General features: G+C 47.7%; 1 long non-coding RNA gene across 1 annotated transcript; it reads left to right on the plus strand.

The window, feature by feature from the left end:
• The first annotated feature begins 30857 nt into the window (after positions 1-30857).
• LOC143793637 (uncharacterized) lies at positions 30858-38872 on the plus strand. The gene is made up of 3 exons (XR_013220166.1): positions 30858-31284; positions 31369-31463; positions 38690-38872. It is a non-coding gene; the product is annotated as an uncharacterized LOC143793637 (long non-coding RNA).
• Positions 38873-52066: the final 13194 nt, after the last annotated feature.

Here is a 52066-nt window from a genome sequence, read left to right on the forward strand (position 1 = left end):
CACATGGCTCTGAGCCACCATTTTGGCTGCTATTACATTTAACACATTGGCCATTAACAAAATGGCGACCATTACATTTACCACATGGCTCTGAGCCACCATTTTGGCTGCTATTACATTTAACACATTGGCCATTAACAAAATGGCGACCATTACATTTACCACATGGCTCTGAGCCACCATTTTGGCTGCTATTACATTTAACACATTGGCCATTAACAAAATGGCCACCATTACATTTACCACATGGCTCTGAGCCACCATTATACGGTGGTGGCCGCTCACAGGATATATTTTTGTAATACACAACTCAAAACTCTATTCTTTCTATTCCTTTTCTCTTCTACCCAATTTCCAATTTTTCCTTTTTTTTTTTTTTTTTTTTTTTTCTTTTTTTTTATACAGACTTTCAGAGACTCTTTCTCCTGCCCTAGCAATAGACAACAATCCATTATCTTCTAGGATACCTTTTCTTTCTTTCTAGACAAGCTTCCAGTCCAGGGGCTGTAATCATCCCCCCTTCTGGCATTCCACACAATTTCCACTAATGTGCATGAGTCTAACTTGCCATCTGAATTTGGCTTAGTGCCCATACGGCAGAACTGCATTAATTTCTCCATCTTTCTATAGATACACAGTATATATATATCTATCTATCAAGATAACAAACACCAAACAAACAATAAGACGGGGGAGATGACTCAAACCTGAGATTCTAAAGGGAACTGAGTCTACAGTACCCAGTTCCTATTGCTTCTTGTCTCGTGGTCCCTGTCTGACTTCCGTGCTCCGTACTTTACAAACCAATTATTCCCTACTTTGTCAAATTGCTCCCTAACTTACCGGTCCCCGTGCAGAGTCAATTACTCGATGTCACGGGGCAAAAAAAAAGAAAAACTATAAATTTAATTGGCCCAAACTGAGCCAATTGCTCCAAGTTTCAATGAGCCGCTACACAATTTATTATGCCCGAACTGAGCCAATTGCTCCAAGATTTACCGGGTCCCCCTAGGCCGAGTCAATTACTCCAGGTCCTAGTCCTCATGTACAGAACTGAAAATCTTATCACAGGCGACAACCGTATACCACAGACAAAAATTATTATTTTTTTTTTCTACACTCGCTTATTCTTTCCTTCTATATAAACAAACCTGTTTTTCCCGTCCTACCACATGCTTTTCTTTCTGTAAACAAACCTGTTTATTCTTTCCTAGTAACCTGCTTTGTTCCAAACACAATGCTTTTCTTTAACTACCAGTACATACCCTGTTTTTCCTGTTTTATCACTTGCCTGTAGCCCTCTGTAAACACTTCTATTTGTCATCTCCCCTCTTCACAACATGTAACAGGCAGTAGGCAACTAAAACATGTGACGGTTCTTGCAATTAAATGACCAGCAGCGGAGATACCCTTTCTGCCGTCTTACAGATACCAAGAAAACCGGACACGGTCAGGCAATCTGCACAGGATACCCCGAAAGACACAGGTAAAGACTACAGATTATAAAAATCAGCAGACTTACCGTGTTCTGTTAAGGAGTTGATCAGTCTCCAGGTTCGGGGTACTCAGTGCATCCAGCCGTTCCACCCGCCGGTTTTACAGGGTTCAGGGCTCTTCCTCTGCTGGCCCCAGGTTGGGCGGCCAAATATTAGGGTTGAACAATTAATATAAATGTTCAATTCTCTAGTTGCCTACTCCTGGCCTAATGGATATTGATCATGTGCACTAAAGAAATACACCAGACACAGTCAGCTGTAACTCTCCTTGATCAATGTATGGCTCAGCTCCAAGAAGGGAAGTTTATTAGTCAAACACAATGTTATATATCTCCTGTAAGGGGGCTCGGTTAGTTCTAAAATGGGAGTGATCAGATGTATTCCATTGGTTAGTGGGTTGGGCATGAGCAAGTCCATGGGCGGATCCATGAGGTCATCAAGGTGGGTTGGTCCGTGAGGTCATCAGAGTGGGCGTCGCTGTGGGTGGATCCATGAGGTCATCAGAGTGGGCGTCATCTTGGATACCAGACCGCATGGTCTGCTGAGACAGGAAATGGCAGCCATCTTCAGTGTCTTCATTGTTCATATACCAGAGCACACGGCTCTGATACAGGAGATGGCAGCCATCTTAAGTGTCTTACTTTGTCTGAGGAAAACTTATGTAAGGTTAAACAATACATGTTATAGGTTGCTTCCCACAATTACCTTATGTGTTGAGGTTAATTAAGTATTTGATCTTATGGCTCTCCTCAACAGAAAGATGAACACAACAGGAGACCTGGATAACGTAGACAGTCACCTAATTATTTAATCAGGAAGAGGAGTGGCAAATTCCTGCGAGATCCAGGCCTTGTTCATTTTCAGGAAAGTAAGCCGGTCAACGTTATCGGAGGATAGTCGCATGCGACGGTCAGTTAGTACACCACCTGCAGCACTAAAGACGCGTTCCGATAATACACTAGCCGCAGGGCAAGCCAGCACCTCCAATGCATACTGGCTTAGCTCTGGCCATGTATCCAGCTTTGAGACCCAAAACTTGAAAGGGGAAGAGCTGTCTGGGAGTACAGCAAGAGGGCAAGACATGTAGTCTGTCACCATCTGACGGAACCGTTGCCTCCTGCTGACTGGAGCCGTCTGTGATGGTGTAGACTTTTGTGGCGGGCACAGAAAACTGTGCCACAGTTGGGCCATACTGGTCTTGCCTTGGGCAGAGGCACTGCTTCTGCTCCCTCTTTGTGCAGAGCCTCCTCCACTGCCTGGACGCACTGAGCTGCTTTGTAATGCACTAGCAGCACTTCTCTCAGTTGGACTGGAGAAGATGATGGAATTCACCAGTGTGTCTTGGTACTCCCGCATTTTTCGCTCCCGGTTCAACGGTGTGATGAGGCTTTCTACGTTGTCCCGGTAGCGAGGATCGAGGAGCGTGAACACCCAATAATCAGGCATGTTGAGAATGTGGGCGATGCGGCGGTCGTTTCTCAGGCACTGCAGCATGTAATCCACCATGTGCTGCAGACTGCCAACTGGCCAAGAAACGCTGTCCCCTGCTGGAGGTGTGATCTCTGCCCGCTCGTCATCACCCCACCCTCGCTGTACACATTGAGTACTGGACAATTGTGAAACTCCCTCCTCTGGACGGATGTCTTCCTCCTCCATTGACTCCTCCTCATCCTCCTCCTCACAAAGTGTCCCCTGCCTACGCGTTTGTGAGGAACCACGTGGCGCTGACTGACCAGAAGATGATGGAAATGGTGAATCCTCATCCTCCACCTCTTCCACAACATCATCCCTTAGCGCTTGCAGTGATTTTTCAAGCAGGCAGATAAGGGGGACAGTCATGCTGACTAGTGCATCATCTGCACTCGCCACCCGCGTGGAATAATCGAAGGGACGCAAAACCTGGCAGACGTCCTTCATAGTGGCCCACTCTGTGGTTGTGAAGTCTGAACGGCGCGGAGTGCGACTTCTTTGCGCCTGATGCAGCTGGTACTCCATGACAGCTTGCTGCTGCTCACACAACCGCTCCAACATATGTAACGTGGAATTCCACCTGGTAGGTAGGTCACATATGATGCGATGTTCCGGCAGGCGGTGTCGGCGCTGCAGAGCCGCAATGCGTGATTTTGCCGTGCTGGAACGCCGCAAGTGAGCACACTCTAGGCGGACCTTGTGCAGCAGTGCATCAAGATCCGGATAGTCCCTCAGAAAACTCTGCACGACCAAATTGAGCACATGTGCCAAACATGGGATGTGAGTGAGGTTGCCGAGGCCCAGAGCTGCCACCAGATTTCGGCCATTATCACACACTACCATGCCTGGCTGGAGATTCGCTGGCACAAACCACACATCGCTCTCCTGCTTGATGGCATTCCAGAGCTCCTGCGCTGTGTGGCTCCGATTCCCCAAAGAAATTAATTTCAAGACGGCCTGTTGACGTTTGGCCACGGCTGTGCTCATGTCAGTCGTAACAGGTAAACGTTCATCACGGGTCCAGGTGGAGGTGGACTGTGACAGCTCCTGCAGCGATGAATCTGAGGAACTGGTGTAAGAGGAGGAGTCAATGCGTACAGAATGGATTCCTGCAATCCTTGGAGTGGGCAGGACACGTCCTGCGCCACTCGCACGATCTGTACCCGGCTCAACAAGATTAACCCAATGGGCAGTGAGGGAAAGGTATCGCCCCTGTCCATGTTGACTGGTCCAAGCATCGGTGGTGAGGTGGACCTTGCTACTGACGGCGTTCAGTAGCGCGTGTTTTATGTGTCCCTCCACATGCTTGTGCAGGGCAGGGACAGCTTGCCTGCTGAAGTAAAAGCGGCTGGGCACATTGTGCTGTGGGACTGCCAATGACATCAAGTCACGGAAGCTGTCGGTCTCCACCAGCCTGAATGACAGCATTTCCAGTGACAGAAGTTTGGCAATGCCTGCAGTCAGAGCCTGTGCTCGTGGGTGGTTTGACGAGAAAGGCCGCCTTTTCTCCCATGCCTGTACTACCGATGGCTGTAGACCAGGCTGGGAGTGTGTGGATGACTGGGAAAGTGGTGCTGCGGGTGGAATTAGACTGGGTCTCTGGACAACAGGGCCAGAGGTTCTTCCACGGCGTTCCTGGGAGGAAGCCGAACCAGCTGCGTGTGAGCTGGAGGAAGAGGCAACACGAGCTGAAGAGGTGGTAGCTGCCGCTGTTGGTTGGCCTAGCTCGTGTTTTTCTAACTCCGCCGCGTGCCTGTTGCGCACATGTTTCCACATGTTGGAGGTATTGAGGTTGCTGACATTTTTCCCTCTTTTCACTTTGTGATGACACACCTTGCATTTGACATAGCAAATGTCATCTGCAACTGTGTCAAAAAAGGGCCAGACACTGCAAGTCTTGGGAGCGCCCTTTTTGGCTTTTGGAAGAGACATGCTCCTAACGGGTGCCAAAGCGGAGGCTGCAGGATCCGCAGTCTTCCCCCTCCCTCTCCCTCTTTGGGCCGTACGGGGAATCTCTTCCTCAGAGCTGCTCCCACCACCTTCCTGTCCCTCACGCCAAGATGGGTCAAGGACCTCATCATCTACACTACCCTCTGCCACCAACTGCTCCTCCTGGGTAGTCTCAGCAGCAGAGCACGCACCAGTAAGTGGCACCTGAGTGTCATCATCAGCGGATGCGGCCTGCGATGTGGTGACCGGAGGCACTGGCCCACCCGCCTCTTCAGAGGAAGAGAGAAAAAGCTGTTGGGCATCACTGCACCCTGCCTCTTCTTCCATTTCTCCAATGCTGCTTGGCTGGCCCCCTGTTTCCAAGCCAAGAGATTCAGAGAACAGAAGTAGAGACGGCTCCTGTCCTGGGCTCTCTGTCTGCCTGGGCAATTTGGCAGGTGGTGAAGAGACAGATGGCTGCTCTCCAGTGCTCTGTGTCTGAGAGGATGTGGCACTAATTGAAGTCGATGCGTTAGCTGCCATCCATCCGACAACGGCTTCAATTTGTTCTTCACGCAGCAGCGGTGTACGGCGCTCTGTGACAAAGCTGCGCATGAAGGACTGTTCCCTGCTGAAAGTGGGTGCTGATGAGTCACCGGTGCCCGCAGCAGGCACAGAATCCCCACGTCCCCTCCCTGCTCCGCGCCCACGCCCACGTGCCTTACTGCCTTCTTCATCTTGCTTGACTGATAAAGATAAGCAGAAAAGTACTAACGGCTTTGTGTGCTTATTCCTGAACAGCTCCTAACAGGTATAAGAAACACTACTTTTCTAAAGTGTGGACTAGACTTTAATATGAGCTAATGTGGCCTACAGAAATGTAAAGTGGTGTCACTGGTGTGTTTGGGGAACTATATTATTTATTTATTTTTTGGGGGGCTGAACTGACAACAGAGAGAGCTGCAGTCACACAGAGACCGTGCAGACAGCCGTAAACGGCGCTGCAAGGCCCAAAAACCCTCCTCTACGTTATCCTATGTAGTGTTTTTCCACAAGTTAGCTGGATACGGGTGGAAAGACACTAATAGGATTTTTTGGAAAAAAAGAGCAGCAGATTACACTACTTGAAAAAAAAAAAAAAAGAACAGTATGAGGCATCGAACCACTCTCCCTGAACTGAATACAACCAGCTATGGATGGCCTATGGCTGCACTCAGACTAGAGAGTGGGCTGCACTCACACACACACACACACACACACACAGACCTTGCAGATCGCTTTAAAAAAAGCGCTACAAGGCAAAAGCAAGGTGATTAGAAGGTGAACACAGCGGTTGCTAAATTAGCCTTTGAAAAGCACAAAGAAGCAAATCGCTATCTCTAAACTGGCCCTCAGTCAGCAAACAGCGTCCTGTCACTAACTGAATTCACAGCAGAGTGAGCGCAAAATGGCGCCAGCGACTTTTAAACTGCATCATGACATCATTTCAGCAGCCAATCACAGCCTTGCCAGTAGTTTCAGGCCCTCCATGCTGAACAGGATGTGCCCACACTTGAAAGCATTCTCATTGGCTGATTTCGTTGAAGTTTCTGCAGTTTGAATCCTGGGAACTTCCGATTCCGGTATCCGATACGCGGCAAGTATCGGATCTCGGCATCGGAATTCCGATACCGCTAAGTATCGGCCGATACCCGATACTTGCGGTATCGGAATGCTCAACACTATCCACCACTGTTGTCTTCCGTGGGCGCTCAGGTCTTTTTGCATTGATGAGTTCACCAGTGCTTTCTTTCTTTCACAGGATGTGCCAAACTGTATATTTTGCCATTCCTAATATTGTAGCAATTTCTCGGATGGGTTTTTTCTGTTTTCGCAGCTTAAGGATGGCTTGTTTCACCTGCATGGAGAGCTCCTTTGACCGCATGTTTACTTCACAGCAAAACCTTCCAAATGCAGCACCACACCTCAAATCAACTCCAGACCTTTTATCTGCTTAATTGAGAATGACATAACGAAGGGATTACCCACACCTGTCCATGAAATAGCCTTGGAGTCAATTGTCCAATTACTTTTGGTCCCTTTAAAAACAGGGTGGCACATGTTAAGGAGCTGAAACTCCTAAACCCTTCATCCAATTTTAATCTGGATACCCTCAAATGAAAGCTGCAAGTCTGAACTTCAACTGCATCTGAATTGTTTTGTTTAAAATTCATTGTGGTAATGTCTATAACCAAAATAAGAAAAATGTTGTCTCTGTCCAAATATATATGGACCTAACTGTACATGGGCTGTGCAATATACTACGTGGCTGTGCAACATACTACGTGGCTGTGCAACATACTACGTGGCTGTGCAACATACTACATGGCTGTGCAATATACTATGTGGGCTGTGCAATATACTACGTGGGCTGTGCAATATACTACGTGGCTGTTCATTATACTACGTGGACTGTGCAATATACTACGTGGGCTGTGCAATATACTACGTGGCTGTGCAACATACTACGTGGCTGTGCAATATATTACGTGGCTGTGCTTTATACTACGTGGGCTGTGTTATATACTTCGTGGCTGTGTTATATACTACGTCGCCGGCCTCGAACAATCAGCGACAGGCGCAGTCCGGCCACAAATTGGCATGGGATTTAAACCATGCTTCGCTAATTGGTCGCGCCCAGCCAGCCGAATCCTGTGTAGTCATTGTATTATTCTAAAATCTTCATAAATAAACTACATACATATTCTAGAATACCCGATGCGTTAGAATCGGGCCACCATCTAGTATTAAATAATTAGTAAATCAGCTAGAATGGAGTTGCTAAAAGGAGGTCCTCAAAAATTCCACTCCAATCTAGACTGCTCAATGGTGAATCAGCTGGAATGGAGTTGCTAAAATGAGGTCCTCATAAAATCCACTACGATCTAATGTTGTAAATTACAAGGACTCTGTTGCTTCGCTCTGTTATGTTTCTCTCTGCGAAGCTCCACTCACTCTTTGAAAAACTCGATTCCAGTCACCTCACCACCAAACTGTCACGACTAGGCTACAGGGAGGTCCTCAAAAAATCAACTCCGATCTAGATGGCTCAATGATGAATCAGCTAGAATGGAGTTGCTAAAATGAGATCCTCAAAAAATCCACTATGATCCAATGTTGTTAATTATGAGGACTCTGTTGCTGCGCTCTGCTATGTTTCTCTCTGCGAAGCTCCACTCACTCTTTGAAAAACTCGATTCCAGTCACCTCAGCACCAAACTGTACAGATTGGAGGCTACAGGGAGATCCTCACAAAATCCACTCCGATCTAGATGGTTCTCTAATGAATCAGCTAGAATGGAGTTGCTAAAATGAGGTCCTCAAAAAATCCACTCCGATCTAGACGGCTCAATGGTGAATCAGCTAGAATGGAGTTGCTAAAATGAGGTCCTCAAAAAATCCACTAGGATCAGAGGCGTAGCTAGGGTTTCAACTTAGGGGGGGCGAAACATCTGAGTGGGCCCCTAACCAGCTAACCCTGATTACAGCTACGGTTGCGCACTTATTGTGAATATAGGGGAACCTCAGAATGTGACACTACTGTTATTGAATATAAATCTATATACAAAAACGAACATTGACTTTACCGCCATATTGGACCATATGCACAATAATAATGTCCCCTAAGTTCCCCCATGTACTGCTCCATTATACACAGTATCGTGAACTTAAAGCTTCCCTATACACAGTCTTAGGCTATGTTCACACTTTGCGGTTTTTGCTGCGGATCCGCAGCAGATTTGACGCTGCGGATCCGCAGCAGTTTCCCATGCAGGGTACAGTACAATGTTACCCTATGGAAAACAAAAATCGCTGTGCCCACATTGCGGAAATTCCCTTAAAAAACCGCGCGGAATTGCTGCGGAAAAAAAGAAGGAGCATGTCACTTCTTTCTGCGGATTCCGCAGCGGTTTTCAACATGCATCAATAGGAAAGTGCTGTTGAAAACCCGCAGAGGAATTCGCAGAAGAAACCGCAGGAAAATCCGCAGTGAAAACCGAAGCGGTTTTGCACTGCGGTCTTTCCAAATCCGCAGCAGAAAAATCTGCAGCTAATTCCGCAAAGTGTGAACAAGCCCTAAGGCTCCCACAGCTCCCCTACACACATTATGATGGTTCTATAACTCCCCTGTACACCGTATGATGTTCCCACTGCTCCCCTATAGACAGTATAATGCTGACAGAACTCCACTATAGAAAGTATAATGCCCCCCAGAGCTCCCCTATATACAGTGTAATGGGCCAACAGCTCCCATATGCACAATATGCCTTCACAGTTCCCTATACACAGTATGATGGGTCCACAGCTCCCTTATACACAGTATGATGGGCCCGCAGCTCCCTTATACACAGTATGATGGGCCCGCAGCTCCCTTATACACAGTATGATGGGCCCGCAGCTCCCGTATACGCAGTATGATGGGCTCACAACTTCCTTATACACAGTATGATGGGCCCGCAGCTCCCTTATATGTACACAGTATGATTGGCCCGCAGCTCCCTTATACACAGTATGATGGGCCCGCAGCTCCCTTATACACAGTATGATGGGTCCACAGCTCCCGTATACACAGTATGATGGGCCCGCAGCTCCCGTATACACAGTATGATGGGCCCGCAGCTCCCGTATACACAGTATGATGGACCCGCAGCTCCCTTATACACAGTATGATGGGCCTGCAGCTCCCTTATACACAGTATGATGGACCCGCAGCTCCCTTATACACAGTATGATGGACCCGCAGCTCCCTTATACACAGTATGATGGGCCCACAGCTCCCTTATACACAGTATGATGGGCCCGCAGCTCCCTTATACACAGTATGATGGGCCCGCAGCTCCCTTATACACAGTATGATGGGCCCGCAGCTCCCGTATACGCAGTATGATGGGCTCACAACTTCCTTATACACAGTATGATGGGCCCGCAGCTCCCTTATATGTACACAGTATGATTGGCCCGCAGCTCCCTTATACACAGTATGATGGGCCCGCAGCTCCCTTATACACAGTATGATGGGCCCGCAGCTTCCTTATACACAGTATAATGGGCCCGCAGCTCCCTTATACACAGAATGATGGGCCCGCAGCTCCCTTATACACAGTATGATGGACCCGCAGCTCCCTTATACACAGTATGATGGACCCGCAGCTCCCTTATACACAGTATGATGGGCCCACAGCTCCCTTATACACAGTATGATGGGCCCGCAGCTCCCTTATACACAGTATGATGGGCCCGCAGCTCCCGTATACACAGTATGATGTGTGCACAGCTCCCTTATACACAGTATGATGGGCCCGCAGCTCCCGTATACACAGTATGATGGGCCCGCAGCTTCCTTATACACAGTATGATGGGCCCGCAGCTCCCTTATACACAGTATGATGGGCCCGCAGCTCCCTTATACACAGTATGATGGGTCTACAGCTCCCGTATACACAGTATGATGGGTCCGCAGCTCCCGTATACACAGTATGATGGGCCCGCAGCTCCCTTATACACAGTATGATGGACCCGCAGCTCCCTTATACACAGTATGATGGACCCGCAGCTCCCTTATACACAGTATGATGGGCCCGCAGCTCCCGTATACACAGTATGATGGGCCCGCAGCTCCCTTATACACAGTATGATGGGCCCGCAGCTCCCGTATACACAGTATGATGGGCCCGCAGCTCCCTTATACACAGTATGATGGGCCCGCAGCTCCCTTATACACAGTATGATGGGCCCGCAGCTCCCTTATACACAGTGTGATGGGCCTGCAATCCCTTATACACAGTGTGATGGGCCTGCAGATCCCTTATACACAGTATGATGGGCCCGCAGCTCCCGTATACACAGTATGATGGGCCCGCAGCTCCCGTATACACAGTATGATGGGCCCGCAGCTCCCTTATACACAGTATGATGGGCCCGCAGCTCCCTTATACACAGTATGATGGGCCCGCAGCTCCCTTATACACAGTGTGATGGGCCTGCAGATCCCTTATACGCAGTATGATGGGCTCACAGCTCCCTTATACACTTATACGCAGTATGATGGGCTCACAGCTCCCTTATACACAGTATGATGGGCCCGCAGCTCCCTTATACACAGTATGATGGGCCCGCAGCTCCCTTATACACAGTATGATGGGTCCACAGCTCCCGTATACACAGTATGATGGGTCCGCAGCTCCCGTATACACAGTATGATGGGCCCGCAGCTCCCTTATACACAGTATGATGGACCCGCAGCTCCCTTATACACAGTATGATGGACCCGCAGCTCCCTTATACACAGTATGATGGGCCCGCAGCTCCCGTATACACAGTATGATGGGCCCGCAGCTCCCTTATACACAGTATGATGGGCCCGCAGCTCCCGTATACACAGTATGATGGGCCCGCAGCTCCCTTATACACAGTATGATGGGCCCGCAGCTCCCTTATACACAGTATGATGGGCCCGCAGCTCCCTTATACACAGTATGATGGGCCCGCAGCTCCCTTATACACAGTATGATGGGCCCACAGCTCCTTTATACACAGTATGATGGACCCGCAGCTCCCTTATACACAGTATGATGGGCCCGCAGCTCCCGTATACACAGTATGATGGGCCCGCAGCTCCCTTATACACAGTATGATGGGCCCGCAGCTCCCGTGTACACAGTATGATGGGCCCGCAGCTCCCTTATATACAGTATGATGGGCTCGCAGCTCCCTTATACACAGTATGATGGGCCCGCAGCTCCCTTATACACAGTATGATTGGCCCACAGCTCCCTTATACACAGTATGATGGGCCCGCAGCTCCCTTATACACAGTATGATGGGCCCACAGCTCCTTTATACATAGTATGATTGGCCCGTAGCTCCCATATACACAGTATTATGTGTGCACAGCTTCCTTATACACAGTATGGTGGACTCACAGCTCCCGTATACACAGTATGATGGGCCCGCAGCTCCCTCATACACAGTATGATGGACTTACAGCTCCCTTATACACAGTATGATGGGCCCGCAGCTCCCTTATACACAGTATGATGGACTCACAGCTCCCTGTCATGATTTGGATGCCCCGGTCATTTACTCATCCTCCGGCGTAATCACTATTTTGTGGCACTGCTGCAGTGCCGCTGCTCAAACTTGTGAGCGCAGCTTCTGACAGGCCAGAAGTTAGAAGCTATGTCACAAGCGCTCAATGTAAGACTATGAGGCTATGTGCACTTGTTGCAGATTCGTGTGCGGATTTACCGCTGATTTCCTGTGTTTTTTGTGCAGATTTCACCTGCGTTTTACCACCTGCGGAATCCTATACAGGAGCAGGTGTAAAACGCTGTGGAATCCGCACAAAGAATTGACATGCTGTGGAAAATACAACGCAGCGTTTCCATGTGGTATTTTCCGCACCATGTGCACTGCGGATTTGGTTTTCCATAGGATTACATGGCACTGTAAACCAGATGGAAAACTGCTGTGAATCCGCAGCGGCCAATCTGCACCGTGTGCACATAGCCTGAGAGTGAGAAAGAGGCCAGAACGAGGCTCCCATAGACTTACATTGATTAGTGACCTCTGCGCTGCTCCATGAAACACTGGAGCAGCGGACAGGTCACAAACTGCAGGAGACGGAGCCGAGCGGAGACTAAAACAGATGAAGACGCCAGAAGGTGAGTATCAGACAGGGGCAGGGGACGGGGATTGTCAGCACCGCTCCAGCAATGAAATAAAAAATAATGCCGGAGTGGTGCTGTAAATGTGATGCAGCTCTTGGTTACTGTATGGAGGCTCCTTATACTAATACTCATAAAAGACCCAGGTGGTACGTATCAATAGCCCCCTACCCCCCCATCTCCAGCCTCCCCAGACAGCAAATATTATGTGTGATGGAGTAGATATAATGTCAGAACAAAACATTATAATATTCAGCCCCCAGTGACCTGTCTCCCCTCCCCCACTTCAGCCCCAGTACCCCCATCATCTCACATCCACCCCTCAGTGCCCTGTCCCACCTCACCCACCTTCTGCCCTCACAACACCCAAATGGTCTCACATTTACCCTCCAGTGCCCTGTCCCCCCTCCCCCACAATACCCCAACGGTCTCACACTGGCATACCTGAATTTCATAAACCTAATAAGTTCCATCCCCAGCAATTACTGATGAAGTTTACACTGCAGGCAGGACCAGGAAGTGTAAGTGAAATGCAAGCTGTGGGCACTAGGACCCAGCGTGCCTGAGCCAATCCCAGCCTGCACAGAGTGAAGAAAACTGCAGCCAGGAAAAGCTTCATGAGCAGGTCAGATGGGCGAAAACATTCACTGCAGGAGGGAGACTGCAGCCGCCACTGTGCTAATAGCCTGCAGAGTCTCAGGCTATGTTCACACGTTCAGGATTTCCATCCTTTTTTTTTCCTGACTGAATCTGCAGGTCTCTGCAGAAAACGCAGGTGCGTTTTTTGGTGCGTTTTTGGTGCGTTTTTGGTGCGTTTTTTTATGCAGTTTTCTCTGCAAATTGTCTGTGTTTGACACAAATAAAGCTTTAACTGCAGTGGGGGAAAAAAAAAAAAGAAATGATGTCATTTCCTTGTCCAACCCTTTTCTTCTTCCATCCTCCATTTTGGGACTAAACACCAAAATGAGTGGACGTGTTTTGAATGACAGCGCTCCGCGTTTTGCGCCGCATGCGTCACTGCAGCGCACGCATCCGGGCGCAGAGGACGCAGCAAGTTGCATTTTTGCTGCGTCCAAAATCAATCCAAAAAAGGACGCATGCGGCGCAAAACGCAGTGTTGTGCATGCGTTTTGCTGCGTTTTACTTTGCGTTGTGTGTTGGGGCGCCGACGCTGCGGCGCACAACGCAAATGTGAACATAGCCTAAGTGCCACGTGCCACGTATTTCAGTGCCACGTGCCACGTATTTAAGTGCCACGTGCCACATATTTCAGTGCCACGTGCCACGTATTTCAGTGCCACGTGCCACGTATTTAAGTGCCACGTGCCACGTATTTAAGTGCCACGTGCCACGTATTTAAGTGCCACGTGCCACGTATCTCAGTGCCACGTGCCACGTATTTAAGTGCCACGTGCCACGTATTTAAGTGCCACGTGCCACATATTTCAGTGCCACGTGCCACGTATTTCAGTGCCACGTGCCACGTATTTCAGTGCCACGTGCCACGTATTTAAGTGCCACGTGCCACGTATCTCAGTGCCACGTGCCACGTATTTAAGTGCCACGTGCCACGTATTTAAGTGCCACGTGCCACCTATTTCAGTGCCACGTGCCACGTATTTCAGTGCCACGTGCCACGTATTTAAGTGCCACGTGCCACGTATTTCAGTGCCACGTGCCACGTATTTAAGTGCCACGTGCCACGTATTTAAGTGCCACGTGCCACGTATCTCAGTGCCACGTGCCACGTATTTAAGTGCCACGTGCCACGTATTTAAGTGCCACGTGCCACATATTTCAGTGCCACGTGCCACGTATTTCAGTGCCACGTGCCACGTATTTAAGTGCCACATGCCACGTATTTAAGTGCCACGTGCCACGTATCTCAGTGCCACGTGCCACGTATTTAAGTGCCACGTGCCACGTATTTAAGTGCCACGTGCCACGTATTTAAGTGCCACGTGCCACGTATTTCAGTGCCACGTGCCACGTATTTAAGTGACACGTATCATGTATTTAAGTGACACGTATCACGTATAAGTGACACGTGTCACGTATTTAAGTGACACGTATCACGTATAAGTGACACGTGTCACGTATTTAAGTGCCACGTATTTAAGTGCCACGTATCCCACGAAGATTTTCCATGGAGAACAGACACATCCAGAGATATGTCTGCTCTCCACGGATGCAGCAACACACTGACAGGAGCCATAGTTCCTGTCGGTGTGTCACTGCGCATGCGCGAGCGAGTTTACCGGCGGTCATTGACCCCGGCACTCTCGCTTAACGGCAGTGCTGCGTGGGAAAGTTCAACGCAGCTGTACTGCTGTTAACCGAGACGCCGGAGTCATTGAGCTCCGGGACAGTACGCGATACACTGCTAGGAGCTTCGCTCCTGGCAGTGTATCGCCGGAGAGCAGGGGATCGGCGTGGGACACTCGTTTTATGGATTCTGCGGACAGGGAGTATGAATTTGCTTTATTATTTTGCGATTTTTTCCTGGAGGATCGAGGGCTTCGCCTACAAGTGTGCTGTTGGTGAGTATACACTCTATGTTATGTGTTGTATGTACTGTACTGTGTGTCATGTATGTGTATTGTGTGTAGGTGTTTGGTGTAACTTTACCATTGTGCTAAGTCGCCGGACACAGGGACAACTCTCCCATCCTAATACCGGATGGGAGTAGTAGTCCATACGGCGACTTAGCACAATGGAGGCACTAGCGTCGCATGGGGACACACACGCACACACACACACACACACACACACACACACACACACACAGACACACACACACAGACACACATACCAAATCAATCAAACGGCCGACACGATCCCCATGCGCCGGTATGCCTCCATGTCTCTCCGCCCACGCACTTCCGACCCCGCACTTCCGCCGGCTTCCCCGCACTTCCGGCTGCAGCGGTTCTGCACAACAAACCGCAGTAAAACCCGCAGATATATTTTTGATCTGCGGGTTTTACTGCGATTTTGACCTCACAATGGAGGTCTATGGGTGCAGAACCGCTGCGGTTCAGGACGAAGAATTGACATGCTCCTTCTTTTTTCCGGGAGCTATTCCGCACGGCTTTTTTTTTTAAATTTCCGGACCATGTGCACAGTGTGTCCTGTTTTCCATAGGGTACAGTGTACTGTACCCTGCATGGAAAACAGCTGCGGAACCGCAGCGGCAAAACCGCCGCGGTTCCGCGGTAAAAAACGCACTGTGTGAACATGGCCTCAGTCAGACAGGAGCTGACATACTGCTCTCCTCCTATGTGGTGTTCTGCCTCCTCACAGAAGCCCTGCCCTGGCTCCCAGTGGGCCCCTTCATGTGACAGGGCCCGGGGCGATGGCCCCCTCTGCCCCCCCAGTAGCTACGCTACTGACTAGGATCCAATGTTATAAATTATGAGGACTCTGTTGCTGCCCTCTGTTATGTTTCTCCCTGTGAAGCTCCGCTCAGTCTTTGAAAAACTCGATTCCAGTCACCTCAGCATCAAACTGTGGAGGCTACAGTGAGTTCCTTAAAAAATCCACTCTGATCTAGACGCTTCATTAATGAATCAGCTAGAATGGAGTTGCTATAGTGAGGTCCTCAAAAAATCCACTCTGATCTAGACGCTTCATTAATGAATCAGCTAGAATGGAGTTGACAAAATGAGGTCCTCAAAAAATCCACTCTGATCTAGACGGCTCAATGGTGAATCAGCTAGAATGGAGTTGCTATAGTGAGGTCCTCAAAAAATCCCCTAGGATCCAATGTTGTAAATTATGAGGACTCTGTTGCTGTGCTATGTTATGTTTCTCCCTGTAAAGCTCCGCTCAGTCTTTGAAAAACTCGATTCCAGTCACCTCAGCATCAAACTCTGGAGGCCACAGTGAGTGCCTCAAAAAATCCACTCCGATCTAGACGCTTCATTAATGAATTAGCTAGAATGGAGTTGACAAAAGGAGGTCCTCAAAAAATCCACTCCGATCTAGACGGCTCAATGCTAAATCAGCTAGAATGGAGTTGCTATAGTGAGGTCCTCAAAAAATCCACAAGGATCCAATGTTATAAATTATGAGGACTCTGTTGCTGTGCTATGTTATGTTTCTCCCAGTGAAGCTCCGCTCAGTCTTTGAAAAACTTGATTCCAGTCACCTCAGCATCAAACTGTACAGATTGGAAGCTACAGGGAGATCCTCACAAAATCCACTCCGATCTAGATGGTTCACTAATGAATCAGCTAGAATGGAGTTGCTAAAATGAGGTCCTCAAAAAATCCACTAGGATCCAATGTTATAAATTATGAGGACTCTGTTGCTGTGCTATGTTATTGTTGAGTCCTTCTCCGTCCCTGGCTTCCTGGACGTAGGGATCCAAGTAAATGACACGCAGCACAAAGGTTTGTGTGTTCATAAACAGGGGTAGCCCTGGAGCACGCCTGCCTCACTGGGCACTGTCCCTTCTTTATATAATAAAAAGTTAGGCATTTACAGACATGCGCACAAGCGCTCATATTTCACAATCGCTTACAAAGCAAATCTATACTAGTGAAAAGTTACAACATCTGGTATGTGGATGAAAGGCTACAATATCAAGGAGAAATGCGCGCGTGATTACTTCCATAAAAGGAAAATGTCAAGTCTGCTCAAATTTCCTGTTGTAAACCAGATTTCTCAGAAGGAAAACAAGATGGATTCTTTGGTTCAGTCTGATCTCCACAATTCCCCCCTTTGACATATTCTTTTATAATCTATCACAAATTCTTGCATAAAGTCTGTGCATTCTCTTCTTTATACGGCAGTATACTAAAATATAAAAACAAAATTAGTACGGCAATAATAATTAAAATCACTAAAGGATAACATAAAGGAAAACTTTATACTCTTGCATCTATTACACAAAATTTATCTGTGCATACTGAGATACCCTTGAGCACAATCTTGAATAATACATATATGATTACAATAATCATGACTATATGTATTATGCTCTGCATAATTCCGGCAATCCACCCACCGATCCCTCTGAACCAGTTGGCTGGGTTAAGAAAAGAAAAGGTATCTGACCACCAGCTATCCTTATTCTGGTCATTATCTTTGTCATACTGATCTCTGAGTCGTTGTACGTCCTTTAATTTAAATGTCATACTCATAGTACTATTCGGGTCTATATAATGACAGCAGGTGGGTCCAATGATTTGACACATACCCCCTTGTGAGGCAGTTAGGTAATCCAATACCAGGGTATGTTGGTTGACGACTATTATAAGCTGATTCTGTACAGCTATACTTGTGTTTAGTATATCCAATATATCCCAGATCTGATCATCTAGATAATCCATGGCTCTAACTAATTTATCCCACATTTGTGTTAACATAGGATAAATAAAAATGGTACTAGCAATTTTGTTAGTAATTCCCATTTGTACTATATGTGGTCTCCCCGAGGGACGTGGTGAGTTATCTGCAGCTCTTTTATACAGTGTGTGCTTGGGCACGGCTTGCATATTCACTTGTTTATTTGAAATTATGAAAGTAGCCGGGGTTAGGCGTCCTAATGTACAAGTACCCTTTATACCTACGGGAAGCCATTTATATGCTCCTTCTCCGCATATCCAAAATGTACCTTCAGGCAGATCCCATAGAGCTGAGTGCTGCAATACCAATCTGTGAGCCAAATCCACAAAACTAGATACATTCTGAAGCATACACCAAGAGGGTTTTTGTCCCAAGGGGCTACAGTACCCGGCTGCGGGATTCCCACACACATGCATTCCGTTGACATACTCATCAGATTCATTACAAACCAGGTTCCCTGGTTTGCTTTTACAATCGTTTGCATTACCTTGGGGGAACAACTCAGAATGTTCCCATTTTCTATTATGTATGTATCTTTCCAATACTACAGGTTTGAAGGCATCAGAGGAAGGGGTGGTTGTACTGAATCTGAGCTGTAGATTTGCAGTGGGGACCTGTCCTAAATTAGTTAATCCAGTCTTATTCCTAGGTACCCAGGCCCCACCCTTATAGGCCAAATATTGTAGATGTGTACTAGTCCCTGAGAGATTACCCTGCCACCAAGGAAATTCTACCCATCCCACAATTGGTATGGCGATTGTAGTATTCCACAGCCTAGCATTACCAGTTTGGTTGTTGGCCAGTTTGTCTGAACAATTAGGCCAAGCGAATATTTCTTCAACTGACACGGGAACTGCTAGAAAAGGTATACTTGTGGCTGATACTGGTGAATGGGTACAGATCCAACAATCTGCCAGGGGTTGCGTATTATTTAACAAGTCATGTACTAATTTTCTATGATGTTGTACGAATCTATTGTTCAAAGGGGCTAGAGAATTCAGTCTATCCCATGCCTCCGTTGAGGTTAACATTATTAACATCAATATCATGAGTTTTGTACTGCTTTTTTGCAATGGCTTGCATGTATCCATGATGTCTTTCCTTCAAGCTTGACTGATGTAGGTGTTGTCAACAGGACTTGGAAGGGTCCGTCAAATCTTGGTTCAAGAGCCTTTCTGGTGTGTCTTTTTACATAGACTTGATCACCTGGTTCCAACTTGTGACTTCCTACAGTGTTGTCAGGATCTGGAAGGGAAGCAAAAACTTGTGCATGCACCTTAGTTAATTGTTTCTGAAGATTTTGCACATAAGAAGTTAATGACTCAATATTTAACATAAGTTGCTGTGGAAAATAACATCCTAAATTGGCAGTCCTGCCAAACAAAATTTCATATGGAGACAGTTTAGTCTTACCCCTTGGGGTATTGCGTATTGAGTAAAGGGCCAGTGGAAGGCATTCTGTCCAAGGCTTTCCTGTTTCAGCCATGGCTTTCTGTATTTTTAATTGTAAAGTTCCATTCATGCGTTCCACCTTACCAGAACTTTGAGGATGATACGGAGTGTGTAACTGACTTTCAACACCCAACATTTTCAGTACATTTTGAAATATCTCTCCAGTGAAATGAGTACCCCTATCTGACTCGATCACTTCAGGGAGACCGTAACGGGGCACCAGTTCGGCAACTAGCTTTACAGCAGTGTTTTTAGCTGAAGCCTTCCGAACTGGATAGGCCTCTGGCCACCCCGAGAACATGTCCACACACACCAACACACCCATTACTTTTTGGCAGCTGGATAAAGTCTATCTGTAACCGTTGAAACGGGTAGAGAGGTCGGACGTGGTGCTTCATAGGGGTCTTTGTTGTCTGTCCGGGATTATGTGCCAGGCATATAGCGCATGCAGCACAATAGTCTCTTGCGTAGTTGCCAAAACCTGGAGCCAACCAGACTTGCTTTGCCAGTAGTGTCATTGCATTTGCAGACACATGCGTAGGGTGGTGCAATCCACCAACTACAATCGGGTACCAGGCTCTAGGTAGACATATTAGTCCATCTTTCGTCCAAATTCCCGCTTGTTCTTCTGCCCCTTCCTTTTTCCACCTATCCCTCTCCTCTTCTCCTGCATCTTCCTGTGCTTGTCTCAGTCTATCTTCAGTATTTTCTGTGGGGTTTACAGTATGGACCTGTTGTAAGGGTTTGACTGCTGCTGCTTTGGCTGCTTTATCAGCCCTATCATTTCCCCTAGATTCCCTAGTGTCGAGTCTCACATGTGCAGCTACCTTGATTACTGCTACTTCTTTTGTTTCTTGTGCAGCCTCTAAGATCTGTTTGATCAGAGAAGCATGTTTTACAGGTTGTCCTGACGCTGTCATGTAACCTCTAGCTCTCCAGATTACTCCAAAGTCAAACACAATACCATGTGCATACCTAGAATCAGTGTATATATTAGCTGTCTGATTCTCAGCTATTTTTAGCGCTTCAATCAATGCTGTTAGTTCTGCTTCTTGTGCAGACTGTTTCGGTGGAAGTGGTTCTGCTTTGAGAGTTTCAGATTCTGACACAACTGCATACCCTGTATGAAAGTTACCTGTGTCATCTGCAAACCTACTACCATCTATAAACAGCTCTAAATCTGGATTTTGAAGTGGTGTTTCGGATACATTGGGTAAGCCTACCGTTTCTTGTAAAATGAGCTCTGTACAATCATGTGTGTCTGTGGGGAAAAAATTTGCGTGTGGATCAGTGTCCTTATTCCCCCCTTCAGACTCGAGAGGTAGCAGTGTAGCTAAATTGAGAGTCTGAAGCCTTGCAAATGTGATAGTAGAGGGGAGCAGCAAAGAAGACTGCAGCCGCAAATGTCTGGCCATGGAAATGTGTTTTGGTTGTACCTGGTTTAATATCCCATAAACATCATGTGTAGTTTGAACTGTGAGTGGATGCTCTAGGACAATTTCTGATGCTTTGTCCAACAATAGCGAGACAGCAACAACTACACGTACACAGGTTGGCGCTGCCCTAGCTACTGGATCTAACCTTGCTGAAAGATATGCAATTGGTCTTTGTTTCCCTGCATGCTTCTGGGTAAGAACTCCTGTAGCATGGGAATCAACTTCTGCAGCCATAAGCTGAAATGGTTTGGTGTAGTCTGGTAGCCCTAACGCTGGAGCTGAAACAAGGGCATCTTTTAATTGTTGGAACGAAATCTGACCTTCTTTTGTCAACAAGTAAGGTTCACTTTTTACACAGTCATACAGTGGTTGCATTAGTTGACTGGCATGTATAATCCATTGTCTACAATGAGACACTATTCCTAAAAATGCTCGTAACTGTTTATGATTTCTAGGTTCATTCATCTGTCTTATTGCTTCAGTTCTTTGAGGTGTAAGATGCTTTTTACCTTGAGAAATGCAATGACCTAGAAAGACCACTTTGGTCTGACAAGCTTGTAATTTTTGTCTATTCACTTTACACCCTTCTTTTTCTAGAAAACATAGTAAACTCACAGTGGACCTTTCCGCAGTTTCTAGATCTGGGCAGCAAAGTAGTATGTCATCCACATACTGCAAAATTACTACCTGTGGTTCGGGTTCAAACCTCTGAAGGACTGTTTGTAGGGCATTTGAATAAAGAGTAGGGGAATGTATCATTCCCTGTGGAAGGCGTGTCCACGCCAACTGTTTGCCCTTAAATGTAAATGCAAACAAATGCCAACTGTCTTGGTGTAAAGGAACCGAGAAAAATGCATTTGAAAGATCTATTACAGTAAACACTTGAGAACTGGCTGGTATCTGTGATAGTAACGTATGAGGATTGGGTACAACTGGGGTGATTGGATCTAGAACTTTGTTTATCTCTCTTAGATCGTGCACCATACGATATTTGGGTGTAGAGCCTTTATCTAAAGTTCTCTTTTTGACTGGATACAGAGGGGTATTAGCAGGTGATTGGATTTCCACTAAAACTCCTTTTTCTCTGTAACCCTCTATCTGTTTTGTAATCGCTAGTTCCTGCTGGGCACTCACAGGGTATTGTCTGAGCTGTGGGAGAACAGTTCCTGGTTGCACAGATAGTTTTACAGGAGAGATATGCAATAATCCCACATCAGTGTCACCCTGTGCCCACAGTGTTTCTGGGACCGTTGAGAGGTCTAGATCTATGGTGTACTCTTTTTCTTCAGTATAATCCTCAAAAGCCTGAATTCTGACATATTGTTCTAATGTTTCTGCATCATCAGGGATAGTCAGCATAACTGTGCCATCTTCCCTAAAATTGATGTTAGCTTCTAATTTCTTTAGTACATCAGTTCCTAACAGACATGTTGGGGCACCTCTGGCATACAAAAATCTGGATGCAAAACATTTAGGTCCTAATGAGACCTCTAGGGGCACAGTATATGGCAGTGTTCGAATTACCCCATCATAACCCTCAGCAAAAGTTGTTTGTTGTGAAATATCTTCCGGTTTCGGAAGAAAATCTTGATTCAAAATTGAGGAAGTTGCACCTGTATCTATCAAGAATGGAATCTCTCTCCCTCCCACATTCACCTGTATTATAGGTCTTCTAGCTGGTAGGGAAGTTTGTAACAAATTGAGTCAATCTGAGTCTGGTATGGGACCATCTACTATGGTAGATTTCTGTTGGTTTTCAGTTTGTGGTGTCTTATTTCTAGGCACAAATTTTCCTGACTTTATGTCTGCTAGTTTCTTCCTGCATTCTCTCTGGAAGTGTCCTGGTTTCTTACAGTAATGACAAGGAAAATTATGTCTGGCTCTTCCTTCTGTATTTGCTTGTGCTATTCTGATAGGCTTAGAATTTTCCCTTAGATCCAATTCTATCCCCACAGCTTTTTGTCTGGCTAGGTGTGGATTTTCCAGGGTCCTCCAATCAGGAGTAGAGGCTTTAAGCTTCTCTTTTACTTTAGGAGACAACCCATCTATGAAGGTTTTTGTGATCAGTCTCATCATTCCTGGGGCGGCTGGGTCTATACCTTCATCTCTGAAGCTGTTTTCTATCCCTAGATAGTACTCATCCACTGATTGTCCAGGTTTCTGAGCTACTACTCCCGTTGTCCCCCTCTGCCTTTGCTTTTCCCTCATGAAAATCAGGAGATTATCAACAAACTGTGTGCCGGATTCTACTGTCTGTAAGGCACCGTCTCCTGCTACGGGTCTATGTTGCCGCAAATGAGCTACCATTTCTTGAAAAAGTCCAGCTGGCATTTTCATTCTACACAACTCTTCTCCATCTGCCCAGACCCCTGCGTGTGTCTGCATTATTTGTTGCAAGTATTGTGAAAATCTAACTGGGTACTGGGTGGGATCTGGTGCATTGTGTAAAAGGGACATGCCCTCGGCCGGAGACCAAGGAAAATATTGTCGGGTTTGGTGATACCTGGTGTTCATTACCCCACCCTCACCAGCTTCTCTAAATGGCCTTGCTATCACCCTGACTGGGGCAAGTACGGTGCCATGTCTAGGTGCACCACAGGCTAGGCAATCATTCCTCCAATCTGGGTTTTGCTGTCCACAGTGTGAACACACCCATCCTCCTGGCCCACTAAGGTTGGGATATAAATTTGGAATTTGTTTTCCTTCCTGTCCCTCTCCCAGTGGCGTAAATGGTGGTGCATTTGGATCTAAGTATGGCGGAGGGATGGAACTACAGCATTTTCCCTTTCTTATAACCCATCTTGAGGTATCTGGATCATATTTCCAATTCTCTTCTATGGCTATTTTTGAAACTTTAATCATGCATTGCACGATATCCTCCCATCCATTATCTTTAATGATTCCACCTCGTTCCTTGCTCACTCTTTCCCATTCTGTGCTGAACACAAGTGCTTCTGAAATTCCCAATTTCTTCCTTACCCTTCTGATCTGTTTCCTAACTGAGTTCCCACATCTTTCTTGTATGATATCCGCTGCTTCTACTTGTCCTAAGACAGTTTTGGTCTGTTTATTTCCCATTACTTTTCAATATCAGCTATGCCTACCCTAGGTGACGTTTGGACAACCACTTTTCTCAGAGCGGGGTCTCGTTGTCTTCTCTCCTAAGGAGCTAAAATATTGAAGGCCTTATCTGCTCCGTTTCTTCTAACGTGTAGAACGTACCTAATTGCTATTAGGACTGCGAACAGACTCAACATACAGATACACCATACAGATCACAAAACTCTCAGTTTCTGATATCATACTTGTCCCAGGCTCATGGACCGTGTCCTGGGCTCATTCTTCCTCACCTTATCCAAAAACGAAGAAACAAGTTTCCTAAGGAGAATCAAGCATGGGCGGAGGTCTCCCCGAAAGGACGCAACCACATGACCCAGTTAGGCTGACTTCACCAATAAGACTTGTTCTGTCAATTCTGGCTTATTGTTCTACGTACTTTTATCCGTCTTTCATAACATGCCACAACCTTCACACTGTTCACACACTGCCAGGGACAAGACTCATAAATCTATACAATATGGTAACCCGAGTTTTATAGGTATCTACTCACTACTAGACTAACCCAGCGTGACACGGCTCGTAGAGATCTTTCGGATAATACAGGGCAGATAAAAGAGAACTAATAATGTCTCTTACCTGGCCAGGTTTTTCAGTTCATTTGCCGTCCATTATCCCAGATCTCCGTTGTCCGTATCCGCAGGTGAATCTCGAGTAGATACTCTCGCCTCGGGTCCCTGTTCGGGCGGCCAAGAAATGTTGAGTCCTTCTCCGTCCCTGGCTTCCTGGACGTAGGGATCCAAGTAAATGACACGCAGCACAAAGGTTTGTGTGTTCATAAACAGGGGTAGCCCTGGAGCACGCCTGCCTCACTGGGCACTGTCCCTTCTTTATATAATAAAAAGTTAGGCATTTACAGACATGCGCACAAGCGCTCATATTTCACAATCGCTTACAAAGCAAATCTATACTAGTGAAAAGTTACAACATCTGGTATGTGGATGAAAGGCTACAATATCAAGGAGAAATGCACGCGTGATTACTTCCATAAAAGGAAAATGTCAAGTCTGCTCAAATTTCCTGTTGTAAACCAGATTTCTCAGAAGGAAAACAAGATGGATTCTTTGGTTCAGTCTGATCTCCACAGTTATGTTTCTCCCTATGAGGCTCCGTCCACTCTTCCAATGTCGATGCTGCGGCCAGGACTGGTAATACAGCAAAAGTAAAATTCAGGCAAAAATCAACAATCCGTGCGATGTGTAATTAGTTTTATTATAAAAAGCAATAATAAAATGCAAGTTTGATTAGCCATGAAAAAAAAATGTTGCCCTTTGGAAATACATAACAAATATAACAACTATAACAAATATAACAGTTTAAGCAAGTATCTAAAAAATAAAGTATTATTACAATTATAAAGCTGATTTTATATATATAAATATATTTATATATACATATATATATACACACAAACACACACTGTGAATACATTCCAATTCCACTACATTGCAGCAGTCTGAGGATCCTGGAATCGGCTCCATTCTGAACATTGGAGTTGATTTTTTGAGGGACGTCACTGTAGAAACTGAACTGTCTAGAATGGAGAAGCTGCAGAGAGATCATCAAAAAATCCACTCCGATCTAGTCACCTCGCCAGTGAACCGTCTACAGTGGAGTGGCTAAAATGAGGTCATCAAAGGCATGTGACGGCAGTGAGGCCTCAAAAATTCAACTCCAATCTAGTCACCTCACCAGAGAAGCGTCTAGAGCAGAGGTCCCCAACTCCAGTCCTCAAGGCCCACCAACAGATTATGTTTTCAGGATTTCTTTTGTGTTGCACAGGTGATGCAATTATCACCTGGGCAAGACTAAGGAAATCCTGAAAACATGACCTGTTGGTGGGCCTTGAGGACTGGAGTTGGGGACCTCTGGTCTAGAGTGGAGTGGCTGGAATGAAGACCACAAAATATCCACTCCGATCTAGTCACTTCAGTAGTGAGCCGTCTAGAGTGGAGTAGAAAAAATGAGGCCTCAAAAAATAAACTCTGAACTAGACGCAACCCCGTGTGAGGGGCGGGGTCAGCGGTGTCGTTGCGCCGTGTGAGGGGCGGTGTCATGGCGCTGTGTGAGGGGCGGGGTCAGCGGTGTCGTGGCGCCGTGTGAGGGGCGGGGTCATGGCGCCGTGTGAGGGGCGGGGTCAGCGGTGTCCTGGCGCCGTGTGAGGGGCGGGGTCAGCGGTGTCGTGGCGCTGTGTGAGGGGCGGGGTCAGCGGTGTCCTGGCGCCGTGTGAGGGGCGGGGTCAGCGGTGTCGTGGCGCCGTGTGAGGGGCGGTGTCATGGCGCCGTGTGAGGGGCGGGGTCAGCGGTGTCCTGGCGCCGTGTGAGGGGCTGGGTCAGCGGTGTCATGGCGCCGTGTGAGGGGCGGTGTCATGGCGCCGTGTGAGGGGCGGTGTCATGGCGCCGTGTGAGGGGCGGGGTCAGCGGTGTCATGGCGCCGTGTGAGGGGCGGTGTCATGGCGCCGTGTGAGGGGCGGGGTCAGCGGTGCCGTGGCGCCGTGTGAGGGGTGGTGTCATGGCGCCGTGTGAGGGGCGAGGTCAGCGGTGTCATGGCGCCGTGTGAGGGGCGGTGTCATGGCGCCGTGTGAGGGGCGGTGTCATGTCGCCGTGTGAGGGGCGGTGTCATGGCGCCGTGTGAGGGGCGGTGTCATGGCGCCGTGTGAGGGGCGGGGTCAGCGGTGTCGTGGCGCCGTGTGAGGGGCGGGGTCATGGCGCCGTGTGAGGGGCGGTGTCATGGCGCCGTGTGAGGGGCGGTGTCATGGCGCCGTGAGGGGCGGTGTCATGGCGCCGTGTGAGGGGCGGTGTCATGGCGCCGTGTGAGGGGCGGTATAGAAGAAATTACGTGCACTCTGAATTAAATGAAGAAGGTGCTGGTTGAACTTGGAGAGATCCAGACCATTCAGAGATTGAAGAAAACAACCGCACTCAATTTGTATATTTGCATCATGAATGTGAAGAGTCTTTTAATAGGAACACCACAGTGATACAGACAGTAGCTGAGGTAACGTTTTGACCTTATAGGCCTTTGTCAACCCTCACTTCAGGAAGAAAAGAAGAGTGAGCGAACGTCCAGAGGGACACAGAGGGGCGGTGTCATGGCGCCGTGTGAGGGGCGGGGTCAGCGGGGTCATGGCGCCGTGTGAGGGGCGGGGTCAGCGGTGTCCTGGCGGCGAGTTTTGACTTCGCAGGTTGATTGTGTTGTGGGCGTGTCAGGGGAGTGGCAGTCTTCGTGAGCTGCAGCGCTGATTGGTTCATCAGGCTGCATGAAGGCGGCGCATTTAGGAGCGGCTCTGCTCCTGAGACAGGCTTGCAATATGGAACGAGCACAGCCACATTCAGGAGCGCGCATTTCTGGCGACGCGCAATTCCCGCATTTCTGCCAGCGCGCATTCAGGAGCGCGCATTTATGGCTTTCGGCGCGCATTTCGAATGTAAGGAAGCGCGCATTCAGGATCGCGGATCCCTATCCTGCCTGTAGTAATCTGTTGTTTATTCCCAGCGGATACGTAATTCTGCCTGTAGTGAATTGTTGCGTTTATTCCCAGCGGATCCCTATCCTGCCTGTAGTAATCTGTTGTTTATTCCCAGCGCATCCGTGTTCTGCCTGTAGTAAATTTTTGCCTGTATTCCCAGCGGATCCCTATCCTGCCTGTAGTAATCTGTTGTTTATTCCCAGCGGATCCCTATCCTGCCTGTAGTAATCTGTTGTTTATTCCCAGCGGATCCGTAATTCTGCCTGTAGTGAATTGTTGCGTTTATTCCCAGCGGATCCCTATCCTGCCTGTAGTAATCTGTTGTTTATTCCCAGCGGATCCCTATCCTGCCTGTAGTAATCTGTTGTTTATTCCCAGGGGATCCCTATCCTGCCTGTAGTAATCTGTTGTTTATTCCCAGCGGATCCGTATTCAGCCTGTAGTAATCTGTTGTTTATTCCCAGCGGATCCGTATTCTGTCTGTAGTAAATTTTTGCCTGTATTCCCAGCGGATCCCTATCCTGCCTGTAGTAATCTGTTGTTTATTCCCAGCGGATCCCTATCCTGCCTGTAGTAATCTGTTGTTTATTCCCAGCGGATCCGTAATTCTGCCTGTAGTGAATTGTTGCGTTTATTCCCAGCGGATCCCTATCCTGCCTGTAGTAATCTGTTGTTTATTCCCAGCGGATCCCTATCCTGCCTGTAGTAATCTGTTGTTTATTCCCAGCGGATCCGTATTCTGCCTGTAGTGAATTGTTGCGTTTATTCCCAGCGGATCCCTATCCTGCCTGTAGTAATCTGTTGTTTATTCCCAGCGGATCCGTATTCTGCCTGTAGTAAATTTTTGCCTGTATTCCCAGCGGATCCCTATCCTGCCTGTAGTAATCTGTTGTTTATTCCCAGCGGATCCCTATCCTGCCTGTAGTAATCTGTTCTTTATTCCCAGCGGATCCGTAATTCTGCCTGTAGTGAATTGTTGCGTTTATTCCCAGCGGATCCCTATCCTGCCTGTAGTAATCTGTTGTTTATTCCCAGCGGATCCGTATTCTGTCTGTAGTAAATTTTTGCCTGTATTCCCAGCGGATCCCTATCCTGCCTGTAATAATCTGTTGTTTATTCCCAGCGCATCCGTGTTCTGCCTGTAGTAAATTTTTGCCTGTATTCCCAGCGGATCCCTATCCTGCCTGTAGTAATCTGTTGTTTATTCCCAGCGGATCCCTATCCTGCCTGTAGTAATCTGTTGTTTATTCCCAGCGGATCCGTAATTCTGCCTGTAGTGAATTGTTGCGTTTATTCCCAGCGGATCCCTATCCTGCCTGTAGTAATCTGTTGTTTATTCCCAGCGGATCCCTATCCTGCCTGTAGTAATCTGTTGTTTATTCCCAGCGGATCCGTATTCTGCCTGTAGTGAATTGTTGCGTTTATTCCCAGCGGATCCCTATCCTGCCTGTAGTAATCTGTTGTTTATTCCCAGCGGATCCGTATTCTGCCTGTAGTAAATTTTTGCCTGTATTCCCAGCGGATCCCTATCCTGCCTGTAGTAATCTGTTGTTTATTCCCAGCGGATCCCTATCCTGCCTGTAGTAATCTGTTGTTTATTCCCAGCGGATCCGTAATTCTGCCTGTAGTGAATTGTTGCGTTTATTCCCAGCGGATCCCTATCCTGCCTGTAGTAATCTGTTGTTTATTCCCAGCGGATCCGTATTCTGTCTGTAGTAAATTTTTGCCTGTATTCCCAGTGGATCCCTATCCTGCCTGTAATAATCTGTTGTTTATTCCCAGCGCATCCGTGTTCTGCCTGTAGTAAATTTTTGCCTGTATTCCCAGCGGATCCCTATCCTGCCTGTAGTAATCTGTTGTTTATTCCCAGCGGATCCCTATCCTGCCTGTAGTAATCTGTTGTTTATTCCCAGCGGATCCCTATCCTGCCTGTAGTAATCTGTTGTTTATTCCCAGCGGATCCGTATTCTGCCTGTAGTGAATTGTTGCGTTTATTCCCAGCGGATCCCTATCCTGCCTGTAGTAATCTGTTGTTTATTCCCAGCGGATCCGTATTCTGCCTGTAGTAAATTTTTGCCTGTATTCCCAGCGGATCCCTATCCTGCCTGTAGTAATCTGTTGTTTATTCCCAGCGGATCCCTATCCTGCCTGTAGTAATCTGTTCTTTATTCCCAGCGGATCCGTAATTCTGCCTGTAGTGAATTGTTGCGTTTATTCCCAGCGGATCCCTATCCTGCCTGTAGTAATCTGTTGTTTATTCCCAGCGGATCCGTATTCTGTCTGTAGTAAATTTTTGCCTGTATTCCCAGCGGATCCCTATCCTGCCTGTAATAATCTGTTGTTTATTCCCAGCGCATCCGTGTTCTGCCTGTAGTAAATTTTTGCCTGTATTCCCAGCGGATCCCTATCCTGCCTGTAGTAATCTGTTGTTTATTCCCAGCGGATCCCTATCCTGCCTGTAGTAATCTGTTGTTTATTCCCAGCGGATCCGTAATTCTGCCTGTAGTGAATTGTTGCGTTTATTCCCAGCGGATCCCTATCCTGCCTGTAGTAATCTGTTGTTTATTCCCAGCGGATCCCTATCCTGCCTGTAGTAATCTGTTGTTTATTCCCAGCGGATCCGTATTCTGCCTGTAGTGAATTGTTGCGTTTATTCCCAGCGGATCCCTATCCTGCCTGTAGTAATCTGTTGTTTATTCCCAGCGGATCCGTATTCTGCCTGTAGTAAATTTTTGCCTGTATTCCCAGCGGATCCCTATCCTGCCTGTAGTAATCTGTTGTTTATTCCCAGCGGATCCCTATCCTGCCTGTAGTAATCTGTTGTTTATTCCCAGCGGATCCGTAATTCTGCCTGTAGTGAATTGTTGCGTTTATTCCCAGCGGATCCCTATCCTGCCTGTAGTAATCTGTTGTTTATTCCCAGCGGATCCGTATTCTGTCTGTAGTAAATTTTTGCCTGTATTCCCAGTGGATCCCTATCCTGCCTGTAATAATCTGTTGTTTATTCCCAGCGCATCCGTGTTCTGCCTGTAGTAAATTTTTGCCTGTATTCCCAGCGGATCCCTATCCTGCCTGTAGTAATCTGTTGTTTATTCCCAGCGGATCCCTATCCTGCCTGTAGTAATCTGTTGTTTATTCCCAGCGGATCCGTAATTCTGCCTGTAGTGAATTGTTGCGTTTATTCCCAGCGGATCCCTATCCTGCCTGTAGTAATCTGTTGTTTATTCCCAGCGGATCCCTATCCTGCCTGTAGTAATCTGTTGTTTATTCCCAGCGGATCCGTATTCTGCCTGTAGTGAATTGTTGCGTTTATTCCCAGCGGATCCCTATCCTGCCTGTAGTAATCTGTTGTTTATTCCCAGCGGATCCGTATTCTGCCTGTAGTAAATTTTTGCCTGTATTCCCAGCGGATCCCTATCCTGCCTGTAGTAATCTGTTGTTTATTCCCAGCGGATCCCTATCCTGCCTGTAGTAATCTGTTGTTTATTCCCAGCGGATCCGTAATTCTGCCTGTAGTGAATTGTTGCGTTTATTCCCAGCGGATCCGTAATTCTGCCTGTAGTGTATTGTTGCGTTTATTCCCAGCGGATCCCTATCCTGCCTGTAGTAATCTGTTGTTTATTCCCAGCGGATCCGTATTCTGTCTGTAGTAAATTTTTGCCTGTATTCCCAGCGGATCCCTATCCTGCCTGTAGTAATCTGTTGTTTATTCCCAGCGGATCCGTATTCTGCCTGTTGTAAGTTTTTGCCTGTATTCCCAGGTGCTGCATCTCCTGGAACGTGTGGATTTGCCAGAGCTGCTGATTCAATTAGCAACATTGGCTATTTCGGAGACTGTGGATGACCTGAAAAGTCAGGTAATGCCATGTACAAGCTCTCGTCTCCTTCTCTATGTATCTATGATATTTTTGGGTGAGTGACCAGATGTCTCCTGATTGTAGGCAACTTTGAGGACTCGTATCTTCAAGCATCACCTGGATTTCGGACACAACCGCCAGTCGTACAACGCTGTTGCGCATATTCCCGATCACAGCACGTGAGACGGAAGTCCGATTACTTGTGGTGTGGGGTGCAGGGCCGACAGCTCGTGGAGTGCAGGGCCGACAGCTCGTGGAGTGCAGGGCTGACAGCTCATGGAGTGGGTTGCAGGGCTGACAGCTCGTGGTGTGGGGTGCAGGGCTGACAGCTCGTGGAGTGCAGGGCTGACAGCTCGTGCTGTGGGGAACAATGCTGACAGCTCCTGGTGTGGGGTGCAGGGCTGACAGCTCATGGAGTGGGGTGCAGGGCTGACAGCTCGTGGTGTGGGGTGCAGGGCTGACAGCTCGTGGAGTGCAGGGCTGACAGCTCGTGGTGTGGGGAACAATGCTGACAGCTCGTGGTGTGGGGTGCAGGGCTGACAGCTCATGGAGTGGGGTGCAGGGCTGACAGCTCGTGGTGTGGGTTGCAGGGCCGACAGCTCGTGGAGTGCAGGGCTGACAGCTCATGGAGTGGGTTGCAGGGCTGACAGCTCGTGGAGTGCAGGGCTGACAGCTCGTGGTGTGGGGAACAATGCTGACAGCTCGTGGTGTGGGGTGCAGGGCTGACAGCTCATGGAGTGGGGTGCAGGGCTGACAGCTCGTGGAGTGCAGGGCTGACAGCTCATGGAGTGGGTTGCAGGGCTGACAGCTCGTGGTGTGGAGTGCAGGGCTGACAGCTCGTGGTGTGGGGAACAATGCTGACAGCTCGTGGTGTGGGGAACAATGCTGACAGCTCGTGGTGTGGGGAACAATGCTGACAGCTCGTGGTGTGGGGAACAATGCTGACAGCTCGTGGTGTGGGGTGCAGGGCTGACAGCTCATGGAGTGGGGTGCAGGGCTGACAGCTCGTGGTGTGGGTTGCAGGGCCGACAGCTCGTGGAGTGCAGGGCTGATAGCTCATGGAGTGGGGTGCAGGGCTGACAGCTCATGGAGTGGGTTGCAGGGCTGACAGCTCGTGGTGTGGGGTGCAGGGCTGACAGCTCGTGGAGTGTAGGGCTGACAGCTCGTGCTGTGGGGAACAATGCTGACAGCTCGTGGTGTGGGGTGCAGGGCTGACAGCTCATGGAGTGGGGTGCAGGGCTGACAGCTCATGGAGTGGGTTGCAGGGCTGACAGCTCGTGGTGTGGGGTGCAGGGCTGACAGCTCGTGGAGTGCAGGGCTGACAGCTCGTGCTGTGGGGAACAATGCTGACAGCTCGTGGTGTGGGGTGCAGGGCTGACAGCTCATGGAGTGGGGTGCAGGGCTGACAGCTCATGGAGTGGGTTGCAGGGCTGACAGCTCGTGGTGTGGGGTGCAGGGCTGACAGCTCGTGGAGTGCAGGACTGACAGCTCGTGCTGTGGGGAACAATGCTGACAGCTCATGGAGTGGGGTGCAGGGCTGACAGCTCATGGAGTGGGGTGCAGGGCTGACAGCTCATGGAGTGGGTTGCAGGGCTGACAGCTCGTGGTGTGGGGTGCAGGGCTGACAGCTCGTGGAGTGCAGGGCTGACAGCTCGTGCTGTGGGGAACAATGCTGACAGCTCGTGGTGTGGGGTGCAGGGCTGACAGCTCATGGAGTGGGGTGCAGGGCTGACAGCTCATGGAGTGGGTTGCAGGGCTGACAGCTCGTGGTGTGGGGTGCAGGGCTGACAGCTCGTGGAGTGCAGGACTGACAGCTCGTGCTGTGGGGAACAATGCTGACAGCTCATGGAGTGGGGTGCAGGGCTGACAGCTCATGGAGTGGGTTGCAGGGCTGACAGCTCGTGGTGTGGGGTGCAGGGCTGACAGCTCGTGGAGTGCAGGGCTGACAGCTCGTGCTGTGGGGTGCAGGGCTGACAGCTCATGGAGTGGGGTGCAGGGCTGACAGCTCATGGAGTGGGGTGCAGGGCTGACAGCTCGTGGTGTGGGGAACAATGCTGACAGCTCATGGAGTGGGGTGCAGGGCTGACAGCTCATGGAGTGGGGTGCAGGGCTGACAGCTCGTGGTGTGGTGTGCAGGGCTGACAGCTCGTGGTGTGGGTTGCAGGGCTGACAGCTCGTGCTGTGGGGTGCAGGGCTGACAGCTCGTGCTGTGGGGCAGAGGTGTGTACGTTGTGCCTGAGCCTTAGGGTGCGTGTCCACTTAGCGTAGCCGCGGCGCAGCGCCGAAGCCGCTCGGCGCTAAGCCCCGCCCCCTTTCTGGGACGCGATGGTGCCGGATGTGTACAGTACACATCCGGGATCATCGCACCCCCTCCCATAGGGCCCTGTGATATACCTTGGCCCTGTGATATACCTTGCGGGGACGCTGCGTCCCCGCAAGGTATACCGACATGCTGCGATCTGAAAAGACGCGCAGCATGTCCGGAATCGCGGGGCCTCCGCGTGCGTGTTTCCACGCATAGTGGACACGGGATTTCAACAAATCCCCTCCACTATGCTGGAACATCTGGACGCTGCTTGTTTGACGCTGCAGCGTCAAACAAGCAGCGTTTACTGACCGTGGACACATGGCCTTAGACCCCAGCGTATGCTCCATACATGGCCAAATGGAGGATGGAAGCATATCTTTTTAGTGACAGGCCCTGATCATGAGCCGCTCCGTACACCGGCTTCTGGCCTGTAACATACATGCAACTCAATGGTTGGGAATGTATTAAAGGCAGCGCAGGAAATAGCAATGGGCAGAAATCTCACAGTGACCCCACTCGTTAAAGTGAACCTGTCACGTCGGTTTGTCCCTGTAAGCTGCGGACACCGCCTTTCAGGGCTTACACTGTGTTCCAAATTATTATGCAAATTGGATTTAAGTGTGATAAAGATTTAATTGTTTTGTTTTTCAAATAAACCCGTGGATGGTATTGTGTCTCAGGGCTCAATGTATTACTGAAATCAATCTTAAACACATGTGATAATTGGTTTTCCAGATGATTCTAATTAAAGGAAAAGTACTTAAAAATGATGTTCCACATTATTAAGCAGGTCACAGTTTTCAACTAACATGGGAAAGAAAAAGGATCTCTCTGCTGCCGAAAAGCATCAAATAGTGCAATGCCTTGGTGAAGGGATGAAAACATTAGAAATTTCCAGAAAACTTAAGCGTGATCATCGTAGTGTTAAGAGATTTGTGGCTGTATCTGAGCACAGATGTGTTTATGCTGATAAAGGCATAATGAGGAAGATTTGTGCCAGGCAAGTTCATCGGATTAAGAGAGCAGCTGCTAAAAAGCCATTACAAAGCAGCAAACAGATATTTGAAGCTGCTGGTGCCTCTGGAGTCCCTCAAACTTCAAGGTGTAGGCTCCTTCAAAGGCTTGCTGTGGTGCATAAACCTACTATTCGGCCACCCTTAAACAGTGTTCACAAGCAGAAATGGTTGCATTGGGCCCACACATACATGAAGACTAAATTCCAAACAGTCTTGTTTACTGATAAGCGTTGAGCAACCCTGGATGGTCCAGATGGATGGAGTAGTAGATGGTTGGTGGATGGCCACCATGTCCCAACAAGGCTGCGACTTCAGCAAGGAGGTGGAGGAGTCATGTTTTGAGCCGGAATCATGGAGAAACAGCTGGTAGGGTCCTTTAAGGTTCCTGAAGGTGTGAAAATGACCATTGCAAAGTATACTGCATAGAGTTTCTGACTGACAACTTTCCTCCATGGTATAAAAAGGAGAAATGTGCCTTCAGGAGCAAAATCATCTTCATGCATGACAATGCACCATCTCATGCTGTAAAGAATACCTCATTGGCTGCTATGGGCATAAAAGGAGATAAACTCATGGTGTGGCCACCATCTTCCCCTGACCTCAACCCTATAGAGAACCTTTGGAGAATCATCAAGCAAAAGATCTAGGAGTGTGGGAGGCAGTTCACATCAAAACAGCAGCTCAGCGAGGGAAGAAATACAAGCAGAAACTCTCCAAAAACTCACAAGTTCAATGGATGCAAGAATTGTGAAGGTGATATCAAAGAAGGGGTCCTATGTTAACATGTAACTTGGCCTGTTAGGATGTTTTGGAGTTAAATAGATTTTTTATTCAGTTAATGTGACCTCCTAATGCTGCTAATTCCACAAATGAGCATTTTCAGTTCCTTAAAACATATCAAATGTTTAGAAATTCTGCTGTGCCTAATAATTTGGAACAGTGCATTTTAAGTTTTTATTCATTTTGGAGATTATACTGTTATCATTGGGAGGTTTCTTTAATAAAATTCGATGTATACTCTAACGCGTGATCACTTTTATTAGACTGACTGTCATTTGCACCAACCATTTAGGAAAATCCAATAAAAATGTCAGTTGCATAATAATTTGGAACATAGTGTATATACAGTATGCTATAATGCTGCAGATAAGCCCCCGGCCTAACCTGAAATAGAACAAAAACAAGTTTTATTATACTCACCCTGGGGCGGTCTGTTCCGATGGGTGTCTCAGGTCCAGGTCCTCCCATCTTCATGCGATGACGTCCTCCTCCTTGCTTTGTGTCGCGGCTCCTGCGCTGGCGTACTTATCTGCCCTGTTGAGAACAGAGTAAATTACAGCAGTGAGCAGGTGCCTGGAAAGGTCAGAGAGGCCCAGAGACTGCAGTACTTTGCTGTGCCCTCAACAGGGCAGATCAGTACGGCTGCGCAGGAGACGCGACACAAAGCAAGGAAGAGGACGTCATCATATGAAGATGGGAGGCTCCGGACCGCGATGCCCATCGAACGGGGCAGCCCCCCTCCCGGGTGAGTATAATCTTGTTTTTATTCTATTTCAGGGTAGATCGGAGGCTTATCTACAGCATTACAGAATACTGTAGATTAGCCGTGAATGGCAGTGGCCGCAGCTTAGGCCTCTTTCACACTTCCATCTTTGAGCACCGTCGATGTCCATCACAATCCGTCGATGTTCCACTTGTTGTTGATTCTTCATCAAAAAATTTACATTTGGTATCTTTATGTTTGAAGCATGAAATGTGGGAAAAGGTTGGAAAGTTCAAGGGGGCTGAATACTTTCGCAAGGCACTATATATATATATATATATACACACACACACACACACCTATACTATGTGTATATTTCTATTCTATCTATTGTATTGTAACCTGTCGGTGTGATTTTACTGTATGCGCACAGGAGTTGCCGGCTGTTCTATCTATCTATCACACACATATTTATTTTTATATATATATATATATATATATATATATATATCTATAATATAACGCTGGGAGCGTCACTCTGTCCGAAGCCTTTATAGACTGCGCAAGCGCCGGCGCAGTCTGGACCCCACAGAGTGACGCTCCCAGGAGATCGCGGTATGCGTAAGCACTGAACGCCCACCGCGATCTCCAACAGAGAAACAGGGACGAGCCAGGAGGCGGAGGGTGAGTATACTTACCTGTCCCGTTCCACCGACGCCATTCCGGGCCATGAATATCCCCCTGCTCCCGGAATCGGCGCCTGCGCAGTCCGCGCTTTCCGGCGCCATTTTCTTGAAGACACATTGCAGTGTGTCTTCAAGAAAATGGCGCCGGAAAGCGCGGACTGCGCAGGCACCTTTTCCGGCACCAGGAGGACACAGAAAATCTGTCCTCCTGGTGCCGGAAAAGGCGCCTGCGCAGTCCGTGCTTTCCGGCGCCATTTTCTTGAAGACACACTGCAATGTGTCAAGAAAATGGCACCGGAAAGCGCGGACTGCGCAGGCACCGATTCCGGGAGCAGGGGGATATTCATGGCCCGGAATGGCGTCGGTGGAACGGGACAGGTAAGTATACTCACCCTCCGCAAGTAACAAATTGCTGTGCCATGAGGCTGTGGCACTTCATGCCACAGCTATTTGTTACTTACGCCACTTACGTCCACAGCCACCGCACCCAGCACAGCCGCCGCACCCAGCACAGCCGCCCGCACTCAGCACAGCTGCCCGCACTCCACACAGCCGCCCGCAATGATGGGATGGGGGCGCAGGATGGGAGCACATGACAGGATGGGGATGCAGGATGGAGCAGCACATGACACGGTGGAGCAGCACATGACAGGATGGGGCGCAGGATGGAGCAGCACATGACACGGTAGAGCAGCACATGACAGGATGGGGATGCAGGATGGAGCAGCACATGACACGGTGGAGCAGCACATGACAGGATGGGGGCGCAGGATGGAGCAGCACATGACAGGATGAGAGAGCAAGATGGGATCAGCACATACCAGGATGGGGACCATATACCAATATAAATGCTCGCCACCAGGGCGTAGAACGGGTTCAATAGCTAGTGTATATATATATATATATACGCATATGGAGCGCCCCCACTGCCGCAGGGCCGAGGGGTACCCGGTACCGGGCCTCTGAGTCTCTGCTCTGGGGTTGTCACAGTGGCTAGACCCGGTCCGTGACCCTGCTGAGGGGTGTCCAGTGAAAATGGAAAGTGATAATGTTGTGGTGTGCGGTGCAGGTCGCGGTGAATAACGAGGACACCAGTTTACAGTCTCTTTACCTCTTTACTGAAGGTCTCGAGGTATCCAGTCCAGAGCACTGCTAACAGGGCTGCCTGAGACCGGCCGGTCCAAAGGCACATCCGGAGTTCCCTTAACAGGTGGGAATCAGCGTCTACCTACTAGCGCCTGTGTGTTGTAGTCCTTCCCTGCTGAGCACCCCGGGATAGTCCTCACAACTGTTGTGTCTGTCTCTGATGTTCGTCCTCTCCGTCCCCCAGGTGATATGGTAGGACGGCACCCGTATGACGGGGTAGGCCTGGAGTTCTTCCGGGACCCTAGAGTCGTCCCTCTCCCACAGCTGCCTCCGTTGTCTGCTTAGGTGATTTGGGTGAGACAGCCAACCTATAATTGGCTGTGCTACCGTGGTTTGAAGTAATGCTTGTAGTCTCTTACTTGCTCCTATCGCCTCTCTGCTGTTTTCCCGTTGCTCACTTGTCTGTCCTTTCCTTAGGAGTCTGCCAGGATCCCATCCCTGACAGGTCCTCTCTCTAGCTCTTCCCAGTTACTTCTCGCATGTTTCTTTTTTTCTGTCCGGAAATCGGACCTTTTTTTTTTTTTTTTCACAAATGGGTATGAAGCCTAAGGATGAGAACCGGCAAAGCCAAAGCTTGTCCTCCGCATGCGCCTGGACTCCCTGACCGTTTATGGTGAGAATTCACATCACATGACTGTCGTGACTAATGGTGATGTCATTCATGGTGACGTAATGCCACACTCAGAAACTGTGAGGGATTAGAGCCATGGCAGCCGGGCTCAGACCATGTGTGCACCATTAATGTCTTCCTCCATTTCCTTTACAGCTGCGGGAAAAGCTCAGTGACAAACTCAACTACTACTTTCGGAAGTTGGGAGACTCCACGTCGCATCTGCTCCGTTGGAGAAGCGAGCGCCGCTATGTGCTCCATGGTTTTCCCCTTTATATCTGTATTTAGTCATTTCTGTATAATAAAAATGTATGTTTTCTATGTTTTTGCGATACTGAGTCGCTGGTTTCTCGGTAATGGGCCGTGTCCTCAGCGTTAGATAATTTACATCAAGTTTATGGCTTATATTAATTAATTAAACCGCGAGCAGACTCCGCCCCTCCCACTTAGCCTTTCCCACTTTTTAGAACTGTGTCATAAAGGTGGGCCCAGCTGGCGGAGCATAAGTAATGGCTCTTTGAAGCTGCTTGCAAGCAGTGAATTGAAACATCCCCGTTCTTGCATTTTCACAACTGCCACGAAATAAACACGAGCGGCTCGTGGTCCTCGTCCTCATGGGTCTCTTGTGTACAGATGTCATCAGTACGGCCGACGATGTGGTGCTGATCTGCTGCAGCAGCGATGGAGGCGCTGCCATGGTGGGCATGAGCTTTCATCCCTTGAACTGTTCTCTTTTTAAAGGGGTTGTCCATGACTGTGACATTGATGGTCTCTCATTAGAGTATGTCATCTGTGTGTGATCTGTGGGGGTGCGACACTGGCACCTCCGCCTTTTAAGTTGTTGGATGGAACTTGTCAGTCCCTGCGCTGCACAGCTCCGACAGACGTGCTGTCCCCGACCTTGGACACAGCTCCAGCTGACACCAGGGAAGAGCTAACAGCCAAGATGGCAGGTGTAACCAGTGGTAAAGACGGGCTATCAATGTTAACCCCTTATTGACCAAGGCAATTTTTACATTTCTGACCACTGTCCCTTTGAGGTTATAGCTCTGGAGCCTCAATGGATCCCGCCGATACTGACAGATTTTCGTGACATTTTATACTTTATGATATTGGTAAAATTTATTCAATATGACTTGCGTTTATTTCTGAAACCAGAAATTTTGCAAAAATTTTAATTTTACAGTTTTCAAACTTAGATTTTTTGTGCCCTTAAATCAGTAAAATCCGACCCGAGTCATGTTCCCTGGAGATTTTCTGATGCTTGAGGCGCCACACAATTATTTCTTAGCGACGTTAAAGTCCTGGAAAACCACTTTAAAGGGAAGGTGAGGAGTCAGCGTATCATGGTGTCACCCCCACACTGTGCACCCCCATCCCACCCACTGCTGTCACCTTTTTGACTGGCGTTTCCAAGGTGTGTGGAGGATGCCGCAGTTACCTGGCCCCTACTTAGGGAACAGGTGACTGCCGCAGCCTCCACAGTCACCGGGAGCCTCCACAAGTAATTACTTGGGGAGGCTCCCGGTGACGCTGCTGACTGACAGGTCACACATGAAGCAGTGTCCGTGTCCCGGCGACATGGATGTTCGCCAAGATAAACGTCTGCACACTGCGGCTCTTGGCTGTGACACTGCGGAGCCACCATTCTGTAGAGCCCTCTCAACCATGTGGTGTCGCAAATGTCAAATTCCGCATTGATTCTGTACAAAAAAAATTTCGCAGCATGGGGACGAGATTTCATGCAATCCCATTCACTTTGCTGGCTACTGAATTTGCTGTCGAATTTCCATGCTGTCAGGCCACACAGAAATTTTTTTTTTCCCTCCCTCCAGCAACACCACACCTATTTTGTCAAAGTGTCCGAATTAAACACTATTTCTAAATTATTATTTTTACTTTTCAAAACATTTTGATCAGAAAGATCTTGTGTCCTCTGTGTGACCAATCTACATACTGGATATAATCGGGAGTTGGGACTTCCGGCCGCTGCCCCTGAATCTCATAAGGCACCGCGGCAGTGTCACTTGCAGGAGCAGTTTGTGTCCGCAAGGCCACGAACTGCGCCTGCGCAAGTAACGGATTATATACGTCACTGCTCACTTTTCATAATGAAATCTGAAGTATCCTTCAGATAGGACGGGATATTCTCCACCAGGGGCTTGAGAAACGAGTCAATATACCTGCCGATGTCCTCCATAAGCCCACCCACCCCAGAGATTATTGGCCTACCTGGAGGGTTTTACAGGTTCTTATGTACCTTGGGGAGGAGATACAATGTTGGAATAAGAGGGTCCTTAACCACCAAAATGTCCCATACCTTTGTAGTTATAACGTCACCACTTATAGGCCTCTACAAGATTCTAATTAGTTACTCCTTGTAAGAAATAAGGGGATTAAGTCAATTTTTTATAGCAAAGAGGGTCCCTAAGCATACGATGGGCCTCAGCTAGTTATAGGTTAAAAGGCCAAATCACAATATTCCCGCCCTTGTGTGCCGGTTTAATCACTACATCCTTAAGTTGTTTTAGTCTTTTAAGACCTGTTAATTCTGTCCTAGACAGATTGTTACCGAAAGAAGTGGAGATCCTATCAAATTCATTAGAAACAAGCTTGACAATGATCTCCACAGTAGGGCATAATAACAAGGGCGGGAAATTGGTGGACCTAGGACGCAGAGAGAATGGTTGCCTACCCAAGGTGGGGTTGGTGTGTTCATATGCCAGCACCTACGGAGTTTGCAAGGCCAATTGCTCTTCAGGTAAGGTGAAAGCCTGCTGAATATCTTCACTATGGTGCCATTTTTTAAAAAGGAGGGACCGTGCAAACATATGTAGGTCCATAAAAGGTCAGAAATGGATCAAATTGCATGCTTGGGGAAAATGTTAAGCTGTTAGAAGGCAGGGAAATCTCATCGGGGCTAAGAACATGCTCATAAAAATGTATTACCTTAAAGGGAACCCGTCACCCCCCTCAGGCGTTTGTAACTTAAAGAGCCACCTTGTGCAGCACTAATGCAACAGATTACTACAGGCAGAATACGGATCCGCTGGGAATAAACAACAGATTACTACAGGCAGTATAGGGATCCGCTGGGAATAAAGGCAACAGATTACTACAGGCAGAATAGGGATCCGCTGGGAATAAAGGCAACAGATTACTACAGGCAGAATAGGGATCCGCTGGGAATAAAGGCAACAATTTACTACAGGCAGAATACGGATCCGCTGGGACTAAAGGCAACAGATTACTACAGGCAGAATACGGATCCGCTGGGAATAAATGCAACAGATTACTACAGGCTGAATACGGATCCGCTGGGAATAAACAACAGATTACTAGTCAGGATAGGGATCCGCTGGGAATAAAGGCAACAGATTACTACAGGCAGGATAGGGATCCGCTGGGAATACAGGCAAAAATTTACTACAGACAGAATACGGATCCACTGGGAAAAAAACAACAGATTACTACAGGCAGGATAGGGATCCGCTGGGAATAAAGGCAACAGATTACTACAGGCAGAATAGGGATCCGCTGGGAATAAATGCAACAGATTACTACAGGCTGAATACGGATCCTCTGGGAATAAACAACAGATTACTAGTCAGGATAGGGATCCGCTGGGAATAAAGGCAACAGATTACTACAGGCAGAATAGGGATCCGCTGGGAATAAATGCAACAGATTACTACAGGCTGAATACGGATCCGCTGGGAATAAACAACAGATTACTACAGGCAGGATAGGGATCCGCTGGGAATACAGGCAAAAATTTACTACAGACAGAATACGGATCCGCTGGGAATAAACAACAGATTACTACAGGCAGGATAGGGATCCGCTGGGAATACAGGCAAAAATTTACTACAGACAGAATACGGATCCACTGGGAAAAAAACAACAGATTACTACAGGCAGGATAGGGATCCGCTGGGAATAAAGGCAACAGATTACTACAGGCAGAATAGGGATCCGCTGGGAATAAATGCAACAGATTACTACAGGCTGAATACGGATCCGCTGGGAATAAACAACAGATTACTAGTCAGGATAGGGATCCGCTGGGAATAAAGGCAACAGATTACTACAGGCAGAATAGGGATCCGCTGGGAATAAATGCAACAGATTACTACAGGCTGAATACGGATCCGCTGGGAATAAACAACAGATTACTACAGGCAGGATAGGGATCCGCTGGGAATACAGGCAAAAATTTACAACAGACAGAATACGGATCCGCTGGGAATAAACAACAGATTACTACAGGCAGGATAGGGATCCGCTGGGAATAAACGCAACAATTCACTACAGGCAGAATTACGGATCCACTGGGAATAAACAACAGATTACTACAGGCAGGATAGGGATCCGCTGGGAATAAACGCAACAATTCACTACAGGCAGAATTACGGATCCGCTGGGAATAAACAACAGATTACTACAGGCAGGATAGGGATCCGCTGGGAATAAACAACAGATTACTACAGGCAGGATAGGGATCCGCTGGGAATACAGGCAAAAATTTACTACAGACAGAATACGGATCCGCTGGGAATAAACAATAGATTACTACAGGCTGAATACGGATCCGCTGGGAATACAGGCAAAAATTTACTACAGGCAGAATACGGATCCGCTGGGAATAAACAACAGATTACTACAGGCAGGATAGGGATCCGCTGGGAATAAACGCAACAATTCACTACAGGCAGAATTACGGATCCGCTGGGAATAAACAACAGATTACTACAGGCAGGATAGGGATCCGCTGGGAATACAGGCAAAAATTTACTACAGGCAGAACACGGATGCGCTGGGAATAAACAACAGATTATTACAGGCAGGATAGGGATCCGCTGGGAATACAGGCAAAAATTTACTACAGACAGAATACGGATCCGCTGGGAATAAACAACAGATTACTACAGGCAGGATAGGGATCCGCTGGGAATAAACGCAACAATTCACTACAGGCAGAATTACGGATCCGCTGGGAATAAACAACAGATTACTACAGGCAGGATAGGGATCCGCTGGGAATAAACGCAACAATTCACTACAGGCAGAATTACGGATCCGCTGGGAATAAACAACAGATTACTACAGGCAGGATAGGGATCCGCTGGGAATACAGGCAAAAATTTACTACAGGCAGAATACGGATCCGCTGGGAATAAACAACAGATTACTACAGGCAGGATAGGGATCCGCTGGGAATAAACAACAGATTACTACAGGCAGGATAGGGATCCGCTGGGAATACAGGCAAAAATTTACTACAGGCAGAATACGGATCCGCTGGAAATAAACAACAGATTACTACAGGCAGGATAGGGATCCGCTGGGAATAAACGCAACAATTCACTACAGGCAGAATACGGATCCGCTGGGAATAAACAACAGATTACTACAGGCAGGATAGGGATCCGCTGGGAATAAACAACAGATTACTACAGGCAGGATAGGGATCCGCTGGGACTACAGGCAAAAATTTACTACAGACAGAATACGGATCCGCTGGGAATAAACAACAGATTACTACAGGCTGAATACGGATCCGCTGGGAATAAACAACAGATTACTACAGGCAGGATAGGGATCCGCTGGGAATAAACGCAACAATTCACTACAGGCAGAATTACGGATCCGCTGGGAATAAACAACAGATTACTACAGGCAGGATAGGGATCCGCTGGGAATAAACAACAGATTACTACAGGCAGGATAGGGATCCGCTGGGAATACAGGCAAAAATTTACTACAGACAGAATACGGATCCGCTGGGAATAAACAACAGATTACTACAGGCTGAATACGGATCCGCTGGGAATACAGGCAAAAATTTACTACAGGCAGAATACGGATCCGCTGGGAATAAACAACAGATTACTACAGGCAGGATAGGGATCCGCTGGGAATAAACGCAACAATTCACTACAGGCAGAATTACGGATCCGCTGGGAATAAACAACAGATTACTACAGGCAGGATAGGGATCCGCTGGGAATAAACGCAACAATTCACTACAGGCAGAATTACGGATCCGCTGGGAATAAACAACAGATTACTACAGGCAGGATAGGGATCCGCTGGGAATACAGGCAAAAATTTACTACAGGCAGAATACGGATCCGCTGGGAATAAACAACAGATTACTACAGGCAGGATAGGGATCCGCTGGGAATACAGGCAAAAATTTACTACAGGCAGAATACGGATCCGCTGGGAATAAACAACAGATTACTACAGGCAGGATAGGGATCCGCTGGGAATAAACAACAGATTACTACAGGCAGGATAGGGATCCGCTGGGAATAAACAACAGATTACTACAGGCAGGATAGGGATCCGCTGGGAATAAACAACAGATTACTACAGGCAGGATAGGGATCCGCTGGGACTACAGGCAAAAATTTACTACAGACAGAATACGGATCCGCTGGGAATAAACAACAGATTACTACAGGCTGGATAGGGATCCGCTGGGAATAAACAACAGATTACTACAGGCAGGATAGGGATCAGCTGGGAATAAACAACAGATTACTACAGGCAGGATAGGGATCCGCTGGGACTACAGGCAAAAATTTACTACAGACAGAATACGGATCCGCTGGGAATAAACAACAGATTACTACAGGCTGGATAGGGATCCGCTGGGAATAAACAACAGATTACTACAGGCAGGATAGGGATCCGCTGGGAATAAACAACAGATTACTACAGGCAGGATAGGGATCCGCTGGGAATACAGGCAAAAATTTACTACAGGCAGAACACGGATGCGCTGGGAATAAACAACAGATTATTACAGGCAGGATAGGGATCCGCTGGGAATACAGGCAAAAATTTACTACAGACAGAATACGGATCCGCTGGGAATAAACAACAGATTACTACAGGCAGGATAGGGATCCGCTGGGAATAAACGCAACAATTCACTACAGGCAGAATTACGGATCCGCTGGGAATAAACAACAGATTACTACAGGCAGGATAGGGATCCGCTGGGAATAAACGCAACAATTCACTACAGGCAGAATTACGGATCCGCTGGGAATAAACAACAGATTACTACAGGCAGGATAGGGATCCGCTGGGAATACAGGCAAAAATTTACTACAGGCAGAATACGGATCCGCTGGGAATAAACAACAGATTACTACAGGCAGGATAGGGATCCGCTGGGAATAAACAACAGATTACTACAGGCAGGATAGGGATCCGCTGGGAATACAGGCAAAAATTTACTACAGGCAGAATACGGATCCGCTGGAAATAAACAACAGATTACTACAGGCAGGATAGGGATCCGCTGGGAATAAACGCAACAATTCACTACAGGCAGAATACGGATCCGCTGGGAATAAACAACAGATTACTACAGGCAGGATAGGGATCCGCTGGGAATAAACAACAGATTACTACAGGCAGGATAGGGATCCGCTGGGACTACAGGCAAAAATTTACTACAGACAGAATACGGATCCGCTGGGAATAAACAACAGATTACTACAGGCTGAATACGGATCCGCTGGGAATAAACAACAGATTACTACAGGCAGGATAGGGATCCGCTGGGAATAAACGCAACAATTCACTACAGGCAGAATTACGGATCCGCTGGGAATAAACAACAGATTACTACAGGCAGGATAGGGATCCGCTGGGAATAAACAACAGATTACTACAGGCAGGATAGGGATCCGCTGGGAATACAGGCAAAAATTTACTACAGACAGAATACGGATCCGCTGGGAATAAACAACAGATTACTACAGGCAGGATAGGGATCCGCTGGGAATACAGGCAAAAATTTACTACAGGCAGAATACGGATCCGCTGGGAATAAACAACAGATTACTACAGGCAGGATAGGGATCCGCTGGGAATAAACAACAGATTACTACAGGCAGGATAGGGATCCGCTGGGAATAAACAACAGATTACTACAGGCAGGATAGGGATCCGCTGGGACTACAGGCAAAAATTTACTACAGACAGAATACGGATCCGCTGGGAATAAACAACAGATTACTACAGGCAGGATAGGGATCCGCTGGGAATAAACGCAACAATTCACTACAGGCAGAATTACGGATCCGCTGGGAATAAACAACAGATTACTACAGGCAGGATAGGGATCCGCTGGGAATAAACGCAACAATTCACTACAGGCAGAATTACGGATCCGCTGGGAATAAACAACAGATTACTACAGGCAGGATAGGGATCCGCTGGGAATACAGGCAAAAATTTACTACAGGCAGAATACGGATCCGCTGGGAATAAACAACAGATTACTACAGGCAGGATAGGGATCCGCTGGGAATACAGGCAAAAATTTACTACAGGCAGAATACGGATCCGCTGGGAATAAACAACAGATTACTACAGGCAGGATAGGGATCCGCTGGGAATAAACAACAGATTACTACAGGCAGGATAGGGATCCGCTGGGAATAAACAACAGATTACTACAGGCAGGATAGGGATCCGCTGGGAATAAACAACAGATTACTACAGGCAGGATAGGGATCCGCTGGGACTACAGGCAAAAATTTACTACAGACAGAATACGGATCCGCTGGGAATAAACAACAGATTACTACAGGCTGGATAGGGATCCGCTGGGAATAAACAACAGATTACTACAGGCAGGATAGGGATCCGCTGGGAATAAACAACAGATTACTACAGGCAGGATAGGGATCCGCTGGGACTACAGGCAAAAATTTACTACAGACAGAATACGGATCCGCTGGGAATAAACAACAGATTACTACAGGCTGAATACGGATCCGCTGGGAATAAACAACAGATTACTACAGGCAGGATAGGGATCCGCTGGGAATAAACACAACAATTCACTACAGGCAGAATTACGGATCCGCTGGGAATAAACAACAGATTACTACAGGCAGAATACGGATCCGCTGGGAATAAACAACAGATTACTACAGGCAGGATAGGGATCCGCTGGGAATAAACGCAACAATTCACTACAGGCAGAATTACGGATCCGCTGGGAATAAACAACAGATTACTACAGGCAGGATAGGGATCCGCTGGGAATAAACGCAACAATTCACTACAGGCAGAATTACGGATCCGCTGGGAATAAACAACAGATTACTACAGGCAGGATAGGGATCCGCTGGGAATACAGGCAAAAATTTACTACAGGCAGAATACGGATCCGCTGGGAATAAACAACAGATTACTACAGGCAGGATAGGGATCCGCTGGGAATAAACGCAACAATTCACTACAGGCAGAATACGGATCCGCTGGGAATAAACAACAGATTACTACAGGCAGGATAGGGATCCGCTGGGAATAAACAACAGATTACTACAGGCAGGATAGGGATCCGCTGGGAATACAGGCAAAAATTTACTACAGACAGAATACGGATCCGCTGGGAATAAACAACAGATTACTACAGGCAGGATAGGGATCCGCTGGGAATAAACGCAACAATTCACTACAGGCAGAATTACGGATCCGCTGGGAATAAACAACAGATTACTACAGGCAGGATAGGGATCCGCTGGGAATAAACGCAACAATTCACTACAGGCAGAATTACGGATCCGCTGGGAATAAACAACAGATTACTACAGGCAGGATAGGGATCCGCTGGGAATAAACAACAGATTACTACAGGCAGGATAGGGATCCGCTGGGAATAAACGCAACAATTCACTACAGGCAGAATTACGGATCCGCTGGGAATAAACAACAGATTACTACAGGCAGGATAGGGATCCGCTGGGAATAAACAACAGATTACTACAGGCAGGATAGGGATCCGCTGGGAATACAGGCAAAAATTTACTACAGACAGAATACGGATCCGCTGGGAATAAACAACAGATTACTACAGGCAGAATACGGATCCGCTGGGAATAAACAACAGATTACTACAGGCAGGATAGGGATCCGCTGGGAATACAGGCAAAAATTTACTACAGGCAGAATACGGATCCGCTGGGAATAAACAACAGATTACTACAGGCAGGATAGGGATCCGCTGGGAATAAACAACAGATTACTACAGGCAGGATAGGGATCCGCTGGGAATACAGGCAAAAATTTACTACAGACAGAATACGGATCCGCTGGGAATAAACAACAGATTACTACAGGCAGGATAGGGATCCGCTGGGAATAAACGCAACAATTCACTACAGGCAGAATTACGGATCCGCTGGGAATAAACAACAGATTACTACAGGCAGGATAGGGATCCGCTGGGAATAAACAACAGATTACTACAGGCAGGATAGGGATCCGCTGGGAATACAGGCAAAAATTTACTACAGGCAGAACACGGATGCGCTGGGAATAAACAACAGATTATTACAGGCAGGATAGGGATCCGCTGGGAATACAGGCAAAAATTTACTACAGACAGAATACGGATCCGCTGGGAATAAACAACAGATTACTACAGGCAGGATAGGGATCCGCTGGGAATAAACGCAACAATTCACTACAGGCAGAATTACGGATCCGCTGGGAATAAACAACAGATTACTACAGGCAGGATAGGGATCCGCTGGGAATAAACGCAACAATTCACTACAGGCAGAATTACGGATCCGCTGGGAATAAACAACAGATTACTACAGGCAGGATAGGGATCCGCTGGGAATACAGGCAAAAATTTACTACAGGCAGAATACGGATCCGCTGGGAATAAACAACAGATTACTACAGGCAGGATAGGGATCCGCTGGGAATAAACAACAGATTACTACAGGCAGGATAGGGATCCGCTGGGAATACAGGCAAAAATTTACTACAGGCAGAATACGGATCCGCTGGAAATAAACAACAGATTACTACAGGCAGGATAGGGATCCGCTGGGAATAAACGCAACAATTCACTACAGGCAGAATACGGATCCGCTGGGAATAAACAACAGATTACTACAGGCAGGATAGGGATCCGCTGGGAATAAACAACAGATTACTACAGGCAGGATAGGGATCCGCTGGGACTACAGGCAAAAATTTACTACAGACAGAATACGGATCCGCTGGGAATAAACAACAGATTACTACAGGCTGAATACGGATCCGCTGGGAATAAACAACAGATTACTACAGGCAGGATAGGGATCCGCTGGGAATAAACGCAACAATTCACTACAGGCAGAATTACGGATCCGCTGGGAATAAACAACAGATTACTACAGGCAGGATAGGGATCCGCTGGGAATAAACAACAGATTACTACAGGCAGGATAGGGATCCGCTGGGAATACAGGCAAAAATTTACTACAGACAGAATACGGATCCGCTGGGAATAAACAACAGATTACTACAGGCTGAATACGGATCCGCTGGGAATACAGGCAAAAATTTACTACAGGCAGAATACGGATCCGCTGGGAATAAACAACAGATTACTACAGGCAGGATAGGGATCCGCTGGGAATAAACGCAACAATTCACTACAGGCAGAATTACGGATCCGCTGGGAATAAACAACAGATTACTACAGGCAGGATAGGGATCCGCTGGGAATAAACGCAACAATTCACTACAGGCAGAATTACGGATCCGCTGGGAATAAACAACAGATTACTACAGGCAGGATAGGGATCCGCTGGGAATACAGGCAAAAATTTACTACAGGCAGAATACGGATCCGCTGGGAATAAACAACAGATTACTACAGGCAGGATAGGGATCCGCTGGGAATACAGGCAAAAATTTACTACAGGCAGAATACGGATCCGCTGGGAATAAACAACAGATTACTACAGGCAGGATAGGGATCCGCTGGGAATAAACAACAGATTACTACAGGCAGGATAGGGATCCGCTGGGAATAAACAACAGATTACTACAGGCAGGATAGGGATCCGCTGGGAATAAACAACAGATTACTACAGGCAGGATAGGGATCCGCTGGGAATACAGGCAAAAATTTACTACAGGCAGAATACGGATCCGCTGGGAATAAACAACAGATTACTACAGGCAGGATAGGGATCCGCTGGGAATAAACGCAACAATTCACTACAGGCAGAATTACGGATCCGCTGGGAATAAACAACAGATTACTACAGGCAGGATACGGATCCGCTGGGAATAAACAACAGATTACTACAGGCAGAATACGGATCCGCTGGGAATAAACAACAGATTACTACAGGCAGGATAGGGATCCGCTGGGAATACAGGCAAAAATTTACTACAGACAGAATACGGATCCGCTGGGAATAAACAACAGATTACTACAGGCTGGATAGGGATCCGCTGGGAATAAACAACAGATTACTACAGGCAGGATAGGGATCCGCTGGGAATAAACAACAGATTACTACAGGCAGGATAGGGATCCGCTGGGACTACAGGCAAAAATTTACTACAGACAGAATACGGATCCGCTGGGAATAAACAACAGATTACTACAGGCTGAATACGGATCCGCTGGGAATAAACAACAGATTACTACAGGCAGGATAGGGATCCGCTGGGAATAAACAACAGATTACTACAGGCAGAATTACGGATCCGCTGGGAATAAACGCAACAATTCACTACAGGCAGAATTACGGATCCGCTGGGAATAAACAACAGATTACTACAGGCAGGATAGGGATCCGCTGGGAATAAACGCAACAATTCACTACAGGCAGAATTACGGATCCGCTGGGAATAAACAACAGATTACTACAGGCAGGATAGGGATCCGCTGGGAATACAGGCAAAAATTTACTACAGGCAGAATACGGATCCGCTGGGAATAAACAACAGATTACTACAGGCAGGATAGGGATCCGCTGGGAATAAACGCAACAATTCACTACAGGCAGAATACGGATCCGCTGGGAATAAACAACAGATTACTACAGGCAGGATAGGGATCCGCTGGGAATAAACAACAGATTACTACAGGCAGGATAGGGATCCGCTGGGAATACAGGCAAAAATTTACTACAGACAGAATACGGATCCGCTGGGAATAAACAACAGATTACTACAGGCAGGATAGGGATCCGCTGGGAATAAACGCAACAATTCACTACAGGCAGAATTACGGATCCGCTGGGAATAAACAACAGATTACTACAGGCAGGATAGGGATCCGCTGGGAATAAACGCAACAATTCACTACAGGCAGAATTACGGATCCGCTGGGAATAAACAACAGATTACTACAGGCAGGATAGGGATCCGCTGGGAATAAACAACAGATTACTACAGGCAGGATAGGGATCCGCTGGGAATACAGGCAAAAATTTACTACAGACAGAATACGGATCCGCTGGGAATAAACAACAGATTACTACAGGCAGGATAGGGATCCGCTGGGAATAAACGCAACAATTCACTACAGGCAGAATTACGGATCCGCTGGGAATAAACAACAGATTACTACAGGCAGGATAGGGATCCGCTGGGAATACAGGCAAAAATTTACTACAGACAGAATACGGATCCGCTGGGAATAAACAACAGATTACTACAGACAGAATACGGATCCGCTGGGAATAAACAACAGATTAC

The sequence above is a fragment of the Ranitomeya variabilis genome, chromosome 1, assembly GCF_051348905.1.
Source record: "Ranitomeya variabilis isolate aRanVar5 chromosome 1, aRanVar5.hap1, whole genome shotgun sequence".
NCBI lineage: Eukaryota > Metazoa > Chordata > Amphibia > Anura > Dendrobatidae > Ranitomeya > Ranitomeya variabilis.